The sequence below is a fragment of the Staurois parvus genome, unplaced genomic scaffold (genome assembly GCF_062004578.1).
Source record: "Staurois parvus isolate SC_StPar_1 unplaced genomic scaffold, SC_StPar_1.0 ptg000597l, whole genome shotgun sequence".
Lineage (NCBI taxonomy): Eukaryota > Metazoa > Chordata > Amphibia > Anura > Ranidae > Staurois > Staurois parvus.
The window spans coordinates 1417110-1489198 of record NW_028318393.1 but is presented as its reverse complement, the minus strand read 5'-3'; the positions used below and the strand labels follow the sequence as shown (position 1 = coordinate 1489198).

The 72089-nt window shown below is 42.4% G+C and overlaps 2 protein-coding genes across 3 annotated transcripts; one reads left to right on the top strand and one right to left on the bottom strand.

Annotated features, from left to right (window-relative positions):
- Positions 1–20551: 20551 nt before the first annotated feature.
- Positions 20552–50896, bottom strand: CEBPG (CCAAT enhancer binding protein gamma). 2 transcript variants are annotated; one of them, XM_089692636.1, is made up of 2 exons: positions 50704–50896; positions 20552–26135 (listed from the first exon to the last, which is right to left on the bottom strand). In XM_089692636.1, the coding sequence occupies exon 2, from the start codon at positions 26080–26082 to the stop codon at positions 25669–25671; it is 414 nt and encodes a 137-aa protein (XP_089548762.1). In that variant the 5' UTR covers positions 26083–26135; positions 50704–50896; the 3' UTR covers positions 20552–25668. The 2 variants fall into 2 exon arrangements, with proteins under 2 accessions (XP_089548762.1, XP_089548761.1); XM_089692635.1 differs by having other exon boundaries at positions 50641–50884.
- Positions 50897–50974: 78 nt separating this feature from the next.
- SMDT1 (single-pass membrane protein with aspartate rich tail 1) lies at positions 50975–63268 on the top strand. Its single transcript, XM_089692637.1, has 3 exons — positions 50975–51217; positions 56709–56849; positions 63097–63268. Exons 1-2 carry the CDS (start codon positions 51074–51076, stop codon positions 56844–56846), a joined length of 282 nt encoding a protein of 93 aa, XP_089548763.1. The 5' UTR covers positions 50975–51073; the 3' UTR covers positions 56847–56849; positions 63097–63268.
- The last annotated feature ends 8821 nt before the right edge of the window (positions 63269–72089 follow it).

The window sequence follows — 72089 nt, the reverse complement described above, 5'->3', positions numbered from 1 at the left end:
TGCCCCTTTCAGATCATCTGATAGGCTTTTTGTGATTCCAGCCGTAAAAACACAGAGGAAAGGAATCTACTGCAAGGACTCTAGCAGGATGGATTGTGAGACTTATTCAGAGAGCATACAGAGCAAGGGGTTGAGAGCCTCCCACAGCAGTGATGGCACACTCTACCAGCTTGGTGGTGGCCTCATGCGCGTCCCATTTAAGTGTGTAATTGAAACCATATGTAGAGCAGTGTCATGGTCATCCTGAAAATGTATATTATATAGGGCGCGCTTGTTGGAGCCCAACCTCTGTAGCTGTAGGATAAAGGTGCCAGATGGATATCAGGGATGGATGGATGCATGGATGGATGGATGGGAGCAGTAACACTGAGGCAGCTCTTCTTAGAGTGGAAGCAAGGCTTTAATGCAGTAACAAGAAAAAGAGAGGAAGGCGTCTCTAAGTGCAGTATTGACAATTTATTTAGTAAACAATGGATAAATTGCACTTACAAGATAAATAGTTAAAAAGACTCATCGTGTGGTAATTAGATCCAGGTGGGATATCCAGCCGTCCAGCAGCAAACCTCAAGGTCTGAAGAAGGAGCCTATTGAGCATGCTCCGAAATGCATTACCGCCCCCTTCACCTCCTACATCTGACTCTGCTCTCCTAGTTTCATTTTGATGCACAGACACATCCTGGACTCCATTGCTGATCCTATAGACAGAGTTTGCTGCTGGATGGCTGGATGTCCCACCTGGATCTAACAAAAAAAATTTGTGCAGCTTAAAAAAAATTGCTTAGTGTAGTTTCCATACCTATAGGCTTTTTGTGATACTCCCAAAGCCTGGCCAAAACACTCCCATATAGTTTACCTTCCCTGTCCTACCTTGTTGCTAGAATGGGACTGACTCTTGTCCGGACTGCCATGGTCGTGCCATTTAGCTGCCTGTGTGTCCTCTGTTCCTCCTGCCACTCCCGCTATTGTCACAAGTTAGTCTGCAGTTTCGTTTGTGTTCTTACCTTCTTGCTCCAATCCTGTTCCTGATCCCTTCTCATGTGTTTGTCTGTGCTTATCTATGGGCGTCGTCTGCTGTCCTGTGGGTTTTATTTCCTTCCCTTCCATCACTTCCTGTCTCACCTCCTTGTCTGCCTGTCTATATAAGATGTGCTCAGACTAGGCCACTTTGCCTGAGCAACTTAGTTGTTGGAGCTCCCACGTGGCTCTGCTGTCCGTATCCTATATTGTCTACTTGTGTACCGACCCCGGCTTCGTTCTCCGACCTTGCTTGTTTTCGCCTGTCCTGACCTTGGCTTGCCTATTGGATTCCCTTTGTCTTCTCCCGTTATACTCTGCTCCCTTGAGCAGTCTCATCCACCTCAGCTGGGTGTACCTGGGGGCCACGACCTGGTCCCAGCTTGCTGCAAGTCCATCCCCACCATCAGGGGCTGTGGTGAACAAGCAGGCTGGGGCTTAGACTCCGCGCCATGGGGAACCCCAAGTTGAGGATCCATAGAGGTCACTACCACAGGTGCTAACAGCCATCTTCACAGTAGGGCAGAGAGTGGAAGGTGTGATCGGTCTGCATGGAAAGCGGGAGATGCTCCACTTTTCAAGTTGACAAGCGGTTGGTTAGTTCTTATGATGTAGGGCAGTCCTAGCAACAAGTCACCCACTTGTTAACAGGAGAAGTTGGGAAGTTTCTGCCATCCATCCAGACCGATAGCACCTTTAACTATCTGCTAAGAAAGGTAGGACATAACGGGGAGGGGGAGGAATGAGCATACTGATGTAACGGAAGGGGAGCTGTGCTGTTAAGGATGGCGGTTATGTAAACAGTGAACCGCTATGTAAAGGGGGGGGGCACTGAGATGTACTGTAACAGGGGTTCTGTGATGTAAAGGGGGAGTGCTAGAATATAAAAGGAGGGGCTATACCAGGAATGGGCAAACTACGGCCCGCGGGCCGTATACGGCCCGGCGGACCTTTTAATCCGGCCCGCGGAGCGTGATACAAAAAAAAAACAGCCAGGGCAGGCAAACATTTGCATCATTCAGCACGCTCAAATGCAATGATTGGCCAGTCTCGCTGCCACTCACATCCTGATAGCCAGTGATTGGCTGTCAGGATGTGTGTAGGCGGGGCAGCGTGACGAACGTGAGGGGAGCTAGGCTCCTCTCACAGTCCGCCCTGAAGACCGGAACGGCGCTGGAACACGGCGAGAGGAACGCGCAGAGCAAAGGTAAGTAAAATTTTAATTTAATTTATATTAATTCACACATACACATCATTCATCTACTCTTGGTCCGGCCCCCGGGTCCAATATATGAACCCATTGCGGCCCTCAAGTCAAAAAGTTTGCCCACCCCTGGGCTATACTGTACAAGGGGAACTTTGATGTGGCCGGGGCTGTGATGTAAAGGGGGGATGTTGTCAGGGAGCGAGGAGCCAGACACACAAGGAGGTGCTATTAAAGGTAGGTTTATTAATATAAAAATAAGACGAGTCTATGCAAGTCCAACAGAGAAAATCGTAGCCAAAGCCGGGATCAGGAGCCAGGAAGAATCATCGCCAGAGCCGGGATCAGGAGCCAGGAAGAATCGTCGCCAGAGCCGGGATCAGGAGCCAGGAAGAATGGTCGCCAGAGCCGGGGTCAGAAGCCAGGAGGAGTCTTAGCCAAAGCCGAGTCGGTATCCAGGAAAGCAATGAGTAGCTAAACAGGAGTTTGCTGCTGTGCAAGAGACAGGACACGAATGCAATGGACAGCTACAAACAGCAGACTTAAATATGATAAGCCACACCTCCTGGGGGAGGAGCCGCAGAGGGCTGAAAGCATAAAGGATCCCACAATGCTTTGCAGACACCTAAGATGGATGCCAGCACATGGAGCAGCACAAGTCCTGAGGAAAGGTAGGACCTTGACAGTACCTCCTCCTCAAGGGCCTCTCCCCCTCCGCGGCTCAACAAAAGGTTTCTGGGGAAAGTGGGCGTGAAAAGTGCGGAGGAGGACAGGAGCATGAACATCCACGGAAGGAACCCAGGAACGCTCCTCGGGACGATAACCACGCCAATGGACCAGGAACTGCACCCGACTGCGGACCAACCGAGAGTGCAGGATGCGGCTCACCTCATATTCCTCATGACCGTCAACCTGGATAGGACAAGGCCAAGGCGGAGAGGCAGTAAAGCGATTGCAGACCAGAGGCTTCAACAGGGATACATGGAGGATACATGGAGATACGCATCCCAGGAGGAAGAGCAAGGGCATAGGCAACCGGGTTCACCCTGCGGAGGATGCGGAAAGGACCAACAAAACGGGGAGCCAGTTTCGGTGCGGGCACCCGAAGATTGAGGTTACGAGTGGACAACCACACCTGATCTCCGATCTGGTATGAAGGAGCGGGCAACCGCCTACGATCAGCCTGGAGCTTCTGGTGCTGGGCTGAGTCCTTTGAGGACCTCTGGATCTGCCCCCACGAGGAACGCAGGGCAGCAAGATGGTTCTCCACAGTCGGAATGTCCTGTGGCGAGAACAACTCAGGCAATACAGCGGGTTGGAACCCATAGTTGGCCATGAAGGGAGACATCCCTGAGGAGTTGACAGCTGAGTTCCTTGCAAACTCTGCCCATGGCAGAAGATTGACCCAATTTATAGCAGCGAAGGAATTGTTCCAGGGCCTGGTTGGAACGCTCCGCAGCCCCATTGGACTGCAGGTGGTAGGCCAAAGAGAAGGAGAGCTTGATACCCAACTTGGAGCAGAAGGCGCACCAGAACCTGGACACAAACTGGCTCCCACGGTCCGAGACAATCACCTTAGGCAACCCATGCAAGCGAAAGATCTCCCTGGCGAAAACCGTAGCCAGTTCTTGCGCAGTCGGCAATCTCTTGAACGGAACACAATGGCACATCTTGGAGAAACGATCAATGACCATAAGAATGACCGTATGGCCTTGAGACGCAGGGAGGTCCAGAATAAAATCCATGCCCAGGTGTGACCAGGGATGCTCCCCATTGGGAATGGGTTCCAGAAGGCCCAAAGAAAGATGCCAAGGAGATTTATTCTGGGCACAGACAGAACATGTCGCTACATATGAGGCGATGTCGGAAAAGAGAGATGGCCACCAGAATAAATGAGAAATGACCCAGGACAACTGGTTCCTCCCCGGATGACCAGCAGTCTTGGAATTATGGTAGGTATGCAGCAAGCGGATGCGCAATCCCTCAGGTACGAAACATCTACCAGCCCGTCTCTCAGTGGGAGCATCAGTCTGAGCCGCCAAAATCTGCTCCCCAAGGGGAGAAGTCAGGCTGGTATGAATGGCAGCCAGGATCTGATCCGGAGGTATGACCGAGGTTGGCTCAGAGTCCTCCCTGGACAGCTCAGAGTATTGCCGCGACAAGGCCCTGACATTCTTGGAGCCAGGCAAATAGGAGACCACACAGTTAAAACGCGACAAGAACAGAGCCCATCTGGCCTGACGGGGCGTCAACCTCTTAGCCTCCGAGAGATACGTCAGATTATTGTGGTCAGTGAGAATGAGGACCAGAACCGCAGAACCCTCGAGCAGGTGCCTCCATTCCTTGAGAGCCTGAATAATGGCCAACAACTCCCTGTCTCCAATCTGGTAGTTGCATTCTGCGAAGGAAAGCTTCCTGACATAGAACCCACAGGGAAGTAGGGGTCCATCGGGCGACTGACGCTGAGACAGGAAGGCGCCTACTCCTGTCTCAGATGCATCAACCTCGAAGACAAAAGGCATGAGACAGTATCGGAGCCAAAGCGAAGGCAGATTTCAGAGCTTCGAAAGCCAAAATGGCCTCGGATGACCACTCGTGGGGATTACTGCCTTTCTTGGTCAGATCTGAAAGATGCTTGGCCAGCGTGGAGAAGTTCCTGATAAACTTCCGATAATAGTTGGCGAATCCCAAAAAGCACTGAATGGACCGAAGACCACTGGGACGAGGCCACTGCAGAACCGCCGAAACCTTCTGAGGGTCCATGGAAAATCCCACAGCGGAAATGATGTAGCCCAAAAAGGCAACCTGTAATCGGTGAAATTCACACTTCTCGAGCTTACAGAAAAGCTTGTTCTCAAGTAACCGTTGCAGCACCCGGTTAACATCCTGGATATGAGACTCCATAGATGCAGAGTAAACCAGGATGTCGTCCAAGTAAACCACCACGCACTGCTGCAACAAATCACAAAAGACATCATTAATGAACTCCTGAAAGACCGCGGGCGCGTTACACAACCCGAAGGGCAAAACCAGGGATTAATAGTGGCCGGTTCTGGTGTTGAACGCGGTCTTCCACTCATCGCCCTCCTTGATCCGTACGAGGTTGTAAGCCGCCCTAAGGTCGGGTTTAGTAAAGACAGTTGCTCCCTTGAGGCGGTCGAACAACTCGGTAATCAACGGAACATGGTAAACATTCTTAATCGTGATTCGATTGAGATCCCTAAAATCAATGCAAGGCCTCAATTCACCGCCCTTCTTTTTCACGAAGAAAAAGCCAGCTCCTGCTGGAGAAGTAGACTTGCGAATATGCCCCCGGGAAATCGCATCCGCAAAGTATTCCTCCATGGCCAGATTTTTCGCAACCGAAAGAGGAGACACCCTGCCACGCGGAGGAGTGGCACCAGGTTGCAAGGCTATGGCACAATCGTATGGACGATGAGGAGGCAGAGCACCGGCACGCACCTTGTCAAACATGTCCAGGTACTCCCCATAGTCAGTTGGCAACACAGAGTCCGAGGAGGCACACAACACCTTAACAGGTCCACGGATGCAACCGGCCCTACACTGTGGAGACCACGAGAGGATCTCGGCCGACCGCCAATTAACGGTCAGATTGTGCTTCTGAAGCCATGGATATCCCAAAACCACGGAGTAGTGCGGAGAAGAAATTACCTGGAAACAGGCCAACTCCCTGTGAACAGCCCCAATAGCTACTGCAACCGGCAGGGTCTCGTGGGTATCCTGCGACGGTTGCAGGGGCCTGCCATCTATTGCCTCGAGAACCAATGGAGTAACTCGAGCCTGCAGAGGAACGGAGTACTGGACAGCAAACGAACTGTCCATAAATAACCCGCCAGCACCAGAGTCTACCAACGCCTGGGCCGTCACTGAGCCTTCCGCCCAAGAGAGAACAATGGTGATTAGCGGTTTATCTTTGCGGGACACTGGGGACGAGAAAACTTCACCCAAGATCTGCCCCCGACAGGATCTCAGGTGCGAGCGTTTCCCGGACGGACCGGAGAGGACTGCTGAAAATGCCCACCGAGACCACAGTACAGGCAGCGACCCTCCCGACGCCAAGAGGCCCGCTCCCCCTCGGAAAGGCGAGCACACCCCAGCTGCATGGGCTCACCGCCCGACAAGCCATCCCCAGGAGGCTTGGTAGGAGAGGGAGGAATGGGTGGGACAGAAAAGGTAGGCGCCAATCGGTTAGGAGGCCTCCGCAGATGCTCCGTCAGTGAAGGCCTCTCCCTGAGCCTGGTGTCAATCAGGATTAGGAAGGAAATGAGTTCTTGGAGCTCCACAGGCAGTTCTTTGGCTGAAATCTCGTCCTTCAACGCATCTGAGAGACCATGAGAGAAAGCAGCCACCAGAGCCTCATTGTTCCAACCTACCTCTGCCGCCAGGGTACGAAATTCTATGGCGTACTTGGCAACGGTCCGTGAACCCTGATGCATGGACATGAGCAGCTTGGCAGCAGAGGTGGAGCGAGCAGGCACATTGAATACCTTACGAAAGGAGGCAACAAAACCTGCAAACTTGTGAATCACAGGGTTATCGTTCTCCCACAAGAGATTTGCCCAGGCCAAGGCCTTGTCCGAGAGCAGTGAGATTAGGAAGCCCACCTTTGACCTCTCAGTAGGAAAAACGTGGGGTATCAATTCAAAATATATGCCTACTTGGTTAAGGAAACCCCGACACTGACTCGGCTCACCCCCAAAACGCTGTGGAAGGGGGGCTGAACCAGTCATACCTCTGGGCACCGCAGGTGAGCAGCAGATGCAGAGGTAGGCGTAACAACCGGAGCAGCAGCGGGAGCGACCACAGGAGTGACAACCGGCCTAATTGCACCAGGAGCAAGGTGCGCTGTGCATGCAAGCAGCGTCTGCAACGCCTGAGCGAACTGATCCAACAAGAGATCCTGCTGATCAAGTCTGGCAACCAACATAGGGAGCGAGGGCGTACCTGCACCGTCAGGATTAATGGCATTCGTGTAGTGTCAGGGAGCGAGGAGCCAGACACACAAGGAGGTGCAATTAAAGGTAGGTTTATTAATATAAAAATAAGACAAGAGTCTATGCAAGTCCAACTGCGGAAATCGTAGCCAAAGCCGGGGTCAAGAGCCAGGAAGAATGGTCGCGAGAGCTGGCATCAGGAGCCAGGAAGAATCGTCGCCAGAGCCAGGATCAGGAGCCAGGAAGAATCGTCGCCGCACCTCCTGGGGGAGGAGCCGCAGAGGGCTGAAAGCATAAATGATCCCACAATGCTTTGCAGACACCTAAGATGGATGCCAGCACATGGAGCAGCACAAGTCCTGAGGAAAGGTAGGACCTTGACAGATGTGCTATATAAAGGGGGGCTGTTATGTACAGTTGCAAGAAAAAGTATGTGAACCCCTTGGGATTACATGGAGTTTTGCATGAATTTGGCATAAAATGTGCTCTGAACGTCATCTAAGTCACAACAATAGAAGAACACAGTCTGCTGAACATAATACTACACAAACATTAGATGTTGCCATGGTTTAATTGCACATAACATGTAAACATTCACAGTGCAGGGAGGAAAAAGTATGTGAGGCCCTAGCTTAATGACTTCTCCCAGAGCTAATTGGAGCCAGGAGTGAGCCAACCTTGACTTCAATCAGTGTGATGATATTGGATGTGTTGCTGACAGCTGTCCTGCCCTTAAAAAACACACACCTGTTTTGGGTTTACTGGTTTCAAGAAGCACTGTCTGATGTGAACCATGCCTCGCAGAAAAGAGCTCTCAGAAGACCTACGATCAAGAATTGTTGACTTGCATGAAGCTGGAAAGGGTTACAAAAGTATCTCCAAAAGCCTTGATGTTCATGTGTCCACGGTAAGACAGACTGTCTACCAATGGAGAAAGTTTAGCACTGTTGCTACTCTCCCTAGGCGTGGTCGTCCTGTAAAAATGACTGCAAGAGCACAGCGCAGAATGCTGCATGAGGTAAAGAAGAATCCCAGAGTGTCAGCTAAAGACCTACAGAAATCTCTGGCACATGCTAACATTTTTGTTGACACATCTACAATAAGGAAAACATGAAACAAGAATGGAGTACATGGGAGGACACCACGGAGGAAGCCATTGCTGTCCAAAAAGAAGATTGCAGCACGTTTGAAGTTTGCAAAAGAGCACCTGGATGTTCCACAGCACTACTGGCAAAATATACTGTGGACAGATGAAACCAAGATTGAGTTGTTTGGGAAGAACACACAACACTATGTGTGGAGAAAAAAAGGTACAGCACACCAACATCAAAACCTCATCCCCACTGTGAAACATGGCGGAGGGAGCATCATGGTTTGGGGCTGCTTTGCTGCCTCAGGGCCTGGACGGATTGTTGTCATTGATGGGAAAATGAATTCCAGAGTTTATCAAGACATTTAGCAGGAAAACGTACAACCATCTGTCCGCCAACTGAAGCTCCGCAGAGGATGGGTGATGCAACAGGACAATGACCCAAAGCATACAAGTAATTCAACAAAACAATGGCTGCAACAGCACAGAATACGCCTTCTGGAGTGGCCCAGTCAGAGTCCTGACCTCAACCTGATTGAAATGCTGTGGCATGACCATAAGAGAGCAATTCACACCAGATATCCCAAGAATATTGCTACACTGAAACAGTTTTGTGAAGAGGAGTGGTCCAAAATGACTCCAGATCGTTGTGCAGGTCTGATCTGCAACTACAGGAAACGTTTGGTTGAGGTTATTGCTGCCAAAGGAGGGTCAACCAGTTATTAAGTCCAAAGGTTCACATACTTTGTCCTCCCTGCTCTGTGAATGTTTACATGTTATGTGCAATTAAACCATGGCAACATCAAATGTTTGTGTAGTATTATGTTCAGCAGACTGTGTTCTTATATTGTTGTGATTTAGATGACGTTCAGAGAACATTTTATGCCCAATTCATGCAAAACTCCACGTAATCCCAAGGGGTTCACATACTTTTTCTTGCAACTGTAAAGAAGCTGCTATATTGTAAAGGGTTAACTGTATAGCTGTGATTGGCCCAGTCTATACATGTGATCACTGTAAACAATCACAGCTAGTGACACAATTGTATATAATGGATTGGCATATAAGGAAGCCATCCATTGTTTACAATTGTCATGTGACCTGCTGTGATTGGTGATGGTACTGGTAATGGCCCAGTATACAGATCTGTCATTGGCTGTGCCTGAGGTACACAGCCGGTGACAGATGTCACCATGGCGCAGCATGAGGCGTGATCCGGGAAAGACTTTATATGACACTCACCCAGATGAACAAGAGTCCTGCTTGGCAATCATTTTGCTATTGGCCGGGCAGGAACAGGTTAATAACTGGAGAAACTTAAATACTTCTGCGCTTGGAGAGTAGGCCCAAAAAGGGTTAGTGGACTGCAGTCAAGTCTTGGCCCTCATGGGATGCACTTACCTTGCTGCCCTCACAAGACTGGGGGAATCTAGAGGCACTGCAATAATAAACAAACAGAGGGCACACTGGCCTAGTGCATTATTCTTTAAAAAAAACTGCTTTAATGTATAAAATGGTAAGTATTATACTCACAAAATGGATAAAAGTACATGTTCATCACATGAAAGCAGCACAATACAATCCGCAAAACATCAAGATATGACAAACGATGGAATCTCAACAGGCTGACGCATTTCTAGGACTTATCCTCTTCCTTAGAGTCCACAAGACTGTTGGCTGCTCCCAGACTGATATATGGTATGTGATGTCAAACCCACCAATCAGTACGGGGGTATTTCCAGCACCTCCTGTGGGCGGGGATTAACCCTTGTATATTTCATAACACTAAATGACAGCCCCTATATATATTTCTCTTAAAGACTGTAGAGAGCATGCATGACCCCAAAACAATGACACCATCATTCAATCTAAAAGTATGCACGATAAGAGAATGAAATGATAAAACAATAAATTATTGAGGGAACACGTTAATTGCTGTTTTTTGACTATGTAATAATTCATTGGTTGTATTATTTATCAGCTACACATATCACAAAGATTGAAAACCAAAGTGGATCCTGAGGAAGCTCTTCTTGGACGAAATGCTTTGATCCAATGCTCTCTTTGTTTTCATGTTTATTGAAACATATGCATTGTAGCTGGTGTCTAAAGTTTTTATATGAAGATATATTTTTAATTTGTAAAATAAAAATAAGTTTTTATTTCTACCTTTTATATACTGCTCAAAAAAATTAAAGGAACACTTTGAAAACACATCAGATCTCAATGGGGAAAAATATCATGCTGGATATCTATACTGATATGGACTGGGTAATGTGTTAGGAACGTAAGGATGCCCCATGGTTTGATGGAAATGAAAACTATCAACCCACAGAGGACTGAATTCAAAGACACCCTGAAAATCAAAGTGAAAAAATGATGCAGCAGGCTAGTCCACTTTGCTGAAATTTAATTGCAACAACTCAAAATGGTACTCAGTAGCTTGTATGGCTCTCATGTGCTTGTATGCATGCCTGGCAATGTCGGGGTATGCTCCTAATGAGACGATGGATGGTGTCCTGGGGTATTTCCTCCCAGATCTGGACCAGGGCATCACTGAGCTCCTGGATAGTCTGAGGTGCAACCTAGGGGGGGTCGGATGGACCGAAACATGATATCCCAGAGGAGTTCTATTGGATTTAGGTCAGGTGAGCGTGGGGGCCATTAAATGGTATCAATTCCTTCATCCTCCTGGAACTGCCTGCATACTCTCACCACATGAGGCCGGGCATTGTCGTGCACAAGGAGAAACCCAGGACCCATTACACCAGCGTAGGGCCTGACAATGGATCCAAGGATTTCATCTCGATACCTATCATTGCTGCCCATCTAGTGCATCTGTTGTTAATTTCAATAACACCAAAGCAGTTGAAACTGATTAAGGCTAGGTTCACACCTATGTAGGTTGCGTTTGAGCCATTTCTGCATTACATTTTGCGTTTTTGCACTTGCATTTTTTTATGTATTTTTGATGCACTATTCCTTCCCCCACTGTCACCAACGATGGGTCACTATTCCTCTCACTGATACCAATGATGGGGCACTATTCCTCCCACACTGACACTAATGATGGGGCACCATCGTTGCTGTCAGTGGGAGGAATAGTGCCCCATCATTGGTGTCAGTGGGAGGAATAGTGCCCCATCATTAGTGCCAGTGTGGGAGGAATAGTGCCCCATCATTGGTGTCAGTGTGGAAGTAATAGTACCCCATCGTTGGTGTCAGTGGGAGGAATAGTGCCCCATCATTAGTGCCAGTGTGGAGATAATAGTACCCCATCATTGGTGTCAGTGGGAGGAATAGTGCCCCATCATTAGTGCCAGTGTGGAGATAATAGTACCCCATCATTGGTGTCAGTGGGAGGAATAGTGCCCCATTGTTGGTGTCAGTGGGAGGAATAGTGCCCCATCATTGGTGTCAGTTGGAGGAATAGTGCCCATCATTGGTGTCAGTGAGAGGAATAGTGCCCCACCGTTGTTGTCCGTGGGAGGAATAGCGCCCCATCGTTGTCAGTGGACGGAGCTCTAATAGGAAAAGGTGGAGTCTGAATAGGAAGGGGTGGAGTTTACAGATGAAGGGGTGGATCTTAAACAGGAAGGGGTGGGACAACTTTAGATCGGGGGGATGCCCGATTTTAGTCTTGCCTAGGGCAGCACAAAACCAAAATACACCACTGCCCCTAGTATGTATGATGCATGCATATTCTTAGCCCCCAAGTGCATAACCTTACATCTATCAATATTAAACCTCATTTGCCACATAGTTACCCAATTAAACAGTGCATTGAGGTCAACTTGTAATTTGAAGACATCCTGTAAGGACGTTATTCCACTGCACAGCTTGGTGTCATCTGCAAAGACTGAAATGGGATTTTTAATCCCAGACCCTAAATTGTTTATAAATATACTAAAAAGTAAGGGTCCCAACACTGAACCCTGGGGTACACCACTGACAACCCTAGAACATTCAGAGTATGAATCATTAACCACTACTCTCTGAATACAATCTTTTAGCCAGTTTTCTATCCATTTACATACAGATTTTTCCAAGCCCGTAGACTTTACCTTACACATTAGCTGTGTGTGGGGAACTGTCAAATACTTTTGCAAAATCCAAGTATACCACGTCCACCGCCACCCCTTTGTCCAAGGTTTTGCTCACCTCCTCATAAAAAATAAATCAGATTTGTTTGACAACTTCTGTCTTTCATGAATCCATGCTGTTGCTTAAAAAACATTTTTCCAGCAAGAACACATCTATGTGGTCTGTTATTAAACTCTCCAGTATCTTCCCAACTAGAGAAGTTAAACTAACAGGTCTATAATTACTTGGTAAAGATTTTGACCCCTTTTTAAATATTGGCACCACATTGGCCTTACACCAATCCAGTGGTACTATGCCAGTCATTAAAGATTTTATGCCAATAAAGTTTAAATTTATCTTAACCCCAAACTTTTTTTTTTCTTTAGGTTGGACAGAGTGCTGTTAACTGTCTGAAAGGGGATTTATCTTCCTTCAGAGTTTTCTTCCTCCAATGGGACAAAGATGGTATAAAAAAATCTGACAGGGTTTTTTAAGTGCATTTAAACTCATGAACAAAAATGTAATATATTACAGCTTACCAGTCCTTGTATGCAATTGACTACATTAGCTTACTTGTTAAAGGAATTTTTCCTTTATTTTTACCTGGTGATCTGACCAGTAAAAGACTTTCTGTCCTAGAGTGACAATGCTCATTCACTGTACTGTATCTATGCAGGAGCACTGCTGCCACACTAGGAGATGAAGGAATGCTTCCTCTCTCCTCATTGCCATAACTTGGGGGGAGGGGTGTTCTGTAGTGCTTGGAGATGAAATGTACAAGCCTGATAACAATGCTTGAGATTTCAGTGCAGTACAGACACAGTGCTCAGAAACGTAGGCTGGACATAGATTAAATGTTTTTTTATTTTTTTAGCAAAAACAAATGGATTTCTCCATTCACACAAATGAGATGGATAGAGAAATCCTTTGCACTGAGACATTGTATTCTGACAGTGGGGACTCTCCACTGTCAGAATACACTAATCAGAGGCTGTATCCCATTGGCTGCAGTCGTTGATCAAGAAAAAATCTTCCAACAAGCCAGTTTGACAGAAGTCAATTATTAGACCAACATCTGTCATACAAGCAGCCACAAATGGATCGAAATGCCGCCGGTCTCTGCTGAATTAGCCAAATTTTGATCCATCTATGGCCAGCTTTAGGAGCTCACTGATATTCTGAAAGATCAGCAGGTATTTTTTGCACTTACAGTTAGGTCCATATATATTTGGACACAGGCACAATTTTCATACTTTTGGCTCTGTATGCCACCAGAATAAATTAAAATGAAACCATCCAAATGAATTTGAAGTGCAGACGTTCTGCTTTAATTGAAGGGGTTGAACATAAATATCAAGTACAAATTTTAGGAGCTGCCACCATTTTTATACACAGTCCCTCCATTTTCAGGGGCTCAAATGTAATTGGACAAATGAAAATAATTATATTATATATCCTCAATTCTGATGCTTTGCCAGGCTCTAACTGCAGCTGCCACTTTGTCCTTTGTTTATGGGTCTTTCTGCCTTTATTTTTACCTTCAGCATGTGAAATGCATGCTCAATTGGGTTGAGATCAGGTGATTGACTCGGCCATTGCAGAATATTCCACTTCTTTTCCTTCAAAAGCTGATGGGTTGCTTTTGCAGTGTGTTTTGGATCATTGTCCATCTGTACTGTGAAGCGCCATCCTATCAACTTTGCTGCATTTGGCTGAATCAGGGCTTATAGTATATCTCTAAACACTGCAGAATTCATCTGACTGCTTCTGTCTTCTGTCACATCATCAATAAACACCAATGACCCAGTGTCACTGGAAGCCATGCATGCCCATACTATCCCACTGCCTCTACCATTACAGATGACGCTGTGTTCTTTGGATCATTAGCTGTTCCAAGCCTTGTCCATACTTTTTTCTTCCCGTCATTCTGGTACAGATTCATCTTAGTTTCATCTGCCCAAATAATGCTTTTCCAGAACTGGTCTGGCTTTTTTAGATGTTTTTTTTGGCAAAGTCTAATCTGGCTGTTCTATTCTTCAGGTTTATGAATGGTTTGCACCTTGTGGTGAACCCTCTGTATTTGCTCTCATGAAATCTTCTCGTTTGTAGACTTTGACAATGATACGCCCGTGTCCTGGAGTGTACTTCACTTGTCTGGATGTTGTGAATGGGTTTTTCTTTACCGTAGAGAGGATCCTGTGATCATCCAACACTGTTGTCTTCCATGGACATCCATGCTTTTTATTTTGCTGAGCTCACCAGTGTGTTCTTCTTTCCTCAGAATGTACCAAACTGTTGATTTGGCCACTCCTAATGTTGCTACTATCTCTCTGATGGATTTGTTTCATTTTTCAGGCCTTACAATGGCCTGTTTCACTTGCATGGACAGCTTCTTTGAACACATGATGTAGGTTTACAGCAATAGATTCCAAATGCAAATACCATACTTAGAATCAACTCCAGACCTTTTACCTGCTTTATTGATGAAGAAATAATGAAGGAGTAGCCCACACCTAGCCATGAAACAGCTTTTGATTCAATTGCCCAATTACTTTTGGTCCCTTGAGAAAGGGGGATGGCTACTCTTAAGAGCTGTAATTCCTAACCCTTTCTCCAATTTGGGTGTACATACCTTCAAATTAAACCTGAGAGTGTGCACTTTCAGCCCATATCCATTGTATAACTATAGCTTGAATATGTTTTGGTAAATACCTGAAAAAAACTAAATTTGTGCCTGTGTCCAAATATATATGGACCTAACTGTATCAAACAGATAAATATTGCTATAACAAACGCATAGAAAGCAATTAGGAGACTGTATACTGCATGCCTGTAAACATCATGATCCCTTCGTTGTGTAGTGTTTACAGAAACAATGGCCAAACAACACTATGTTTAGATTTTGACTCAGCAGTATATATCTATCCCCAGATCAATGGCAAAAACATAATTTTGGAAGCCGGTTTTATGGAAAACCGTTATTTAAGACAGGAATGGAGGCCACTACTGCAAAATTCCAGTTACCTTGGTGCAAGGATGACTTTCTTTAGAAGTTTGAGTCAGTAACCCAGAACAATTATGCTAACAGGCATTTGTGACTTTAATAGTAGGCATAATTTATATGGATCATTGACTTAAAAATACTGAAGCCAGGACACCAAAGAGCCACACAACTAACCTTTTCAAGAAGGAGGCACTATCAGTCTCTGTGATTGGTTAACTCCACTAAAAAAAAAATAGCAAATAAGAAAAAATATATATAGAATATACAACCACTACACAAGACATTTTCTGGTACAATAATTTTTATTAGTTTTTTTTTTTTTTTTTTTAAGAATAGCAAGGTACAAACATTCAGGAAATAAGGTCCCTCGCAGGGGACCAATTGTCAGATATACAATTTAAAAAAATCGACACAGATTAGCTCTCAACAAGGAGTGCCCCAAATAGGGCAATATATACCTGAGTGAAATCCCCAGCAGTGGTAAATCGAGGTGGAGGGCTGTGGGGAAAACAATTACAAGTAACTAGGAAGGGAAAAAAAAAGGGGGGGGGGGAGGGTGGGGGGTGGGAGGGAGGGAAGACAACATAGCTGAAAGCCAAGGAGAAAAGGAGTACAATTAGAGAAAAGAGTAGAGAAGGAAGAGTTAGAGACAAGTGAACCTGTAGGCAAGAACCTCCCTTAATAACGGTAAGCACACAAGCTTGATTTGAGAAAGTGGGGGGTAAGCATAAGACCACCAAGGATTCCATATTTTTAGGAACCTAGGGTGAGAATCATTAAGGACGCTTGACATTTTCTCATGAACCAGAGGGTGGTCATAATATTCCTCACTTCCGCAATTTGAACAATTGGTTTCTTCCATGCCCTAGCAATGGTCCTTTTAGCCGCTATGAAAAGATAGGTAGCTAGTTTCTGTTGATGGACCAGGAGGCCAGGAAGCGGGCAATGAAGGAATGCATGACAGGGATCTCTATGGAAAGTAGAGTGAAAAAGAGATTATAAAACGCCGTAGACTCTGGACCAAAAGCCCACTAGGCACGGACACGTCCACCATATGTGTAGCTCATCTCCACGGATTTCACAGCCTCTAAAACATCGATCGTCACAAGATGGGTTCGTGTGGGCTATATGCGCCGAGACCCAGTACCATCGGAGAAGGACATTATATGCCTTCATAGTGGTGGTGTTATATGAACATTTGGCCACAGCCAACCAGGCCCTACTCCAGACCTCCGGGGCAAAGCTGACAGCGAGAACATAGGACTGGGAGCTAGGAGAATGTTCCATGAGAAGGTGTGATTAGAGTAAGGAGATGGTGCCAGGGGCACCTGGGGAGTGCTGACAAACATGCTCAAACGGTGTTTTTTACCGAAATGGAAATGCGGATTTGCAGCAAAGGGAGGAGATTCAGTGTCTAAGCTGCATATATCGATAACAATCCGCCGGTGGGGCTCTATGGGTGTCGCGAATAGAGGACCAAGGAGGAAACAATCGAGAATTGGGAGTAGCCATGGGTAGGCCACCAGGCAAAGGTGTAGGGTTGTGTCTGGCCCGGGGGAATAAGGGGTTGTGCAGTAGAGGCATAAAAGGGAGAAAGGGGGACATCAGTTTGGCTGAGTGGTGAATCGAATCCCAAACACGTAGGCTATGAGTCATGAGGGGGCTAAGAAGTGAAGGGCGGGAAGAGGTAGGGAGCCACAGAAGGGCCGAAACTGGGACTGGAGCACAGTCAGGGATTTCCAGTAAGACCCATAGAGGGATCTCAGAGGTAGCGTGAAAATGTGGACTGCTAAGTAGTATTTTGTTACATATGGGACACCAAGACCCCCTCTCAACCTATGGGCCTAAAGGGTGGTGTGTGCTACTCTGGGGCGTTTGTTGGCCTAAATACAAGTCAGAATCTTTTTTTGGAGAAATCGCAGAAAGAAAGATGGAATATGAACCTGGAAGGTCCTGAAAAAGTAAAGAAGTTTAGGAAGGACCATCATCCTGATTATGTTGATCCGTCTTATTGAGGAGAGAGAGGGAAAATGCCAAGAGTTCAACAGGGAAGTTACCGTACGCAAAAGGGGATAGTAATTAGCAGCAAAGAGAGAAGAATAGGAAGGGGTCAGTTGCACCCCAACATAAGCGAGAGAAGGCTACCCAATGGTAAGGGAAGGAAGACTGGATAAGGGGAATCGTGCAGTCCGGGAGAGAAACGTTTAAGGCTGTCATTTTGTGAGGATTGACTTGGAGGCCCTAGATTTCTGCATATCTGGAAAGCAGGGAGTAGAAGTTAGGAAGCGTATTAATAGGGTTGGCGAGAGTCGATAAAGCATCATCTGCAAATAGGTTTACTTTATACGAAGTTCCGGTGTAGGAAATCCCCGTGATATTTGGGTCCATGCGGATTGCAATCGCCAGTGGTTCGAGAGCCAGGGTGAAGAGGGTCGGGGAAAGGGGGCACCCCTGGCAATAGAAAAGGAGTCGGAGGAAAAACCCGCATAGCGGACCGAAACCTCCAGGGTAGAATTTAACGTCGAAAGCCAGGATAAAAAGGAGTTCCTGAAGCCCCAGCGATCTAGTATGTAACACAGGTAGTCCCAGGAGAGGGTGTCGAGCTGTTTGAAAATATCTAACGAAAGGAGAAACCCAGGAATGCTGCAGATTCATAAGAGAAATAAGGTGTACCACCTTCCGGACATTATCTACTACTTGATGGCCCAGGAACAAAACCGACCTGGTCTGTGAACAAGAGTGGGTAAATATTTATTGATAAGAGAACTTAAAATTTTACCTAAAAGTTTCATGTTCTCATTTAGTAGAGAAATAGGGTGAAAGGCTTGGGGTTCGTGAGCATCTGTTTCCGATTTTGGTATCATGGTGATACGAGCTTGAAGTGAGTCAGGAGCAGGCTTGCCGCCCTCGCACAGTGTGTTAAAATAGGCGGTTAAGTGGGGAGCCAAAAGTGGAGATTTTCGGTAATACACAAGCCATTTTAAAATTTTGTTATTACATATTACCTTTCCTTTTCAATATGAAGCCATGTAATTTTCTGTAAAATTCAGTGCAATATGGCAACCTGGAGGCGTTCTGTACACCCCCAGAATTGTCATTTCCTGCTTGGGTGACTGGCTAATTTTATCAGATGTCTGCACTAACATACATGTAGCACCCTATAGTGTGCTACTAGATTAGTGTAGGCAAATTTATGGTGTATGATTCATGGTTCCTGTGTGAGTCTGTAATTGGGTTGGGTTACTGCAGGTCACACTGGATGGCTTAACAGGTTGGGACTCTATTGCCTCCACCTGGCTCTGGAGGTCCATAGAACCTTTCAGAAGCCAGTGGGCGAAAGAAGTGGAGACCCAATCTGCATGTTTATGAGAGTATAACCAATCCCAGGATTGGAGGCCCTGAAACAGGGGTGAGATCAACCCATAAATATGGGATAGTCAGGCTGGCAAGGGAGTTGGGTGGATGATAGAGTGCTGAGGAGACGGTCGGTGGCCTGGGAGGGGTCACCTAGGTCTAGGGAGGCTGGCCTCTAGGCTGGCTCAGGAGGGTCCATTCAGCAGTACAGCATGAACAGGATCAAGACCTGGGAGCAAGGACAGAGTGAGTACATCAGCACACCCAGGGATTTACAGGGGGAGAGACTGCCACATGTCGCAAGCTTTCAAAGGACAGCACTGTGCTTAATCCTTTATTCTTGTCCTGGGAGACCTTCAGAAAAGCCAGGAGGGTTGGTAGTGTCTTCAGGTTGTGGAGATGGGAGCAGTTCCACAGGGGAGAGAAGACATCTCTGTATGTAGTCTGAAACAAGCTGAACTAACTTTCAGAGGGGCTGCAAGCCCCTAGCCCACAATGGGCAGTTGCTAATGATCCGCAACGACTGATGGCTTTCAAGAAAAAGAACAAATAATAAGGATGTTGTCCCTGTGCATCGATTCAGTTATGTTGGGCATCCCATAATCCCATTATCCTATAGAAATTATTTCTCTAATAAATTAACAAAAAAACCAAGCTCATGGACTGTTCAATGACTTTCGATTCAAGTAAGGAAAATACATGTTGCCTTGTTGTAAGGAGCTTAGGGGGAACCAAGAAACTCAGCGGCCCTCAAGAGGGTAGCGTTACATACAAGTCAGATTTTAGGCATCCTCTGCAACAAAAAGTTCATTTTTGGTGAGACACTTCCAAAAAGCTAATCAGTTTTGAAGGGATGCAGACACTGACACTGAAAACTACAAGTACATCACCTAATTAATTATGAAAAAGTCACTCCAATTCCTATTCACTCTACGCACTGAAAGAAAAAACAAGCAGATTTTTCTTCAGAGCAGAAACAGGTAGGAATCTGCAACAAAATTTGTTAAATTCCTTGCAATGTACATTGATCACCCAGAGGGAATTGTTTTTCTCAACAAAAGAGAAGTTGCTCTTTAAAGAGAAAATTAAAAAGGCACATCCTGTGACTTTTTAAAATTATATTCAATAATATATTAACAGGGGTTGACATTTATAAAAATGCTTGTATCTGGGATGGCAGAGATCAGCTTTAAAGCTGTATTCACACCAATGCATTTTATAATGCTTTTTGCAGAAACGCGCTACAGTCCATTTAACATGGTTTCCTATAGAACATGTTCAAATCTATGCTTTAAGTTGCTGCGTTTGTGGAAAGGGTCAGGAACTTTTTAAAAAGCAAAAAGCAGAGTTTTTGCTACAATAGAGTTCAATGAAGAATCTGCTGAAATGCATGGTAGTGCGTTTTTGCCACGATTTTGCCAAGATTTAGCATTTTCATTCTGCCCAGCAAAAAAAAAAAAACTGAACAAAAACACAAATCATGGCAAAAACGCGTGTAGAAAGACGCAAAATGACCTGCAAAAAGCAATATAAAACAGCCAAAAAGCAAACTGCATAGGTGTGAACAGAGACTAAATCAGCGTTTGGTGTAATAAACTTTCTGTGAGGAAAGCGTGCTATATCGTTTTATGGACCACTATTCATTTCTATTTTTGTGGTGTGTAATCTGCAACTGGTCTATACAATTTCTCCTGTATTAGGATCAACGCATAGTTGATTGCTGCCATCTTCTTATATTTGTATTGTTCGTTATGATTTATAGAGATTAAATAGTAAATATTGCTGCACATTTTCAAGATCAACCTCATTTTTATAGCAGCTAGAATATATGCCAAAATATGACAATAAAGGATGAAATATAATTTATTAACTTAATTCAGTTAGAACATAACTTTAAACATAAAAATAAGTGAGCGCTTGATGTTTGATAAGGTCAACATTTTGTTGTTCCCATACTGTGCTTCTTATATAAAATCCTTGCAAAAAAAATCTACTTACAAAAGGTACTTAAAAACAGCTTTTTTTTCATTTTGCAACACAGCTACTCATTCACATCTTAATGTATATTTTATACTAGAAACATGAAAGGAGGAGTTTGGTAGCCAAGCTCAGCATAGCCACTCCTATAAATGATCTGGATTCAGATGTTGGGGCCAGGACAAATGCTAACCAAGGCTTATTTTGACTATATATACACACACTATATTGACAAAAAGTATTGGGACACCCCTCAAAATCATTGGATTCAGGTATTCCAATCACCTCCATGGCCACAGGTGTATAAAATCAAGCACCTAGGCATGCAGACTGCTTCTATAAACATTTTTCAAAGAATGGGTCGCTTTCAGGAGCTCAGTGAATTCAAGCGTGGTACCATGATAGGTTGCAGCCTGTGCAATAAATCCATCCTTGAAATTTCCTTGTTACTAAATATTCCAGTCAACTGTTAGTGGTATTATAACACAGTGGAGTCAACTGGGAACAGCAACTCAGCCAAATGGTAGGCCACATAAAATGACAGAGAGGGGCCAGCGCATGCTGAAGCGCACAGTGTGCAGAAGTTGCCAACTGTCTGCAGAGTCAATTACTAAAGACCTCCAAACGTCATGTGGCCTTCAGATTAGCACAACAGTGTGTAGATAGCTTCAAGGAATGGGTTTCCATGGCCGAGCAGCTGCATCCAAGCCTTATATCATCAAGCGTCAGATGCAGTGAAGTGTTCTCTGGAGTGACGAATCACACTTCTCTGTCTGGCAATCCAATGGACGTGTCTGGGTTTGGCGGTTGCCAGGAAACGGTAATTGCCTGATTGCATTGCGTTGAGTGTAAAGTTTGGTGTCGGAGGGGGATTATGGTGTGGGATTGTTTTTCAGGGGTTGGGCTTGGCCCAGTTCCAGTGAAGGGAACTCTTAAGGTGTCAGCATATCAAGACAGTTTAGACAATTTCATGATCCCAACGTTGTGGGAACAGTTTGGGGATGGCCCCTTCCTGTTCAAGCATGACTGCGCACCAGTCCACAAAGCAAGGTCCATAGAGACATGGATGAGTGAGTTTGGGGTGGAAGAACTTGACTGGTCCTAACCTCAACCTGATAGAACACCTTTGGGATGCATTAGAGTGGAGACTGAGAGCCAGGCCTTCCCGTCCAACATCAGTGCCTGACCTCACAAATGTGCTTTTGGAAGAATGGTCAAACATTCCCATAGACACATTCCTAAACCTTGTGGACAGCCTTCCCAGAAGAGTTGAAGCTGTTATAGATGCAAAGGATGGGCCAGCTCAATACTGAACCCTACAGACTAAAACTCATTAAAAGTTCACGTGTGTGCAAAGTCAGGCGTCACAATACTTTTGGCAATATAGTGTATCTGTAGGGGTGGTATCTCCACTTCGTGATCCTCAAATATGAGAAAGCTTGTGGGTGATCTGGCCAAATTCCAACAAGGACTGAGAATCGTTACTTAATATAAAAATCAAAATTTATTGCAAACACAACAGAAAAGAGCGTATTTTCTTTCAACACCATTTACTTATTCCTCAGAAAATATTCAATTGGGGCAAAAATTCAAATGTAAAAATGTAATAAAATAGTACAGCAATGGAATATCATCCAGAATCTATTTTCAGTACAATATGAAATGCTGCATTTAATGGATGCCACACCTTTATGATTAATTACTTACACAACATAATATTCATATTACCTGAGGTCATTACATTTATTAAAAAGGAAAGGGTACTTCTATAGCTAGGTGAGGTTTACAGGCCAAATAGTAACAAAACGAATAAAGCTAGATAATTTTTTTCTAACTGCATCTGAACAGTCACAATCCCTCTTCTCTACTTGGACAATATAAGTAATATATACTTAAAACATCAGCAAATGGTAAATGCAAAATTAAGGACCCCATGGCTATTAAGGCAGCAGTGCTTAAATATAATCTGTAAGCATGTGCTGCTAAGAATCTCACAACAGCAGCAGCCACTAGTGGTCATGTCCCATCATAATGACGTGGCTGCTGGTCCTACACTGATCAGACTGCAGAAGTGTTCACAACAGTGAGAGCACCGACAACAAGACCAATTTGGAAATCATCATCACAACCAGAAGTGGTTGAAAGGATGTGTATGGGTGTAAACATTAAGCTATTGCTGTGTGTTATTTCAATCTACTTGCAAAAACAAACAAGCAAGATTCTTCATGAGCAGAGGGTGGGTTAGATTCAATTCGGTTTCATTTTAATGTGGATAAAGTTGGGCTTTAAAGCGATTTTCTAAGAAAATAACAAACATGTTATACTTACCTGCTCTATGTAGTGGTTTTGCACAGAGAAGGCTGGATCCTCCTCAGAGACCCCGGATAGCCGAGGCTGTTGTGCACATCGATGGATCATGATGGTGCTCAGGTAAGTACTGAGGGGGGCTGGGGGCACTGTTGCACACAGAAGGTTTTTCATCTTCATGCATAGCATGCATGAAGGTATAAAAAAACCTTGAGCCTTTACAACCACTTTAAGGTATAATTCAACTGACTTCCTATGTATTGTGAAATAGATGGTCTCTGCCAAATATTAAGCTTTTTATGAAATGCACCACACAGGGAGAATAGAACAGGTTGGTGTTCTAATATGCTGATATATAAAATTGAGAGAAATTAAAAGTGTCTGTTGTCCAAAGCAATTAATCATGTTTTGGGGTTTATGTATCTATGGTAGGAAAATAAAATGGTCTCCCTTTCCAGTTTTATTTTTTAAATAGAATTTTCACTTTTCCAAACATTTGCTTTTTAAAAATGCTGTGCTACTAAACACCAAAAAGTGTATAAGTTTTAAAAATTACCTTTTCATTGTCCACAAAATATGCATTATGTTTTACCAAAGTAATCTATAATAAATCAAATAGCACTGGATGTCTACTTTAATAATGCAGTTGTCTAAGTCAGGACTCTGTTGGAAACTCAAGCTAACTATATTTAGTACATTTTATTGAAAACCTGTACTGAGAGAAGAGCATAGGCTGGCACTGTTGACTTCATTTTGGAAATATAAGACATCTGTCTGTCTCTGGCGTCAATACTTTAAAGAAGAATTCCAAGTATGGATAATTTTACATAGTTACATTGCTCCAGCTTGGACCAATCTAAATTATGCATATATCATACCTATGGGATCTCTCTAGAAGCTGTAAAACACTAAAATAGACAGACACCACTACTATAGTGACCTACACACTTGGCATTGGTGCCATTCAGAGAATGCTTTCCATTTTCCCAATTAATTCAGAGCATTCTCTGATTGAACAAGGTTGTGATTGTGATGTCACTGTCCTACTTCTCCACCCTGTTCAATCAGAGAACATTTTGTGGACAAATGTAACCATGTACAAATATCCACATCTGAAATTCTTCTTTAAGACACTGACCTAGAAAAAGCACACAAATGAGGAAAGTCACAACTCCTAATCTCCATATGAGTTCCAGGTCAATAATCCAGCACAGTATTTCTTAATCTGGGTTCCTCCTGAGGTTGCTAGGGATTTCTTGAGCAATGGTGAACTGAATTTCCCACATACACAGACAACCAATGGAAGGAGGCAATTTTCCACTAACCGCTAATGTAAGGGGGTCTCTTCTACACTGACTGCTAATGTTAGAGGACTCAACACCTTTCATATCTTCATTTTTCAAGTATATTCTTGAAATTCATTTTTTAAAAGGTTGGTAACAAAAATATCTTGGTGTCAAATATGGTAAGTACATCACATTACTTATTATTGTATTCAAAATGTTCTTCAACTTATTGATCATGCTAATGTACCATGAGCGGCAGGTGCATAGCTACATAGCTGGTAAGGTTGAATAAAGACACCAGTCCATCCAGTTCAACCTGAGGGTGTGTGTATGTGTGTGTGTTTATGTCACTACCACTTTCCATATCCATGTACATTGTGTTCCTCAAGAAACACATCTAAAAGTTTTTTTTATTTATCTGACAGACACCACCAACTGTGGAAGGGAGTCCCTCACCCCTACAGCTCTAACAGCAAAGGACCCCTTATGCAGCTTAAGATTGAACCGCCTCTTGTCCAACCTCATTGTTTAGCCGCGTGTCTTCTTCAGAGACATTAAGTTACATAGGTTACTCCCAATGCTACAGTCAGTAAGGATTTATACATTGTGATCATATCTCCTCTTAAGCATCTCTTCTAGAAAAACAAGTTTAATTTTTGTAGTTATTCCTCATAACTGAGGTTCTCTAGCTCCTTATTTGTTTTGTTGCCTTTCTCTGGACTCTCTCAAGGTCAAGAACATACTTACTGAGGACTAATAACCAAAAGGGATGGCATACTCAAGATGTGGCCAAGCCAGGGTTTTGTAAAGTGGTAACAATATAATTTTATCTCTTGAGTACATGCTCTTTTTAATCCATGATAATAGTCTGCAAGTCCTGCTTGCTGGAGCTTGGCATTGCATGCTATGGCTGAGTCTGTGATCTACTAGGACCCCCAGATTCTTTTCCATCTTTGTTTCCTCCAGAGGTTCTCCCCCTAGTGGGGATTTTACATGCATGTTGAACAGGGGTTCCCCAAGATCCTGAAATTGAGAAATTATTTAATTGGTTCCTCTGGGGTTAAAACGTTCAGAAGGCCTGGTCTAGAATATACTCAATCTACTGGATATGTAAAGTAGTCAGGGAACTAGTGTTTGCAAATGTAAAGTGAAGGGTAGCCTTTATGCTTTCTTAGTAAAAGGTTTTCTTTAAGTGCCATAGGCTAGAGTCTGAAAACGAGGCTTTTCATACATGGACCATAACCTGTCATCTGCATTTCTGTAAAACTGCAAAATACCTAACAGAACACACAGTTACTGTTGCCAGCATTTTCTTTTACAAAGTTCATAAGTACATAAAATGGCAGACAGTGTTGTCTTGTCCTTCTTCACCACTGGATCAAAGGTGATTGGAGTTATTTTGAATCACTATCCTGCTCTGATGTCGAGCTGGCAGGCTGTACATTTTCTGCCAGGCTGTGTGCATGCTCCAGAAATAAGTCCTTCAGCACACTCAACTCTTTGGTGAGTAGCTTGATTTTTGCTTCCAATCTTTCATTTTCTTCTTTCAACTGGTTGACTCTTTGCAATGTATCTTGAGCTTTCTGTTTGCTTTTTAACCGGCTCTTTTTCACCGCCATATTGTTCCGCTCTCTGCGCAGACGGTATTCTTCACTGCCACGATCTGACCGTTGTCCTTTCTTGTTTTTACTGGGAGGAGTAGCTTTACCTCCTCCTCCTGGGTTGAGAGGCACAAGCTGTGGACTGGCTGGGCTGTCCGAATTGGCATCTTCAAGGCCTTCATCTATAGTATGTGGGGGGACATTCATTTTAGTTGATTCTTGCTATCGATGAATGCAATAGGGTTGACCTGACTGATGAGCTGTAATACAACAACAAAAATTTAAAATCCTTAATACAAAAAAAAATTAAGAAAAAAAAAAATTAAAAAAACTTAATAAATATATACATAATAAATTCATACTCTGAATGGTCTGGGTCATCAGTGCTGTACCCCAGGGTTCAGTGTTGGGACCCTTACTTTTTAATATATTTATAAACGATATAGAGTCTGAGATTAAAAATACCATTTCAGTCTTTGCAGATGACACCAAGCTGTGCAGTGGAATAACGTCCTTACAGGATGTCTCCAATTTACAAGCCGACCTCAATGCACTGTTTAATTGGGCAACTATTTGGCAAATGAGATTTAATGTTGATAAATGTAAGGTTATGCACTTGGGGGTTAAGAATATACATGCATCATACATACTGGTGGGGGGGGGGGTACAACTGGGGGAATCAATGGTGGAGAAGGATCTGGGGGTTCTGGTAGATCACAAGCTTAATAATGGCAATGCCAAGCTGCGGTTTCTAAAGCGAGCAAAATCCTCTCTTGTATTAAAAGAGGTATAGACTCTAGAGAGAGAGAGATATCATATTACCCCGGTACAAATCATTAGTAATACCTCATCTGGAATATGCAGTTCAGTTTTGGGCACCAATTTACAAAAAGAACATTGGGGAACTGGAGAAAGTACAGAGAAGGGCAACCAAACTAAAAAGAGGCATGGAGGAGCTCAGCTATGAGGAAAGATTAGAGGAACTAAATTTATTCTCTCTTGAGAAGAGGAGATTAAGGGGGGGATATGATCAACATGTATAAATACATCAGTGGTTCATATAGTGAACTCAGTGTAGAGCTGTTCACCCTGAGGTCATCACAGAGGACATGGGGGCACTCTTTACGTCTGGAGGAAAAGAAATTTCATCTCTAAACACGGAAAGGTTTCTTCACAGTGAGAGTTGTGAAAATTTGGAATAGACTCCCTCAAGAGTTGGTTCTGACCAGCTCAGTGGATTGCTTCAAAAAAGGCCTGGATTCTTTCTTAGATACACAGAATATAACTGGATACTAACATTTATAGGTAAAGTTGATCCAGGGAATATCAGATCGCCTCTGGGGGGAATCAGGAAGGAATTTTTTTCCCAGCAGGTGCAAATTTGATCATGCTTTGCTGGGGGTTTTTTTGCCTTCCTGGATCAACTGTGGGTATAGGATTATAACTTTTTTTTTTTCTTTCATGGCTGAACTGGATGGACTTTTGTCTTTTTTTTCAGCCAGACTAACTATGTAACAATGTAATAAGTTAATTTCTTATTATTCACCTGTAACCCAAAACTCTGTTTGGTGAAAAATATGTGTCATAAGGAACAGGAAGGCAGAACCCTTTACCACAAGATATAAAGATTTCAGGATTAAGATACGCCTACTGTATTAATCAGGCCAAACCTCCATAATAAAAAGGCACTGCTCCATGCTGTTATTAAAGGCAAAATGCTTATTTTAAAAAAATAACAAACATGTTATACTTACCTACTCTATGCAGTAGGTTTGCACAGAGCAGCCCTGATCCTCCACTGCTCTGGCCCCCCACTAGCACTGCTGGCCCTTCCCTCCTGGCAAGTGCCCCTAGAGCAAGCACCTTGCTATGGGGCATCTGAGCAGGCTCGCTCCTGAGCCGCTGCTCTATGCATCCATTCACACACAAAGTGTGGTCTAGTCCCCCCCCACCTCTCATTGGTTCACTGATTGTGATGTACAGTAGTGGAAGCCAATGGCTCCCGCAGCTGTCTCAGTCAATGAGGGAGAGTCCTGGGAGAGCCGCAGCTCTCATGCACATTGCTGGATCCAGAGGGAGCTCAGGTTGGAATTGGGGGCTGTTGCATACAAAAGGTTTTTTCCTTCTTGCATAAAATGCATGAAGGGGAAAAACCATGAGTCTTTACAACAACTTGAAATCTAAAACTTGTCTTGTCCTGCCTAAGAGCTGTCACTGTAAATTATCTGCAGTGATCATTGTTAAACAAAACATATGCTCCTCTGAGACTTATTTAATTTCCTTAGTTACCAGGGGATGACTTAAGTGCTAAAGCTGGCCACACACTATGCAGTTTGGCCAATTTCAACCATGTCTGATTGAAAAAAAAAAAATGGTTGAAAAGATCATGCTAACAAATCGCCAACAGATTTGTTCATTTTACCATATTGATAGAGTCTTGGTTGTAAGTTACTCTGATCTGATCAGCCATTTCTTGCGAATGAAAGCAGGTAAAACTGCCCAGGGTACAGCCAAGAATAGTCCTGCCAAACTGCCATCCTCAAAGAATTTCAGTAGTTCTTATGCATTGCGTTTATCTTACTGCACAGAATTCTTCAAAGAATAAGTTCTACATTTATCTCTTCCATTGCGGACAATAAGTGCCTTCTAGATGTCACATATAGCTACATTTCTTCATTTTATTCCAAATAATGTAAAATATTTTGGCAGTCACCAATATAAAAGTGCACTCACGATATAAAATGTCATACTTCCAAGAAGAAAGAAATGTCTCTTTACCCCCTCGTAATACACCTTTTATATCCAACTAGACAGAACTAGGAATGCACAGCTGTGTATAGTTCCTAGTTCTCAGGCCCAATGTCAAACAAAAAATTAACTTAAAAAAAAAAAAAAAAAAAAAGGATTATAGTCGTGTTTACTGATGCACAGTTGTGCTGCTAGACTTAAACAGATATTATATCCCTTAAAGTGCAACTACACTGTATCTGAGCACCACAAGCCAGTTTTAATTCATTGTTAATATTCAAAGCAAATTCCCCCATCCATTCATGTCTCCATGCTTTATTTTGCTAAGAAATCATTTTTGAAACCCTCCACCTGGCATTTCTGGCAGTGGCCATCTCAAGTAAGGGCAGATGATTCATGTAGCATTTACTTCCTTGAATCCATCTGTCCTTAGCTCAGGCAATGGCTGAGCTGAGAACGCTTCCTCCCCTCCTGAAGACTGCTGGGATGCATGACATCATTTGCCTAGGCTTGGAAACCAGGAAGTAACTGAAAAAAAAAAAGTTTAAAAAAAGTAAATATATACTTTCCTATCCATTTACTAATGCCAGCAGCATAAGGATTAAAAATAGTCAATGTTGATGGAGAGAGTGAAGTTCCACTTTGAAGCAGTTATAAAAGGTTTTATTTTTTTCTTAAAAATAATGAACACATCATGCTTACCTGCTCTGTGCAATGGTTTTGCAAAGAGCAGCCCCGATCCTCCTCTTCTCAGGTCCCCTGTTGGTGCTTCTGGCCCCTACCCCTGCTGAGTGCCACCAGAGCAAGCTGCTTGCTCTGGGGGCACTCGTACATGCTTAAATATAAAAAATAATCCCCCTGCGCTCCACTGGTATAAACAAACAAAACCTCAAATATATGCAAGCTGCTTCCACCTATTCCCAATACCACAGGATGTATAACGTAAAAACCCAATGTTGGTGAAGCGCTTCACATAAAGAACTAAATATATAAAGTACAATGATCTAAAAATATAAATGCATATAAAGTGACCACGCTGTATTGAAAGATATAAATGACTAGTGCTAAGTATTCCTCCCCCCCAAAAAAAAAAATATATAAGTGCCAAGTGCTGAAAGTGCAAGACAGGTCATGCGTTTGCTGACTAGATCGTGCCAAAATACAATATATGCAAAGTAAAAGTAATACACAATGACATTGCGCACTCTAACTGAAAGTGACAGGTGCTCAGTATGAATATAAATGTTGGTTAAAGATACAAATCCACAATAAATGCAATAACAAGTGCTTGACATTTCATGTGCAAACAAACACCGCGATGTCAGTGCTTCAATTCTTCACTCCAAACATGATGCGTGTTAGCATGTCACACGTGTATATCGTAATCCAAAAGTGGCTAAAGTGCCTCCTCACCTTAACCATGCGACCCCTAAGGGCCACAATGCTTTAAGTAATAATGCTCCACCAGACTGGGGATCTCTGTTATAATGATCCTGACGAAGCCACGTGACATCGTGCAGTAACGCGTAGAGCGCGGTGACGTACTTCCAGTTACACACATCCGACAGACGCCATCTTTGGACACCCAGCACCTTGCTGTACACCCACAGCACATGGGAGACCAGCTGTATGAGATCTGCAATGCTGTGAGTGTTCTCTTTTGGATTGTTTTCATCTGCTATATGGAATAAACGGTATTTCACTATGGAGGCTCTCTTTGTCTACCTCTCTATGGCCTTGTGATTATCCTGGGGGTATTAATATCTGAGGGCATAAGTGACCTGGCAGAGGAGACTGAGTGGTACTACAGGAGCATTATAACAGAGATCCCCAGTCTGGTGGAGCATTATTACTTAAAGCATTGTGGCCCTTAGGGGTCCCATGGTTAAGGTGAGGAGGCACTTTAGCCACTTTTGGATTACGATATACACGTGTGGCATGCTAACATGCATCATGTTTGGAGTGAAGAATTGAAGCACTGACATCGCGGTGTTTGTTTGCACATGAAATGTCAAGCACTTGTTATTGCACTTTATTGTGGATTTTTATCTTTAACCAACATTTATATTCATACTGAGCACCTGTCACTTTCAGTTAGAGTGCGCAATGTCATTGTGTATTACTTTGTATATATTGTATTTTGGAAATATCTAGTCAGCAAACGCATGACCTGTCTTGCACTCTCAGCACTTGGCACTTACATATTTGTTTTTTTATTTTTTGGGGGAATAATTAGCACTAGTCATTTATATCTTTCAATACAGCGTGGTCACTTTATATGCATTTATATTTTTATATCATTGTACTTTATATATTTAGTTCTTTATGTGAAGTGCTTCACCAATACTCGTACATTATTATTATTATTATTACTACATCGAGTTTATATAGCGCCAAAGGGTTTGCTCAGCGCTGTACAATAGAGGGGGGGGGACAATATATGAAACAGTACAGCAACAACAAACAGCACATGAGGGGTTAGAGGGCCCTACCCTTTCGAGCTTACAGGCTAGGAGGGAGGGGGAAGTGGTACAGGAGGAAGTGGCTGTGGGGGATGGAGTGGTGGGAGGAATGAAGGGGAGCGGCTGTTATGTGAGGGTGGGGTAGGCTTCCCTGAAGAGATGGGTTTGGCTATAGCACAGTCGGCAAGTGGTTAAAGGAGACTGGGCAACCTCTTTAACTGTATTGGAATGGTCTAATCAAACACCAGACCTTATGCCAATAGATAATCTGTGGCATAACTTGAAGATTGCTGTATACCAACAGAACCCATCTAAGGAACTGGAGTGGTTTTGCCTTGACGAATGGGCAAACATTCCATTGGCTTGATGTGCTAATCTAATAGAGACATACCACAAGAAACTTTCAGCTGTAATAGCAGCAAATATAGGCTTTACAAAGTACTGACTTTGGGGGTTGGGAAGATCCTATGCACACTCAATATATTTTAATATACTTATAAACAATATAGGGTCTGGGATTAAAAAAGCCATTTCAGTCCAACCTCAATGCACTGTTTAATTGGGCAACTATGTGGCAAATGAGGTTTAATGTTGATAAATGTATGGTTATGCACTTGGGGACTAAGAATATGCATGCATCAGACATACTAGGGGGAGTACAACTGGGGGAATCAATGGTGGGGAAGGATCTGGGGGTTCTGGTAGATCACAAGCTTAATAATGGCATGCAATGCCAAGCTGCGGTTTCTAAAGAGAGAACAATCCTCTTTTCTATTAAAAGAGGTATAGACTCCAGAGAGAGAGAGAGATATCATATTACCCTGTACAAATCATTAGTAACACCTCATCTGGAATATGCAGTTCAGTTTTGGGCACCAATTTACAAAAAGAATATTGGGGAACTAGAGAAAGTACAGAGAAGGGCAACCAAACTGATAAGAGGCATGGAGGAGCTCAGCTATGAGGAAAGATTAGAGGAACTGAATGTATTCTCTCTTGAGAAGAGAAGATTAAGGGGGGATATGATGAACATGTCTAAATACATCAGTGGTTCATATAGTGAACTCGGTGTAGAGCTATTCACCCTGAGGTCATCACAGAGGACAAGGGGGCACTCTTTACGTCTGGAGGAAAAGAAATCTCCAAACACGGAAACGTTTCTTCACAGTGAGATCTGTGAAAATGTGGAATAGACTCCCTCAAGAGTTGATTCTGGCCAGCTCAGTGGATTGTTTTAAAAAAGGCCTGAATTATTTCCTAGATACACAGAATATAACTGGATACTAACATTGATAGGTAAAGTTGATCCAGGGAATATCCGATTGCCTCTCGTGGGATCAGGAAGGATTTTTTCTCCCTGTAGGAGCAAATTGGATCATGCTTTGCTGTTTTTTTTGCCTTCCTCTGGATCAACTGTGGGTATAGGATTATAACTTTTTTTTTTTTAATGGTTGAACTGGATGGACTTTTGTCTCTTTTCAGCCAGACTAACTATTTAATTCAAGATTTTCTTTTTCATAATTATTGTTTGCATCACGATAACAAACATTACAAAGCAGTAGCCATGCTATGTACATCATATGGTACAAAGCCCCAAAAAGTCAATTATAATTCCAGGTTATAATGCAACAAAACAGGAAAAAAAACAAACACTCAGGTGAAAACACTCACAAGATACTGTGTATATTTGTATATCTCAATCCTAAAGCTGGCAGTAGCTCTTTCCATAATGTAAAGATACACCGATCGGCCATAACATTATGACCACTCATCTAATATTGAGTCAGTACCCTTTTTACTGCCAAAACAGCCCTGATACATCGAGGCATGGACTCCAAGGTAACATCCACATGCATGGCAGGGCTCAAAGTTTCCCAGCAGAACATTGCCTAAAGCATCACCCTACTTCCTCCTTTTTCCCATTGTGCATCCTGGTGCCATCTTTTGCTCACGTACCTGGCCATCCACATGATGTAAAAGAAAACGTGATTCATCAGACCAAGTCACTTTCATCAGCATGGGCACCCTTGGCTGGCCTGCAGCTACACAGCCCCATACTCAACAAACTGCGATACACTGCATGTTCTGACACCTATTGGAACAACCATTAACTTTTTTATCAATTTGAGATACAGTAGTTCTTCTATTGGATTGGATTACACTGACCAGCCTTCATTACCCATGTGCATCAGCCTTGGCTGCCGGTTTATCTTCATCGGAACACTTTTTGGTAGGTCCTGATCACTGCAGACTGGAAACATCCCACAAGAGCTGCTGTCCAGTAGCTGCTTTGGTCCAGTTGCCTAGCCATTACAATTTGGCCTTTGTCAAAGTTGTTCAAATCCTTAAGCTTGCCAATTTTTTCTGCTTTCAACGCATTAACTTCTGGGACAACATGTTCACTTGCTCCCACCTACCCACTTTCCGTTGCCATTGTAACAAGATAATCAGTGTTATTCACTTTACCTGCCAGTGCTCAAAATGTTATGGCTGGTTGGTGTACATCATATCTAAAGCTAGGCTGGAGTAAGACTGGAAAGGAGAAAAGAACACAAGGGGCGCAAACACCTAGCGTACAACCCAAGATTTATTGAGAGAAATCAAATAAAGCCAATTTCATACTCACAAAAGGACAGAAGTGATATGCATGAATAAAACAACCAATGGTCAACCGACATAGTAGCAGGTTCATAACTGTTGGGGGTATTGGCAAGCTGATGCCTTTCAGGGATGTGTCCCCTTCATCAGAGCTCAAGCCGATAATTGTTTGTCTCCTAATATATGTATGCACTGGGCACCACATGACTGAACAAAACCCTCCCCTCAATTAGGAAAATATATCACTATATAAAGCAAAATGAGGTACCATTGCAGTCAGACATCATTATTCATTTATAAGTAGTGGAATCACATGGAGTGCACATGCAGGAAAAGACTGAAATCCAACAAAAAATAGACAAAAGCTTAAATCCAAATTCACAACTGCCATGTGCATTTGAAAAACCATAAATGTAATATGCAATTAAAAGCACATAATTCTACTTCTTAAAGTAGAGTTCCAGTCGCACTGTGAAAAAATAAAAGTCAGCAGCTACAAAAACTGTAGCTGCTGACTTTTAAAAAACAGCCACTCACCTGTCCCTGAATCCTGCGGTGTCCCCCACCGCAGCCCGTTTCACCAGCAGTCTGGTGTTCAAGGCGCCGGCATCTTCAGTGTGGGCACCCGGCTGTGACAGCCTGCGGCTTCACAGCCGGCTGCCCTCTGTTCATGTGCGAGTAGTGCTGCGCTTCCTGAATGGCCCTGTAGTATTCTGGGACCTGTCATGTGTCCCAGAAGACTACAGGGAAGGAGTGTAGGAGGACGACTTCCGCTAACGATTGCTTAGGCGATTGCAGCCGAAGTGGGAGCGGATACCTGTCAATTTCGGGTACCCGCTCCCCCAAGCTGCCAATTCTTAATAGGGAGCTGGGGACCAGTCTTTAAAGCGGAACTTCCCCTTTTGGGTGGAGCTCTGCTTTAAGGAGACTTTTCCAAATGTTTGCAATCTCTCAAAGAAATTTAATAATGGTCCTATGAACATGAAGAGTGACAGGGATATAGTGGTGGAAAAATGGCCACTGGAGCACACACTATACTAACACGCGCTCATGAGGACAGAAAGTGAACCCACCGGAAGTGCGTCTCTCTGATGACACATCCGGATTTTCATGCGCTGCAGAACAGAAAATAGTACCACAATCAGCGAAATAGCCAGACACACACAAAAAAGGAAAAGGGGGAGGGACAACTACTTGTCACATTGAATACCATTCATCATAGAATTACAATTACAAATATTGAAAATAATAGAAAAAATGTATATGAAAAATAAATCTAAAAATGGAGGGTTGTGGTACTAGATGTATAAAATTGTATCCTAACAAGCTGCCTGCTACACACATATAATAGGACAAACTATTGGAACACCGTGGAGGTGTTCCAATCACCTCCATGGCTACAGGTATATAAAATCAAGCACCTAGGCATGCAGACTGCTTCTACAAACATTTGTGAAAGAATGGGCCGCTCTCAGGAGTTCAGTGAATTCAAGCGTGGTACTGTGATAGGTTGCCACCTGTGCAATAAATTCATCTGTGAAATTTCCTTGCTACTAAATATTCCATGGTCAACGGTTAGTGGTATTATAACAAAGTGGAATCAACTAGGAACAACAGAAACTCAGCCACAAAGTGGCAGGCAACAGAAAAAGACAGAGTGGGGTCTGTGCATGCTGAAGTGAACAGTGCGCAGAAGTCGCCAATTGTCTGCAGAGTCAATAGCTGAAGACCTCCAAACTTCGTGTGGCCTTCAGATTAGCACAACAGGGCGTAGAGCTTCATAGAATGGGTTTCCATGGCCGAGCAGTTACATCCAAGCCTTACATCACCCAGTGCAATGCAAAGCGTCGGATACAGTGGTTGTAAAGCACGCTGCGACTGGACTCCAGCAGTGGAGACATGTTCTCTGGAGTGATGAATCACGCTTCTCTGTCTGGCAATCTGATGGACGTGTCTGGGTTTGGTGGTTGCCAGGAGAATGGTACTTGCCTTACTGCATTGTGCCAAGTGTGAAGTTTGGTGGAGGAGGGGATTTATGGTGTGGGGCTGATTTTCAGGAGTTGGGCTTGGCCCCTTGGTCCCAGTGAAGGGAACTCTTAAGGCGTCAGCATACTAAGACATTTTGGACAATTTCATGCTCCCAACTTTGTGGGAACAGTTTGGAGATGGCCCCTTCCTGTTCCAACATGACTGCGCGCCAGTGCAAAAAGCAAGGTCCATAAAGAAATGGATGAGCGCGTTTACGGTGGAGGAACTTGACTGGCTTGCACAGTCCTGAGCTTTACCCGATAGAACACCTTTGGGATTAAATAATGTGGAGACTACGAGCCAGGCCTTCTCGTCCAACATCTGTGCCTGACCTCACAAATGCGCTTCTGGAAGAATGATCAAGCATTTCCATAGGCACACTCCTAAACCTTGTGGACAGCCCTCCCAGAAGAGTTGAAGCTGTTATAGGTGCAAAGGGTGAACCAACTCAACATTGAACTCTACAGACTAAGACTGGGATGTCATTAAAGTGCATGTGTGTGTAAAGGCAGGTGTCCCAATACTTTTGCAATATAGTGTGTGTATGTATGTATGTATGTATGTATGTATGTATGTATGTATATATATACAGTATATATATATATATACACACACACACATACATACACACACATATACACACATATATACACCTCAAAAAAGTTGAAAGGGGCACTTTGAAAGCACATCAGATCTCAGTGGGGAAAAATATAATGCTGGCTATCTATACTGATATGGACTGGGTAATGTGTTAGAAACTGATAAGAGGCATGGAAAAGCTCAGCTATGAGGTAAGATTATAGGAACTTAATTTATTTTCTCATAAGAAGAAGAGATTAACCTCCCTGGCGGTATGATTATTTCAGATTTTTGGTGCTGAAAGCGGTACCATTTTTTTGCATGGAAATATGTATTTTTTTAATTGTAGGCCTGTAATTTTTAGGAAAAACTCACTGAAATCTGTCCGAACAAGAGTCTAGTAAACATCCCGGGTATGATAAAATTTGAAACACAAAATCATAAATTATAATTTAATAAATAATCATAAAAATAATATAAAAATAATAAAAAATTTAATTCAATAATATAATCAAATCAAAAACACTGAAATTTGAAATATAGCGCCAAGTTCGCACATTGCTGAGCTCAGTCGCAAAATCGTTTTCAGTGTCTGATGACGAATTTCCCCCACGAATCATTATCACTCAATTCTGCAAGTGGTTCTGATTTACTATCGTTGTTCTCTAGCTGATCTAAACCGCTTTTGACCTAAAGGGACACTTTTTGGATGCCATGGACATTTCTCAGTTTCCAGGCAGAAAGAACAGACAAAATACAGGCAGGGCGCCGGACAAAGCACTCGGGACAAAATGTATGTGAAATTGGTTGAGACAGCAATGTTTTACTATGTAAAATGTAAAAAAAAAAAAAGACATTTTTAAAATTTTTAAATTTCACATCGCGGGAGCGCAGGGTAAGGTAGGTGAAGAACAAATGCCGGAGCAGTGCCGCATGGTATTCTCGCATGGTATTCCCGAGTGTAGCTCGGGGTTACCGCTTTTGGTACTGAAATGTTACCCCGAGCTACACTCGGGAATACCGCTAAGGAGGTTAAGGGGGGATATGATCAACATGTATAAATACATCAGTGATTCATATAGTGAACTCAGTGCAGAGTTATTCACCCTGAGGTCATCACAGAGGACAAGGGGGCACCCTTTACGTTTGGAGGAAAAGAGATTTAATCTCCAAATACGGAAAGGTTTCTTCAAAGTATGAGCTGTGAAAATGTGGAATAGACTCCCTCAAGAGTTGGTTCTGGCCAGCTCAGTGGATTGCTTTTAAAAAGGCCTGGATTCTTTCCTAGATATACATAATATAACTGGATACTAACATTTATAGGTAAAGTTGATCCAGGGAATATCCGATTACCACTTGGGGGATCAGGAAGGAATTTTTGGATCATGCTTTGCTGGGGTTTTTTTTTTGCCTTCCTCTGAATCGGGTGTCGGCAACCCGCGGCTCCGAAGCCGCATGCGGCTCTTTTTCACCTTTCCTGCGGCTCCGGAGCACACTGCCCACCAGGTGACAGGCAATAGGGTCGGCAAGCCGCGGCTCTTTTAATGCAGCTCTTCTGTGTGCCGGGCGCCCGCTGGCAAACATTGGCTGTCAGGATGTAGGCGGGGCAGCGTGACGAACTCCTCTCCTCTCACAGTCCGCCCTGAAGACCAGAACGGCGCGGGAACACAGCGAGAGGAACGCGCGGAGCAAAGGTAAGTGAATTGACACAATATGGGGAATGAATTACTATAGGGGGGATGAATTACTATGGGGGATGAATTACTATATGGGGGATGAATTACTATATGGGGGATTAATTACTATGGGGGATGAATTACTATATGGGGGGTGAATTACTATGGGGGGGGTGAATTACTATATGGGGGATGAATTACTATATGGGGGATGAATTACTATATGGGGGATGAATTACTATATGGGGGATGAATTACTATGGGGATGAATTACTATAGGGGGGATGAATTACTATGGGGGATGAATTACTATATGGGGGATGAATTACTATATGGGGGATGAATTACTATAGGGGGGATGAATTACTATAGGGGGGATGAATTACTATAGGGGGGATGAATTACTATGGGGGATGAATTACTATATGGGGGATGAATTACTATATGGGGGATGAATTACTATGGGGGATGAATTACTATGGGGGATGAATTACTATATGGGGGATGAATTACTATATGGGGGATGAATTACTATGGGGGATGAATTACTATGGGGGATGAATTACTATATGGGGGGTGAATTACTATATGGGGGATGTATTTTCAGTTTTAAAAATGTTTCTCTCAAAATAAATTTCAATCGTGGTTTTGGCGAGATTTGGCTCAGTTGAAAAAAAAGGTTGCCCACCACTGGCCTAAGGCTATGATTGTGATTATGACGATACACTGTTGCCCTGATTAACCCTTTGCTTACTGGGCCCTTAAACCCCCTTCATGACCAGAGCGCTTTTTGCAATATATGCAGTGTCGGATTTGTTTTAAATTTTGCAATGGTTTTGCGGCTCCCAGTCTTTTTTTCCCTCTCGGAAACGGGTCCAAGTGGCTCTTTATGTCTTAAAGGTTGCAGACCCCTGCTCTGGATCAACTGTGGGTATAGGATTATAACTTCTTTTTTTTTTTTGGTTGAAGTGGATGGACTTTGGTCTTTTTTCAACCAGACTATCTTCAGGAACATCATAAGGATGCCCCATGGTTTGATGGAAATGAAAATTATCAGCCTACAGAGGACTGAATTCAAAGACACCCCAAAAATCAAAGTGAAAAAAGTATGCAGCAGGCTAGTCCACTTTGCTGAAATTTCATTGCAGCAACGCAAAAATGGTACTCAGTAGTCTGTATGGCCCCTATGTGCTTGTATGCATGCCTGACAACATCGGGGCATGCTCCTAATGAGACGACGGATGGTGTCCTGGGGTATTTCCAGATCTGGACCAAGGCATCACTGAGCTCCTGAACATTCTGAGCTGCAACCTGGTGGTGTCGGATGGACCGAAACATGATATCCCAGAGGAATTCTATTGGATTTAAGTCAGGCAAGTGTGGGGGTCATTAAATGGTATCAATTCCTTCATCCTCCAGGAACTGCCTGCATACTCCCACCACATGAGACCGGGCATTGTCGTGCACTAGAAGGAACCCAGACCTCACTGCACCAGCGTAGGGGGTCTGACAATGGGTCTAAGAATTTCATCCCGATGACTAATGGCAGTCAGAGTGCCATTGTCTAGCCTGTAGAGGTCTGTGCGTCCCTCCATAAATATGCCTCCTGACTATCACTGACCCACCACCAAAACGGCCATGCTGAACGATGTTACAGGCAGCACGACAATCTCCAGGGCTTCTCCAGACCCTTTCACATCTGTCATATGTGCTTAGGGTGAAGCTGCTCTCATCTGTGAAAAGTACAGGGCACCAGTGACCTGCCAATTTTGGTGTTCAATGGCAAATACCAATCGAGCTCTATGGACCCGGGCAGTGAGCACAGGGCCCACTAGAGGATGTCGGGCCCTCAGGCCACCCTCATGAAGTCTGTGTCTGATTGTTTGGTCAGAGACATTCACACCAGTGTCCTGCTGGAGGTAATTTTGTAGGGCTCTAGCAGTGCTCATCCGGTTCCTCCCACAAAAGAGCAGATACCGGTCTTGCGGTTAGGTTAAGGACCTTCTACAGCCCTGTCCAGCTCTCCTAGAATAATGCCTGTCTCCAAGAATATCCTCTATGCTATTGAGACTTTGCTGGGTGACAAAGCAAACCTTCTGGCAATGGCACATACTGATGTGCCATCCTGGAGGAGTTGGTCTGCCTGTGCAACCTCTGTAGGGTCCAGGTATTGCCTCATGCTACCAGTAGTGATACTGACCCTAGCCAAATGCAAAACTAGTAAAAAACAGTCAGAAAAGATGAATAGGAAAAAAAATGTCAGTGGCCTCCACCTGTAAAACCATTCCTGTTTTGGGGTTTGTCTCATTGTTCCCCATCTAGTGCACCTGTTGTTAAATTCATTAACACCAAAACAGATGAAACTGATTAACAACCCCCTCTGCTACTTAACTGACCAGATCAATATCCCAGGAGTTTAATTGACTTGTTGCTATACTCTCATTGAAAAATGTTCCTTTAATATTTTTTTTTTAGCAGTGTGTATTATATTATATATACACACACACACCTCCAATTTGCATATTTTAAGTTGCAGTACATTTCATAGTTTTTTTTAAAACCATTCTTCCGCATGGCACTCACTTTTTCCTAAACACAAACACGGATTCAGCCAGTAGTATTTTTTTTTACAACCATACTAAAATACAGAGGTGTAAATATAGCCTAAACACTAGACATGTCAGTTACAGAAATTACATAAATCCAGGTTTTCCATCCTTGTGTGTACAGTGCTAGGCTACAGCAATTCCATTTAAGTTGATATACAAAAATAAAGTCCCTTGAGACCAAATTTAGCTGTTTACAATTACAAGGGTGTTATGGGAAAAATTCTTTGTTGAGACACCTGCTTCAGTAATTACAAAGCAAATACTTCTCATCTATATCTGTATAGCTATAATTGTGCATAGCTTTCACAGTATTTATAGGTCACACTATATCCCCCTTTATGTTTTTATATTATAGTTCATTTTCAAGGCAAGTTAATATGTTAAATGTGTTACAGTGGTAGTAAACTCCACTTTGTATCTTGTATCTACAGGAAAGCCTATAATACAAGGCTTACCTGTAGGTACAGTGAATATCTCTTAAACATGCACCGTTAAGGAGATATTTACATGTGTAGCAGCTGGTGACATCACCAGCGCATGCGCACTGCACTCTCAATGAATGGCATGCTGTCCATTGAAAGAGCTGTACCACAAGCGTGATTCCCGTGCGTATGCATGCGAGTGACATCGCAGCTCAGCCATTCAAATGGCCAGAGCCCGCAAACCTGGAGGGAAGACCAGGTGATGATCCTTGTCAGCGGTGACAGCGCACTGCTGGAGGAATCCAATTTTTTAGGCAAGTCTGTCATAATGTGCTAGTATGTGGTGCATACTAACACATTATGACATGAGCCTGCAGGGGGACCAGTTTTTTTTTTTTTCAATCACAATTTACTACCACTTTAAAAATATACCTCTTTTAATAGTAAATGTAACTAAAAAGCTGGATTTCTCCTACACCCTGCTACGCAGTGGAGAAGGAAGGACTGAACAGGGCTTTTTCTATCATTTCCGTAAGCTCCTGCATACAGAGCAATGTGATGTTAATCTACGGGGCAGCTGACAGCGCTAGGTGCAGCCATTCACAGATAGGGGCTATCATCTGTGCCAACATTTAAGCAGCTACAGCAGCAGTAACAACACTGCAGGGATTTCACTGCAGAAGGAGGTGCGTTGTCACCCTATCAAAGGTATTGATACACCTTGTCTTCTGCATATGCTATCCTCACAGTATTCATCAGCTCATGATCTACAGATTTATAGCTGCTTTGTATGCTCATTTGGCCTAGATACGGAGGCCTTAGCCTTTGGATTAGAGTCAATACTCCCAAATGTGTCCCATTCTTGTGGTGTGTAAATTTTGAAAATATGAATAAAAACTTTGGAACAGAAAAAAAAGTAGTGGCTCTCTGGTGGTTCCACTTGCAGGATCAAATGGTATTCACAGATGTTCCTAGTGGTAAAACAGGTCTTGCTGGTTTTGACAGCCTACATCACATATGTGAATGTAATCAAACACAACAGAATAAGATGCTTAGAAGCAGGGTAGATAAAAATCAATGATTTGTTTAAAAAAATCGGATTTTTTTTATTTAAATCGGATCTTTTTACATAAAATGCTTTTTGAGGAAAATATATTACCATCCGAAGGTTATTCCATCATGAAATAAAGATTAGTTTTTTAATGATGTAGAATAAGGCTGTATATGTTTAATTTGTTTGGTAAATAAATTCCATTAATCCATTCACAATGTCATGCTCTTCCAGAGGTTTTTGTAAGATTATTGGGCAGTTTCTCTGCCTACAGGATATTATCACAGATGCTTGGTTTACTTTTGCAGTTCTCAAAACTGAATTTGACTCAGCGGAGATCACATGCCTCTTCTTCACAGCAAAAATGTTATAACATGAAGTTAAAAAAAAGACCTTAATCCTAACTTCTACAAACCTATGAATACAGAATCAACCCCTTCAGTGCTAAGTTTCAAGAAGTTCAGTGAATAGAATAGAAACAATATTTTTCTGATTGTTTGGAGTGGAATAGATCTGCACAAGAAGAAAGTGAAACGAAGTGTGAGGAGGAAGGGGCTGACAGTCTAAGTTTCTTAACTAATTTGGCTAAACAAAATATATATATTTTAACAAACATGGATGTTTAAGCAAATAACATATGCTGTAATGTTATTGTTTCAGTTGAATAAATCTATTTAATTGTTATTATTAAGGTAATGATTATTTTTTTCCTTCCTAAGTACAACAGAAAAGTTGTCCAAATATGTATGAATAACCTATTAAACTGGGGATAAAAAAACTAATATGAAAAGTTGTTATTCTAAAAATCTTCATCTACTTGCATATTAAAGTTATACCAGCAAGAATTAGTCTTTATGTAGAAAACTAGGATTTAAATCAAGCCTTACTGATTAGTGATTTAAATCAGTTTGATTTAAATCAAATCCACCCTGCTTAGAAGCACTTTCATATTTGTGAGTTTTACAATGCAATGGTCTTATCCGTAAGGTACATGGTGGAGATAAACCTATCAAGTAAAGAATATATGACCTGTGATTGTACCTAGTTGGTGTTTAGGAACAACTAAGAAACATTTCTAGCAGAGCTTAAGCAGGTTGGGAAAAAAAAGAAACAGATATCCCTGCAAGCAATGTGGATGCAGGGATCTCTCCCGCTGCATAATTATATTCTGACAGCAGGGACTTCCCCCGTCAGAATACACAGATCAGCCATTGGTTGCAGTGGCTGATCAAATGCTGGTTCTCCAGCAGGGCCAATCGACAGAAGTTGGTCTAACGATTGGCTTCTGTTGAACAGACAGAGGTACACACATACTGAAATTCATCCAGTTTCTCCTAAACCAGATGATTTTCGGTCCATGTATAACCAGTTATAGGCTCTGTTCAGACCTGTGCAGCAGCATGTAGGGCAGCCCATTCATTTCAATGGGCTGTCCTACATACAGAAATGCAGGAATAGAAGTCCCCAACTCTTTTCTTTAACCACTTGACCTCCAGAGGATTTACCCCCCTTAATGACCAGGCCTCTTTTTGCTACTCGGCGCTGCACAAATTCAACTGATAATTGCGCGGTCATGCAATGCTGCACCCAAACGAAATTTACATCCTTTTTTTCACACAAATAGAGCTTTCTTTCAGTGTAATTTGATCACCTGTGCGCTTTTTATTTTTCACGCTATAAACAAAAAAAAGCCAAAAATTTTGAAGAAAAACAATATTTTTTAAATATATAGTAAACTCAAAGTTGGTTATAAATTTAGGCCAAAATGTATTCTGCTCCATGTTTTTGGTAAAAAAAATCCCAATGAGTGTATATTGATTGCTTTGTGTGGAAGTTATAGCGTCTACAAACTATGGTATAAATACTGCAATTTATGCCATTTTTCTGCTATACAGCTCTGCGCTAGTTTAACGGACAATTGTGCGGTCATGCAATACGGTACATAAATGAAATTTACATCCTTTTTTTCCCCACAAATTGAGCTTTCTTTTGGTGGTATTTGATTGTCTGTGCGGTTTTTATTTTTTGCGCTTTAAAAAAAGGCTGACAATTTTGAGGAAAAAAAAAGAATATTTTGGACTTTTTGCTATAAAACATGTCCAGTAAAAAAAAAAATGCAAAAATCAAATTTAGTCAAATTTCTGCCGAAATGCATTCTGCGACATGTCTTTGCTAAAAAAAAAAAAAAAACCAATACGTGTAAATTAATTGGTTTTCAAGAAAGTTATAGCGTTTACAAATGGCAGGAAAGATACTGGGATTTTTAGTTTTTTTTTTTATACTAATAATGGCAGCGATCAGTGACTTATGGCAGCGACCAGCAACTTATGGCGGGACTGCGGCGGACATTCTGACATTGGGGGGTACTGACTTGGGGTCACTGACATCCCCAAAAACACTAATACAGTGATCAGTGCAAAAAAAACAAAACACTGACACTGTACTAATGGCACTGGGGAGGAAGGGGTTAACTTTATTTTGCAGGGAAGGGTTATCTGAGTGAGGGGAGTGTTTTACTAGGGGGCGGGGGTGTGTGCTGGATGGGACAAGGCTGATCGAGAGAGAGAAACTCTTCTTTCTCGATCAGCTCGTCCTCGAGCTGTCAGGGAAGTGACAGACAGCACAGCTGCTGCAGCTGTGCTGTCTGTCACTGTTTGCCGCCGATCGCTGGGAAACAGCCGGTAAAGACCGGCTGTGACCCGGCGACTGACATCCACGGCGGTGATCGGCGGGACAGATAGGGCGGCGGCGCGCTTCGCGTGCGCCCCTATCTGTTTACAAAACATGCATTTTAAAACGTGGTTTTGCCTGCCAGTGCCGCCCTGCCGCCGTATTTCTACAGTGGCAGGGCGGCAAGTGGTTAAATTGTGCTGTGCTGTGCTGAGCAGATGATGCTATAGCAAAGGAACAGCACCACACTGACAATCTGAGTGCGTAAGGGATGGCTGAAGCCAATATCAAGCTAGACTTAGGTAGTGCATTAATTTCTAAAAGAATACAAACATTTTTTTGGCAATATAGTATGTTAAAAGAAAAAAAAAAAACACCAAAAAAATAAAAATAGAAAAGTCTAATAAGAAGAGGGGGTGGGGGGCTGGGAAATTGTGGGGTGGACTCATCAAGAAGAAATTGAAAGTTAGTCAATCAGTAAAAGTATTTCAAATACATCTACATGAACAGTGACAACTGACAGATAACTGGTCTGACTGGTCTCACCTTGTACAGGAGGCACAAGCCAAAGGCATTTCAAGCTCTTACCTCATCCATCCTCAGTGTGTAGAGCAGAACCCAGACCTGCTCTAAATATACCAAGCTTTTTTTAAATAAACCTATTCAATGGTATCCAATGTGCTAATAAAAGTATCTGGTACCACAAATGCTGGGCATTGCATTTTAAAAAGTGATCATCCCTGCTCTCTGACGATGTTGGGGTGCAATGGCAAACTGTTCACAGTGCACGAGTGGCCTTAATGCAACACATTAGTGTGACACAGCACACATGTGGTTACACACTTCAATGCAACCCCAAGGTCTAAAGGGGTCTTCAGGCCTAATGTACTGGGAAGGTTCTCTCATCCTCTTTCTGCAAACCTCTAAATGTATGATATTGAAATAACAACACTTTTCTTAATCTTAGAGGTGGAATAAATAATTACTCACCAGCCCTTTCAGCTAGGAAAAATACTTTTAACTTGTTTTTATCTAAAGAGTGCTGTCTTCTTTCTTTACAATGTCCTCTGATAAACTATTGAAGGATCTATAAGCTTTCTCACTACCTTCATCCTTGAATTTTGCCATTTCTTAACCAGGGTTACATGGAACCATAAGGTTCCTCCAGAGGTGCTAGGGGTTCCTTCGAGCAGTGGCTGTTCGACCAGAGTGGCTTCTTCGCAGACTGGTTGGACAGCGCTGGTCTCTAGCAGCAGGAGCAACTCGAGAGACCAGCGCTGCCATTTAAAAAAAGATCATACAGCCTACAGTGCTGTGTACACTATTTATGGCTGCTTCTAGCCATACACAGCCTCAGGTGAAAGACTGCAGAGCCCTGTAGTGCTTTGTAATCTTTCACTGCAGTTGGCAGGTTGGAGAGCAGCTTTAATTCAAGTATTCTTTATCTAACTAGACTTAGACCAGGTTCACACTTGTGCAGGTGGAAACCGCTGCAGGGCCCGCACTTCATCCCGTAGCTGCAACCAGCTCACACAAAAAGCAGGACCCGTGGGTGGGTGTCATTAATCCTAATGGCATGCCACCCGCTTTGGAAATCGCACTAGAAAGGTGCAGGGACTTTTTTTTGCATTTTGCAGGACACAGCAGTCCATTCATATGGGTGGCAAACATGGCCCGCACCAAACGCATAAGTGTGAACCTAGGCTTAAAGCGCAAATAAACTCATCAATTTAACATTTTTAAAAAGCAGTTACATTCCCAGCATGTCGGGAAGTCTGTTATATTTGCTTGTGTTCTCAACCAAACTGTCAAACCATCAAATGGCTGGTGTCAAAACTGATCACACGTGCAGCACCATGGCAGTTGCAGGTCAGACAAAAGCTAAGATGGCAGCTTTCTTGGCTGAAAAGGATAGGAGGGTTTATTTCCACTTTAAATGTCCCCTCCTGAATGTTAAACCTAGAGTGGGCTTAGCGCTATCAATCATTCAACTGTCAAAACTTTGATAAGATATTGATAAGATATAGAATTTTCTGTGGCTGTTGAATGTCAGTTAGAAGGCCCTAGGTGTCTGGAATGGGAACACATTTGAATCTTTGTTTGGTGTGTGGTCACAGCTACGCAGACATAAATATGGGTCATTTTCTTTTTCTTAAACAAGTATAATATTAGTCAATCAAGGAGCTAGTACTGTGACCTAGGATATATTGCAAATGTGCCAAACAAGCCACCTTGAAAAGATCTGGATAGCATCCAGGTATGTTCAGAATGACTCCACAGACATTAGGAAAACCAGGGACAGATGTAAAATATTTGCCATTCCTAATTTTAGTCTATGAATTGGGTTATATGGCCGCTATTGGGGAGGTAGGTACCCGATTAGATGTTTGTTTAGAGATTCCTGGACCAATATCTCAGCATTGACATTTATGTCGCACTTAAGTGAAGACAGTTTAAAATTCATGACGATTTTGCTGCCATCAGAGGCTCTGTTTGAGACAGTACATCATCTCTTGTCTGATGAAGAGCTTGACCCCAGGACAGGAATTGAGGGGATATCTGACAACAAAAAAGGACAGACGTAAAAAAAAAAAAAAAAAAATTCTATGTTTATTAGGGTTGCACCGATACCAATACCGAGTATTTGCATGAGCACTTGTACGCATGCAAATGTGCCAATACCCAAAAACGATACCTTGCAATGTGATTTAAACAGGAATGCGGTGCGATTCTGTGTGAACCCAGTATAGAAAGACATGGAAGCGCCATCTAAGAACAGCAATGGGCAAATAGTTTACTAAAAATTTTTTATAACAACTCGCATGTCAAATCTAAATCTGCACCTTCATATTGTCCCCGTCTCACAGGACCCACTGATGATGGAAAACCACGGGCGTGTGCGGTGGTCACAAGGCTGGAGGAGATGTAGGAAGTTCCCATACCCCTGTACACCAGCTTAGAGCGCACACGTGGGTATAGGGCGAAAGTGATGTCAGCATGGGGCGGACAGCCTATACATCTTCCCCAGCCCTATGAGCACCACAATCGGCTCTGGTTTTTCATCATCGATAGGTCCTGCGGGACGGGGACACTAAGACCATGCAGATTTGGAATTCACACGCTAGGCATGTACTTTTAACATGTGAGATGTTACATTTTTTTAAAAAACTGTTTGCCCATTGCTGCCCTTAGATGGCACTTCCCAGTCTTTCTATACTGGATTCACACAGGAGCAGTGGGGCAAACCAGAAACCACATGCGATTTGGACAGGAATCCTTCAGCTTTGTGTAAGGGAGTGTGCAACAACGACGCTAATTTCTGGGAGCGTTGACATCACGCATAGGTTTTCATAACCCAGCTATTGTTGGCGCTTCCTCCTCTTCCACTCTCTGACCGGATTAGAACACCTGTCAAGTTTTTATCGCTGTCTGTGTCCCCGTTAGAGAAATTCACCCTCTCAGTTTTTTGTTTTCACTGAGAGTGAAAGAAAATCCCAAACCTTGAGTTGCCACCATAAAAAAAGAAATCCAATAGAAATCTTTCAAAGAAAGCCTCCAGTGGAACTGCTTTGGGAAACAGTTAAAGTGGAACTAAATCCATTGATTTAACCATTTCCTAAGACAGTCACATTGAAGGGATAACTGTCACATTTGCTTGTGCTCTCAACCATACTGTCAAACCATCAAATGTCCCCTGTCATCACTGATCTCATGATGGCAGCTTCCTTGGCTGTAAAACATAGAAGGGTTTAGCTCCACTTATTAAACAGCCCAAATGACTACATTTACACCTGAGCAGAGCATATTCCTGATGATGTTAATGTTTTACAAAGTCTTCTTGCACATGTATTAAAGGATATTTTTAACATTAGAAACATGTTACGTTTCACCTGTTTTTGACACTGATCTGGGGAATTTCACTGCTATAGGCAAACATTTAATTGATTGAAATCAATTCATTCAGGTTTTTTTGTTGTGATTAGCTGTGATTGGCCACAGCTAATAGCATGGCACAGATGGGCTGTGAATGACCCAGTCTGTACCATGTGATCATTGTAACCAATCACAGCTAACAACACAACTGTACATAATGGATGGCATGAAAGGAAGACATCCATTGTTTACAATTGTCAGCGGTCACATGGTACCAGCAGTGGACTGGTACACTGGTCAGTCATCAGCTGTGTCCAATGCACACAGCCGGTGACAGATCACAGCACAGCCCCGCACAAGGCTTAATCCGGGAGGACGACATATGAAATCCACCCAGATCGATGAACGTCCTGCCAAGCCATCGTTTTGCTATAGGCCGGGAACTGGTTAAAGTGGTATTAAAAGCAATTTTTTTTTTTTAAATAACAAACATGTCATACTTACCACTCTGTGCAGCAGATTACCCTCTTCTTGGGTCCCCCACTGGCATTTCTGGATCCTCCCTCCTGCCCAGTGCATCCAGAACAAGCATCTTGCAATTGGGGAACCCAGATAGGCACGCTCCCAAGCCCCTGCACACACAAAGCTGTGGCTCAGCCCCACCCCCCCTCCTCATTGGCTCGGATTGTTCCTGCTGCTGTCTCAGCCAATCAGGAGGGAGAGTACCTGGAGAGCCGAGGCTCTCATGTACATTGCTGGACTGAGATGGGGCTCAGGTAAGTGTTATGTGGGACTGGGGGGGATGCTGCACAGGGAAGGTTTTTGACCTTTATGCATAGAATGTACAAAGGTATAAAACCTTGAGCTTTTAGAACCACTTTGAGCTTCACGTGTTTGCTTCCTAGACTGGAAAGAGAGGATTTCAGGAGATGCAAAAACAAACGCATCACATGTTTACGTGCGCTTCCATTGAACTCTCTGGGGCTGAATACACACATAAAAAACGTTTATGTACTTTTTGGAGTATAAGGGCTAGTTAACATGTGCAGGATGTGTTTTTTTGCGTGTCGCAATATTAGCCGCGCTACCATTGAACTCTATTCGAACTTGTGTTGTGGTGAAAGCGCAGCAGAGATGCAGCATACAGGACTTTGATGCGCTTTCATCAACGCATGTGTTCTAATAGAGTTCAAAAGTAGCGCTCGCAAAACACAAGGCACACATGTGAAGCGGCCTAGAGCAACCGAATGTACAACAAATGTGAACAAAGACGATTGGCAAATAATTGGATTTTGCGAATTGGGAGTGAAGTCATGTGTAGAGAAAGTGTGAATGAGGGCTAAATAAACAAACCAAACAGATAAATGTACAGTTCGGAACATTCCCCCTTTCCCAGCTGCGCTCTGCATTATAATTTGTAAAAAACATCATCCATGGATGTCTTCTTCTTCCTTGCTCTGTGATGGCCCTCTTATGATGTCAGATCTGACTTGTTCAGGGATAGGCAGTAGGGATGAGCTGGGGTGGGCACAGACATGAGTGTGAACCCTCGATAGGCAGCACCCAGTCACGTACAGAGCATATGCAAGATCTGACAAAGTTTCCCTGGAAGGCCTTGGTGATGTAACCTTCCCAGGGGGCACCTGTGAGGCGGAGGGTACATCACCAATGCCAAAGGGGAACCAGAAAGAAGGAACAAAAGTTGATTGTACAATTGAGTTTATGATGGGTTACTAGGGACAGCTCTATGACCAAGCCCACCAGGAATAGGACGTGTTCACGTAGATTGGAGACGGTCAGGATCGGCCACAGGGGACACATATGGGGAGAGCACTCAACACTTTATAAGCTCTTGCAGCAATTGTTCAGCAGTGACGTCATACCCTATTGGTTGTCTCCCATAATTTAACCCTTCCATTGACAAGCTAGCCATCAAACAGCTGGAAGTCCTAAGATTTGGAAGTTTCCAGGAAGAGCGGAGAAGTTCCGCCCATAGCTGTATGCCCATGTGAGTGGCAGTGCCCGGTGTGTGCGGTGCCCCCCGGATACCTGCTGAAGACGAGCCCTCTGCTGTCCGGGGAAGGAAGTCCTCTCCCTCCCCCCCGCGATCACCTTCTCTAACACCTCCGCGGATGACCGTCTTCTTCCTCCGCCAATCGGTTCCCCGACACGGAGCTCACCGCACAAAGGATGATTGCGAAATCATACGGGTCTTTCCCCGAAAAAGCAGCATGATGCAATCGTCTAAGTGACAGCTCTGGCAGCCAATTAAAAGCCGATTTGGTGGAGCGGCGCGTTGGTGAGAGCCCGCGCTGTGGGCGGTAGGGGGCGCTCGGGTCCTTACGTAATGGGTAAAGCGGGTGAGTGGACGGCCTTTCCGGGCGGGTCACGTGACGCAGCGTGGAGAGGTTTGGTCAGGTGGGTGTGATGTCATCCCGGGTTTCCGCTGTCACCTGAAGCTGCTGGGTCGGTCTGGAGAACAATGGCGGCCAGTGTCGGCTTTTATTCAGCACGGCTCGCGGCCAGGGCAGGAGGACTCCTGAGGAAACCTAGGACGGGGATTAGTGTGCCTGGCCGGACTGCTGTCACCACAAGTACCGGGGCCATCCATCCGAAACCGGAGAAAGTGAGTCTGGACGGGAGGGGGCTCAGTGCTGGGGTTTGGATGGTAAACATTCTATATAGAAGAGGGTCATCTACTGAGAGCTGTGTTCTGCCTTCCCCTCCAGTGTGATGTCTACCTCTATGGTTACCCCTTCTGGAACCTTCCGTCACAATGCTGGACGGCCCACACAGGTCTCCCAGAGAGGACAATGAGGCTGCATGCACACCTGGCTGTTTGTGGAATGTGTGACAGCCTCAGAAACATGCATTTTGTTACGCGTTTCAGAAATGTGCTGTCATGCTTGAAGTGCCAAACATTTATACTTTTTATACTTCCCTGCTCTGTGCAGTAGTATTGCACAGAGCAGCCCCAATCCTCTTCTTCTTGGGGCCACCTCTGGCATTCCTGGACCCTCCCTCCTGCCCCCAGAGCAAGCAGCTTGCTATCGGGGCTCCTGAGCCACTGCTTTGCTTGTCAGTTCATGCCCCACCCCCTCATTGGCTGTGACTGACATTCATTGTCTCCAGCTGCCGTCTCAGCCAATGAGGGGGGAGAGCCAAGGCTCTCGTGCACATCGCTGGATCGTGATGGGGCTCATGTAAGTATGGGGGAGCTGCTGCATACAGAAGGTTTTTTACCTTCACACATTAGAAAACCTTCAGCCTTTACATCCACTTTAATTATTAATGGCATCTCAGGTGCTGGTAGCAGACACTTGTGTTTTGCTGCGTGGCACTTGCACTATAAATGTGTCAAAACATTCGGTTAAAAAATGTGCCACACTACAAAAAAAATGTGAGCGTCTTTGGCAGCACATAAAGCAGCCCATTCATGTGAATGAGTTGCCCTATGCATGACAAGCGGACATGCTCCAAAAAACCACGTGCAGGGACACAAGCTTCCACTACACTCCGATGTGAACAGGGCCTTATTGATTTGGTCTTTGTTGCCTCCCCACCCACGGGGCCCATTCACACCATAAACACAGTGTGCTTGGCTCTTATTGCAGCATTTCTCAACCGGAGTGCCGTCTGAGTTCCTCAGGGGTGCCATGGCATTGTCCTTGAAAAAGCTGTGAGATCCAACTGAACTCCCGCTCTACCGAATATCACGACAGCAAAAGCTCGGTTGGCGTACTGCAAAGCAGTGGCGGGGGGAGGCAGCTTTCTAAATTCTGAACTCTCTGCCTCCCCCTAGAGGACAGTACCTGGCCAGCACCACCCACAGCTGTGTGGATTGTAATAGAAGAACGGTCTGCCATGAGGCTCTGGTGAGTGGAAAGCAGGGCACAGAGAGGATCAAAAGGGAGAGTGGAGCTTAGCTAACAGAGGTTTGTGGTGTTGAGGTGAGCAGAGAGAGGGGTTTGGGGTGTTGAGGTGAGCAGAGAGGGGGGTTTGGGGTGTGGAGGTGAGCAGAGAGAGGGGTTTGAGGTGTGGAGGTGAGCAGAGAGAGGGGGGTTGGGGTACGGAGGTGAGCAGAGAGAGGGGGGTTGGGGTACGGAGGTGAGCAGAGAGGGGGGTTGGGGTACGGAGGTGAGCAGAGAGGGGGGTTGGGGTACGGAGGTGAGCAGAGAGGGGGGTTGGGGTACGGAGGTGAGCAGAGAGGGGGGTTGGGGTACGGAGGTGAGCAGAGAGGGGGGTTGGGGTACGGAGGTGAGCAGAGAGGGGGGTTGGGGTACGGAGGTGAGCAGAGAGGGGGGTTTTGGGGTACGGAGGTGAGCAGAGAGGGAGTGTTTGGGGTACGGAGGTGAGCATAGTGGGAGGTTTTGGGGTACAGGGTGGGGTCTGGGTTATGGAGGTTATCAGAGAGGGGGGTTGCAGTGCAGCGGTGAGCAGTAGGGTTCTGGGGTGCAGAGATTAGCAGGGGGATTGGGGTCCAAAGGTGGGATTGGGATGCAGAGGTTAGCAGAGAGGGTACAGTGCAGTGTGATTTTGCAGCCCATTCATTTTTTTTTTTTTTTTTTTGTTGTGCCACACCAAAAATCCTTTGTATTTGCTAATGCACGGGAGTAACATTAACAATTACTCGCACCCTTGTGCATCATCTAAAGAGCAGCACGTTTGTGTGTGTGTGTATGCAATTTTGCGCACATTCCCAGTTGTGTGAACCAAGCCTTAACTAGGGTTCCTTTAGAATGAAAAACATTTTCAAGGGTGCCCTGACTGGAGAAGGTTGAGAAACACTTCTTAAGGTGACACTTTTTAATTTATGGTCTGACCCTCCTCCACCTCCATTTTCACCTTGGTGAGAATTATCAGTCTCTTGGGTTATCTGCATCAGGAGACCTCACCTGAGGCGTACAAAGCTGAGGAAGGACCTGGCCGAACGTCCTCAAGGGGCAGCTGCAAGGACCCAGAAGAGACAACCAGCTCACAATGACATCTGGGAAGGGATGGCAGCACAGGCCTTAGTGTGAAGCGTCAGATCATAACATATCAATGATGGATCAGCTGAGTTTGTATGTTTATTATACAACTCAGAATAAAAGTGAAGAGTGGATAAACAACATAAAGGTGGGGTAGAGACAAAGAAGTTAATTTAAAATGAATAGACTGCAGCACACTTAACACAGAAAAAACAAAACTAGGTCTTGTTGCAGGATTTTTTTTTCATCACAGAGCTGGTGTGCTGTTCATTTGTTCAAAGGAGCTGGGTGGGAATACACTAGCACATAAGTGGTATGCTATCCCACCTTGCTGGAATGCACATGTTTATTATGTTAAATACCTTTTGTCTCATTTCCAGAAAGGAGTAATTTGGGGGATGTCTGTACTGTCTGACATTTTTGGGCTTCAAGAAATGAGATAGGCCATCAGTATATCAGGATTGATCGATTTTTCAGATATATACCATAGTTTGTGGACTCTATAATTTTCCTACAGACTAAATAATAAACACTGATTTGGGTTATTTTCACCAAAAAATGTAGCAGAATATATTCAGGCCTAAATTTATGAAGAAAAAGGAAGATTGAATGACAGATACTTACTGTAATTTTTCTTTCCTGATGGGCTCCATGTCAGCACAGCTAGGTAAGGGCCCTGCCCCTCAGCTGTGCTGACATGGAGGTCTCAGGAAAAAAGAAAATTGAAAGGCAGATATCGTAATTTTCCTTTCCTGACCAGCTCTATGTCAGCACAGCTGGGGGGCTAGGCCCTTACCCAGCTGTGCTGACATGGAGCTGTCAGGAAAGATAATTTATTTGCAAAATTTTATAACAGAGATGAAGAAAAGCACTTTGTTTTTCCAAATTTTTGGTCTTTTTTTCATTTATTTAGCAAAAGATGAAAAAAAAAGTGGTAATTAAATACCACCAAAAGAAAGCTCTATTTGTGTGAAAAAAATTATAAAAAATTCATCTGGATACAGTGTTGCCTGGCTGCGCAATTGTCATTCAAAGTGCGACAGCGTTTCAAATTGGCCTGGGCAGGAAGGGAGTGACAGTGCCCGGTATTGAAGTGGTTAAAGCCCATGCCCAGTTTATTTTATTTTTTTTTTTATGAAAACCACTTCACTTCCTTCTCCTTTGTATTAAAGTGGAAGCAAAGTACGCTTTATGATTTGTACCTATAGGTAATTATATAATAAGGCTTAGCTGTAGGTATAATGAATGCCTTTTAGACGTGCATAGGTTTTCACATTTTTCATATTTGTGACAGCACTGGCTCATGCACACTGCACTCTCAATGGATGGCATACTGGAGTTTTTTTTTTTTTTTTTTTTTTTTAGACAAATATTTTGGTGGTATTTAACCACCATTGGAATTTTTATTTTTTGCTAAAGAAATAAAAAAAAAAAGACCAAAAACGTTGAAGGAAAAAAAAAAAAGTTTTTCTTAGTTTCTGTCATAAAGTTTTGTAAATAACTGATTTTTCTCCTTCACAGATGAGGCTACACTGATGGCACTGACAGCCAGCACTGATGAGGTTGCACCAATATATGGCACTGATATCAAGCACTGATGGGGCTGCACTGACAATCAGTACAGATGTCCCGAGAAATGCCGCTTACCGGCTCTCCTCTCCTCACGCAGTCAGCGTGAGGAGAGGACTGCCGATAACCGACATTTCCTATTTACACTGATCAGTTGTGATTGGACACAGTTGATCACGTGGTAAAAGCCGCTCTGATTGGCCCTTTACCTGGACACTTGATCAGCTGAGTCCGAAGGATGCAGCGATCAAAAATCATGCCCGATGCATGCCCCAGAACTAGCCAACTATGCTGTAGCTGTCTTTTTGTTATAGCAGGGTTGGAAACTAGTTAATGGCCACTTTTAATAAATTCACTTCAATTGTATGCCATTTACATAGACTTAGTTTCCCCTTGCTCCTGAGCCTCCAGGAGTGAGGAACCAGCAGATTGAACTTCCAAGTTTAGGGACCATGGGATACACTACTCTTCATGCAAAGCAAAATACATTAAAGTCAATGTATAACTAGCACTGGAAAGTTCGCATGGTGAGGATAGTACACTAAAAAAAACAAAATTCCACACATTTGATAGAGCTAGCAGAACTTCATCCAAAAGGGGAAATTGTACTTTAAGGCCTCCTCCCCCATGCCTCTTCACAAAATGGCCCTTTTTTTCGGGGAAGGGGGAGAGTGGGTGGGCGATCTGAGCAGCAGTTCTGATCCATCCTCCCCACTGTCTTCTGGGACATGACACAGGACCATTCACAATGTAAAGCCACAAGCTGTCACAGACAGGTGCCCACAGTAGAGATGCTTGTGCTAGGGACAGAAGATCGATGGAAGGAACGGCTCAGGTGAGCACATTGCTGGATCCTGGGACAGGCGAGTGTCTGTCTCTTAAGTCAGCTGCTACAGTTTTTTTTTTTTGTTTTTTTTTAGCTGCTAACTTTTAATAAACACAAATATGACTGGAGCTCCTCTATAACCACTTGCCCTCCAGAGGATTTACCCCCCCCCCCCTTCCTGACCAGGCCATTCTTTGGGTTACAGCGCTGCGTTATTTAGCTGACAATTGCATGGTCATGCTACGCTGCACCCAATTGAAATTTACTTCCTTTTTTTTTTCCCCCCCACCAATAGAGCTTTGTTTTTGTGGTATTTGATCGCCTGTGCGGTTTTTTATATTTTGCGCTATTAAAGAAAAAAAAAAAAGCGACAATTTTGAGCAAAAAACAATCTTTCTTTGTCCCCAGTGACACCAATACAGTGATCAGTGCTAATGAAAAGCACTGACACTGTACTAATGGCACTGGGCATGAAGGGTTTAACCCGTGAGGTGATCAAAGGGTTAACTGTGTGCTGTTTTACGTTAAGTTCTGTGTTTGTGCTTCACTGTAAGCACACTGCTTTGCAAAGCAGTGTGCAGGAGCTGACAGGGATATATATAATATGCTTATGTTCATTTGTTCAAACATCACTTTTAGCTGTTGATGTATGGATTCTGTTGAGTAAATAATAATTTAGATGTTGCTGTCTGGTTTCTTATGATGAAGTAATTGTCCTTTTTTGTTTTTTGTTTTTTTGTTTTTTTTTCTAGGTAAGTTTTGGCTTGCTTAGAGTTTTCACTGTGGTGGTCCCATTTTTATATGTAGGAACACAAATCAGCAAAAGTTTTGCTGCTCTATTAGAGGAGCATGACATATTCGTTCCAGAGGATGATGATGACGACGACTGAAAGGTAATTACATTGGAATATAATATAGTGGTGCACTGAAATAAATGTTCTGGTGCTGAAACCGATACAGAAAATTCAGAATGCATGTAGCCAAAACCGAAATGTCTGTGTATGTGAGGGTGGGGAGGCTCCAATTTTTTTTGTATTTTTTTTTTTCCTACTTTTCATGTATATTTTTTATTTTTTTTTTACTTATGATTTTATTGCTATCACATTGTCCCCTATGTGATAGTATATGAGTGACAGGTCCTCTTTGTAGGGAGGAGGGGGCAGGGGGCAGTGTGTGCAAGGAGAAGGAGCAGAGAGGCTCCCGCACTGGCTGTCACTATATGTCGGTGCCTGTTTTTAAATGCAATTGCTGGCTTTTTTTTTTTTTATCTTCACTATAGCTCACAGGATTAGCTGTCCCTTTCCCTGGAGCTAAAGGAAACTTTTTCTTTTAACTCGGTAAAGAAATTCAAAGGAAACTTTTTATTTTAGCTGGGGGGAAAGTGACAGCTAATTCTGTGAGCTATAGTGAAGGAAAAAAAAAGCCGGTAATTACATGTAAAAACCGGCACTGATATATAGGGATAGCCAGTCACTGTGTACACTGCTCCTCTCCTGCCTTTCTCAGTTGTCACCCCCCCCCCCCCCCCCCCCACATCTGCAGTACACAGTCTCCTGTATCGGCTACATTTTTCTTATTGGCAAAATGCCGATGGGCTATTTTCGCCGATGTGTTTCAGTGGCCGAAATTTCGGTACATCCCTAATATAATAAGTCACCAAATGTTTTGATTAAGAGGAGCTTTAAATTTGACATCTCAAGATGTTAAATCAAAAATTAACCCAACAAAAACAGAAATTTTAAACATAAATCTTCCAAATAGAGAGAAAAATAGGTTACAGGAGGAATTTCCCTTTGTTTGGAGAGAAAAAGGATTGAAATATCTAGGAATAAAATTAACTGTATCCTCCAAGAACTTGTATAAATTGAATTATATCCCATTATTAAATGAGATCAGGGATGAACTAAGGAAATTAGGTGGGGGAACCCCTTCATGGATAGGTCGTATAAATTTGATAAACATGGTGAGTGTTCCAAAAATATTATATACATTTCAAATGATTAAACTAAATTAAACTACCAAAAGTATACTTTAGATCAATAAAAAAAAATGTTAAGATTTATTTGGAGGAATAAAAAACTGAGAATAAGCCAGGAAATTTTATGTAGAAATAAAGAGGAGGATTGGGAGTCCCAGATTTAAAAAGATATAACTCGGTAATCATGGCGAGAACTTTTGAGTGGACATATAATGCAGAGGGGAAAAGCTGGATTAAAATAGAAAATCTATTAATATTAAATTAAGCGGAATTGTATGGTTACCTCCACAATACAGAGGATTAGCAGGCAGTACGACTTTGTGCACATTTAATGTTTTAAGAGTTTGGGATGTTTTACACAAACAGATGGGATGGGAATTTAATTCATTGTTAATGCCCTTAAAGTCCACAGAGTTTTTCCCCCCGGGTAAAGAAGGTATCACAGGGAAGTAGATTAAGAAGGAAGATGCACAATTAAGGGATATAATGGTGGAGAGGAAATAGGATCACTTAAGGAATTGGGAAAAAAAGACGTTTTTACGAGAATGGATGAGTGGCGTTATTTTCAATTGAAATAATTTAAAGGAAATCTTCCAAAGCCTTTAAGAATAAGAGAGGATTGGAATCCTTTTGCGCACTTGTTAGGTACACGGGGAGATGGGAAACACAGAACCTCTAAAATATATGATTCTCACTGAAATAAATGCAGATATAATTCCTCCATATATAGAAAAATGGGAAAGAGAAATAGGAGTAACAATAGATGTGGAAAAACAGAGGAAAATGTATAGAATAATCCACGGAAATATAATTATGCAGGAGGTAGAAATTAATTATAAGTGTTTGGCAAGATGGTATATCACACCGAGTGTGGCACATAAGATTGAGTGGAGATAATTCACCTTTATGTTGGTGTGGATGTGGAGGTAGAGGCACAATGTATCACATATGGTGGGAGTGTTCTAAAATACAATAGTATTGGGGGAAAATAATAAGCTTGATTCAGAAAATTACAGAGGTTGATATTCTAGTAGACCCAGAGATTTGCCTTTTTCATAGTACTAAGTTTTCAGTTAAAAAATACAAAGGATCTGGTTTATTGTACTATTCGAATGCAGCAAAGGGACTAATCCCCAAGTATTGGAGGAGACAGGAGGTGCCGAAAATAAAGGACTGGGTGGATCAAATATGTAAATTGGAGGAAGTTTATCATTTGAATGAAGATAAGATGGAGAGTCACCATACAAGATGGAACAAATGGGAGGAATTCAAAAAGTCAAGGCTAGCCTTAGAGGTTATGGGGGATTAACATAGAATAATATGGAAACATATTTTGTTCTTCCTTTTATAGGGATTACGATCTCCAGAAATTAACAGGAAAATGCAGAGCAGAAGGGGTCAGGGATTGGATTGGGGGGAAATGGGTGGTATATAGGTGCTCCCGTGCACCCTTTAGAACCCCCCCCCCCCCCCCACATTTTTCAAGTACAGGTATACCTCTGTTTATGAATTTAATGTGTTCTCCGGGACATTTCGTATTGTGAAAAATTTGTAAACAGAAACACAGTTTCCCATAGGAATGCAATGAAAACCAATTAATCTGTTCTGGAGGTCAGAGAAAAGTAACAAAAAAAATGTCGCTGTCACTATTGGTCAGTGCTGGCTTTTAAATGTAATTACTGGCTTTTTTTTTCTTCACTATAGCTCAGAGAATCAGCTGTCACTTCCCCCCAGCTAAAAGAAAGAGAGTTTCCTTTTAGTTTGTTTTCTGAGATAAAAGAAACAAAGTGACAGCTAATTCTGTGAGCTATAGTGAAGAAAAAAAAAAAAGCTGGCAATTGCATTTAAAAATCAGCACTGACATACACTTTGTATTGCGAAACAAATTCTTAACCCGAGCATTATTTTCAATGGATTTTCATTTGTAAACCGAAAATTGTTAACTGATGCGTTAGTAAACCGAGGTACACCTGTATTAAATATTTGTTAAAAAAAAGTGTTTATTAGAGATAGATTCATTTAACTCTAAACCTTTCCCTAGTTTGAAAGCTAATTGAAGGATTAGAACCTCTGTCAGGTTTTTAATTCTGTCTGCATCACAGTTTGGGAGATTTAACCTCACTATTTGTTCTAGGGACCATTGTCAGCTGGATAAACCATAATTTTTCAGTTGTTCTAGGAGCAGGGAAGATCTACTCATTGGCTTTTGATGACAACTGCCAAAGGTGGGAGAATTCCTTTCACTTGCTGTTGAGTCTCTGAATACAGGAAGTGAGGGAAAAACGGTCTAGTGAAAAAGGACAGGAGAAGACACATGATCGAGCTTCAAGCACTTCTACACATTCTCCAAAATTTAAAGTGTTCGTAAACCTCGCATATAAAATAAGAGATAATTGGTGACAAGGGACGGGAGCTGCAGCACACAACCGGTGATTGACAGCCACAGCTGTGCATGTTCCCTGTGTACTGTGAGGAGATTGTGTGACTCTTCCCTCCAATCAGGGCTCAGAGCTCTCCATACTGAGCTTTGTAGTGCGAGACTTCACATCTCCTTCCCTGCTTTTCAGAGCTGAAAGATTCTGTGTAAAATGGAAGGCTAAAGAGAAGAGAAGGCTGTGGATGAACAGATACAATTTTCACTTCACTGTGTGTGTGTTCTATATTATTGTGTGTATATGTGTGTGTTTTCAACCACTTTTTCAGCTCTTCCACTGGACAATCTTGGTTCATGTTTCATCATCCGAAAATAAGAAATTTGGAAATCAGTGTACTATAGCTGGAATCATACCAAAACCTATACGTACAGGTGATACTCAAAAATCTAGAATATCGTGCAAAAGTTCATTTATTTCAGTAATGCAACTTAAAAGGTGACACTAATATATGAGATAGACTCATTACATGCAAAGCAAGATAGTTCAAGCCGTGATTTGTCATAATTGTGATGATTATGGCTTACAGATCATGAAAATCCACAATCTCAGAAAATTAGAATATTGTGAAAAGTTCTAGGCTCAAAGTGTCCCACTCTAATTAGCTAATTAGGCCATAACACCTGCAAAGGGTTCCTGAGCCTTTAAATGGTCTCTCAGTCTGGTTCAGTAGGAATCACAATCATGGGAAAGACTGCTGACCTGACAGTTGTGCAGAAAACCATCACTGACACGCTCCATAAGGAGGGAAAGCCTCAAAAGGTAATTGCAAAAGAAGTTGGATGTTCCCAAAGTGCTGTATCAAAGCACATTAATAGAAAGTTATGTGGAAGGGAAAAGTGTGGAAGAAAAAGGTGCACAAGTAGCAGGGATGACTGCAGCCTGGAGAGGATTGTCAGGAAAAGGCCATTCAAAAGTGTTGGGGACTTTCACAAGGAGTGGACTGAGGCTGGAGTCAGTGCATCAAGAGCCACCACACACAGACAGATCCTGGACATGGGCTTCAAATGTCGTATTCCTCTTGTCAAGCCGCTCCTGAACAACAAACATCAGAAGCGTCTTACCTGGGCTAAGGAAAAACGGACCTGGTCTGTTGCTCAGTGGTCCAAAGTCCTTTTTTCTGATGAGAGCAACTTTTGCATCTCATTTGGAAACCAAAGACCCCGAGTATGGAGGAAGAATGGAGAGGCACACACTGCAAGATGCTTGAAGTCCAGTGTGAAGTTTCCACAGTCTGTGTTGATTTGGGGAGCCATGTCATCTGCTGGTGTTGGTCCACTGTGCTTCATTAAGTCCAGGGTCAACGCAGCCGTCTACCAGGAGATTTTGGAGCACTTCATGCTTCCTTCCGCAGACAAGCTTTTTGGGGATCGTGGGATTACTGTGCTTGATTGGCCAGTAAATTCGCCTGACCTGAACCCAATCGAGAATCTATAGGGCATTGCCAAGAGAAAGATGAGAGACATGAGACCGAACAATGCAGAAGAGCTGAAGGCCGCTATTGAAGCTTCCTGGTCTTCCATAACACCTCAGCAGTGCCACAGGCTGATAGCTGCCATGCCATGCCACATTGAGGCAGTAATTGCTGCAAAAGGGGCCCAAACCAAGTACTGAGTACATATGCATGCTTATACTCTTCAGAGGTCCGATATTGTTCTATGTACAATCCTTGTTTTATTTATTGCATGTAATATTCTAATTTTCTGAGATTGTGGATTTGGGGTTCTCATGATCTGTAAGCCATAATCATCACAATTATGACAAATCACGGCTTGAACTATCTTGCTTTGCATGTAATGAGTCTATCTCATATATTAGTTTGACCTTTTAAGTTGCATTACTGAAATAAATGAACTTTTGCACAATATTCTAATTTTTCGAGTTTCACCTGTAAGTATTCAACTGAAAATGACTGGCATGTCAGAAAACCGCATTCCAGCGATAAATTTTGATTGTAATGTTTCTTTAAATGAGTAATGGCCAATACACTACTAAATGCTGACTGTGTACTAAATGGCTCTATTTGCTAAACAAGTGGTTGTCACTGAACGTTCATCTTACCAGTAACTTCACTGTAGTGTTTTTGCACTATCAAGTAGAAATGCAAATTTCTGACTGGGATCAGTACAAAGCAATTGAGAAAAGATATGCAATGTAATAATACTGCCACTAAAAAAGAAATGTATTGTGAAATTGCACTCTCCATTTTAATACTGTATGGAACCTTTAGGCTGGATTCACATTGTTGCAATAAAGTGCATTAGGCTCCTTGATGCTCTGCAGAGCCATTCATCTGAGTGGCATCCCAACACACCTTGCTGATGAACGTGTGTTGTAGCGTGGTGCAATGCACCAGCTTATGAAACACTGCCAAAAATGCTACATTAACCTGTTTTGGTGCACTAAGCAGCCAGTTCAAATGAGTGGGTTGCCTTTAATGCAAGGCATCGTAATGTGCATTAGAGCATTTGTGCCAAACAAGGCTTTCAATGTTAATGGACTTAAAAACACACTTTTTTGACTACATTTGTTTTTTTTGTTAATGTATATTATTTACAATATCCATTGCCTTAATTTTTACTTTTTTTTTTTTTTCTTTTCTTTGGAAATTGTATAATTCTAGAATAGTCAGATACTTCTGGTATAGGTTGTATATGTAAATATTTCTTTGCATTATATAAACCTTAAGATTAAATGGTATTCATTGTGTGTTTTTTTCTTTCTTTGCAGATACATGCCTGCTGGAAGTCATGTTCCTCAATGGCGCCTTATCAATACTATTTCCTTGGGATGCTGTTCCTCTGATTCACTGCATGTTGTATAAAGGGATCATTGCCTATGTGGTGATTCAATATTGTGGGATAGAAAAAAATTATGTATATTAAATTTAATTAAAATTTAATACGTTTTGTTTTTTTGTTTTTTTTTTTGTTCCTGAAGTGGATTACCAAATTGACTCTTGCCGTTCTCAGAATGTTATGTTTTTGTCTCAGAATGGTTTTATCAAAGTGGAAAACTAAGTTAAGGAGGTTTTTAGTTTTTATATATATATATATATATATATATATATATATATATATATATATATATATATATATATATATATATATATATATATATATATATATATATATATGACATAAGGGCTTAAATGGCTCCTGAGGGATAGGGAAACTCATTTGAACTATCCTGGTGCTTTTGTGTCAAAAATGCCTTTTGCTGATTGGGAAAATTTTTGGTGGCCTCAGGTAGGACTTGACGTACTAGGTACATCTGGGTCCTGAACTGGTTTATTAAGTTCTGCTTTAAACCATTAATTCATTATAATAATGCATACATATTATTGATACAGTATAGTGATGAAGTAAAGTGACAGGAGGTGTAGTTGATAGCACACATAAAAATTAACAGTAATTGTGTTCTATAAAAACATAAATTCATTTTAAGTGAGTGAACTTTTGTTTCCTTAAAGCGACTCAACTCCTGAATATACCTAACTCTGCCTGGTCACTGTCGCTATCTTCGTGGGTGCCGTGTTTTTTTGATTGGTAGTTCTGCTTTAACACCTTGCTCTGCTCAATAATCCGAATGAATCAAAAAAAATTTTGGTATACCTTTTTTTTTTTGGATTCGTTCAGATTGTGAATCTTCGAAAATTATATTTTCGTCCGAAAAATGAATCTCAACTAACAGAATCGCACATCTAGCAATAGCCTCAGTACAGGATATACATTTTTTAAAAAATGCAGCGCAGTGCTATAAACTCATAAATAGTGCTACTAATATCCAACGTGTATTAGTAGCACTGTGTTTGAGTTTATAGTACTGCGCTGCATTTTTTAAATTTATGGTTTACATGTGGGACCACATTACATGCTAGCCGCAATATTTGTCTCGTAGGCGGTCTATTGCGCGGAGGGTTTTTTCATACACATTCAGTACAGGACATGGCATCAATACAGGAACACCTTGACAAAATAGAGGGTCAGGCAGATACGGTACAGTATTGAGAAATGTAAAGTTATGGGTGCCAAAATGCACATTAAAAGGGGCTACCCTGGGAGAGTCTGATAGAAAAGGTTTTGGGGGTGCTTGTAGATCAGACTTGGCAATGTCAAAATAATCTCATACATTAACCACTTGACCTCCAGAGGATTTACCCTCCTTAATGACCAGGCCTCTTTTTGCTACTCGGTGCTGCACTAATTCAACTGATAATTGCGCGGTCATGCAATGCTGCACCCAAATGAAATTTACATCCTTTTTTTCACACAAATAGAGCTTTCTTTTGGTGGTATTTGATCACCTGTGCGCTTTTTATTTTTCACGCTATAAACAAAAAAAGGCCAAAAACTTTGAAGAAAAACAATATTTTTTACTTTCAGCTATAAAAAATATATAGTAAACTCAAAGTTGGTTATAAATTTAGGCCAAAATGTATTCTACATGTTTTTGGTAGAAAAAATACTAATAAGTGTATATTGATTGCTTTGTGTGAAAGTTATAGCGTCTACAAACTATGGTATAGATACTGCAATTTACACCATTTTTTTGCTATACAGCGTGGCGCTAGTTTAACGGACAATTGCGCGGTCATGCAATACAGTACATAAATGAAATTTACATCCATTTTTTCCACAAATTCAGCTTTCTTTCGGTGGTATTTGATCGCCTGTGCGGTTTTTATTTTTTGCGTTATAAAAAAAAAAGGCTGACAATTTTGAGGAAAAAAAACAATATTTTGAACTTTTTGCTATAGAACATGTGCAGTAAAAAAAAATTTAAAAATCAAACTTAGTCATAAATTTCTGCCAAAATGCATTCTGCAACATGTCTTTGCTAAAAAAAAAAACAATACGTGTAAATTAATTGGTTTACGTGAAAGCTATAGCGTTTACAAATGGCGGGAAAGATACTGGGATTTTTAGTTTTTTTTTTTTTATACTAATAATGGCGGCGATCAGCGACTTATTGCGGGACTGCGGCGGACATTCTGAAATTGGGGGGTACTGACTTGGGGTCACTGACATCCCCAGTGACACCAATACAGTGATCAGTGCAAAAAAAAAAACACTGACACTGTACTAATGGCACTGGGGAGGAAGGGGTTAAGTTTATTATTCAGGGAAAGGGTTAACTGTGTGAGGGGAGTGTTTTACTAGGAGGCGGGGGTGTGTACTGCAGGGAACACAGCTGATCGGGAGAGAGAAACTCTTCTGTCCCGATCAGCGTGTCCTGGAGCTGTCAGGGAACTGACAGAAAGCACAGCTACTGCAGCTGTGCTCTCTGTCAGCGATTGCCGCCGATCGCCGGGACATAGCCGGTAACGACCGGCTGTGACCCGGCAACTGACATCCGTGACTGTGATTGGCGGGACAGGTAAGGCGGCGGTGCGCCTCGCGCGCGCCCCCTACCTGTTTACAAAACATGTTTGGAAACGTGCTTTTGCCCAGCCGTGACCCCCTGCCGCCGTATTTATACTGTGGCTGGGCGGCATGTGGTTAAAAAGGGCATACATTCAAGAGATACATCAAGAATTCTACCTCTAGGCTTCATTCACACTTAGGTGTTTTAGATCGTTGGTGGAATAGTCGTGATTTGAAAACGTGCTATGAAAATGTGCATTTGCATGTTGAGGTGCCATTCATTTCAATGGCACCTAAAAGCGCTGGGCATATTTGCCGCGGTTGCGGTGCGTTTGTTGTGTGGAAAATTGCACCGTGGTTGAAGCAAAATGCCCTGCGTTTTCAGGTGCCATTGAAATTAATGGCTCCTGAACACGCGTTTTCACATTTTCATACCACGTTTCTAAATCATGGGCAGAATTGTGGCGACTCCACTCACGATTTGAAACACCTAAGTGTGAATGGAGCCTAAAAATACACTCTCTCAGCCTCATCTTGAAAATGCAGTTTAGTTTTGGGCACCACTCCAATCCTCAGGAAATGCATGGTTGAAAATTAATAAGGGGAGTGGAGGACCTCAGCTATGTGGATGAATTACAAATTACTGCAACAGGGATAGGGTAAAGGTACAAAAAAAAGCTGTCAGGCGTTCTAGCCTTACCCTACTTTACCAAAGAGCAGCATATTTATTTTTTGTCTCATACAGAGTATGAGAAAATTTCAGTCCCTTCCTGTCTGGTAAACCGTTGCTTGCAGGACAGAGGGTGCGGGGAAATCTCATTAACAGAGCCTCATTAAGCAGTAAAACCTTGATGGGTCCTAACCTTTTCCTCATGCCCTCCTAAAGTAGGAAAACGTTTTAGTTCGACATGGACATTGTCTATTCTCACTAGAAGGATATGATTATGGTTTATTCAACCCCAAGTGTACAATTTTCAAATATTAGATGAATGAAATAAAATGGTGCTCAATATTGCCTTGCTGGTTTGTCAGTAGGCTGCACTTGCATAATGAAGTCAGCAGGTTGAGGAAAGCACATAAGTGCTTCAATTCAATAGAACATAGAACAGAAGACTATGGTTACACTGGAAAATACTGTACATCTCTTTGCCACTGAGAGATTAAACTGTTAGCAGTAACTTCATGTATAAGAAAATTAAACTAATTTTTTCTTTTAAAGGATAAATTCACTTTTTAACAAAAAAGTAATAAATTCATGTTTGTTTTGCAAAAAGGGGAATGTGCATATACTAATTTTTTGTTGTAGGAGCCTGGAAAGCATTGCACCAGCGTTTGGATTATAGCTGGTGCCATGCTGGTCTCCTGCAGACTGTGTAATCTGTCGGCTCATACCTCGTATGAGCAGTTTTACACTGACCGGAAGATTTGATGAACTACCACATTGCTGAACAGCACAGTGGTAGTTCACAGATGTAAAAGCCAACACCCGCAAAGGTTTTTGGGACCAGTAGTCTTTTGATTCACAGAAGACTGAATGGATGATGCGGCCGGGCAGGCGGAGCCCTGCACAGCCGTGTTTTCTTAAAATTGTGACAGCTAGTGGGGGAGATGGTCTTCAGTAAATATACCATAGTTTATAGATGCTATAACGTTCATGCAAACCAGTCAATATATGCTTATTGGGATTTTTTTTATATCAAAAATGTATGGCTTAAATTTATGAAGAAATGTGTTTTTTTTATTGGATATATTTTATAGCAGAAAGTAAAAAAAATACTGTTTTTTGTTTTATTTATATTTTTCTGCCTATGCCTTGTATGGGCAGGCAGTCACCTGAGAGCAGAAAGATCAATGGACTTTCCAGCGCTCTCATAGTTCATTGAAAACTACAAGCTATCAACTGCAAAGTCTGATATTTGTAGGCATTCTTTCACCAGAAACTGTGAATAAATCATGCTGCTATGTGGGTGTGACCTCACACATTCACACTATTTTCAGATTGTAACACTGTCCCAGGGATGGGGGGCTGTGACAGACTGCAGATGTTAGATGGTCCACAGTTGAACAGTTTGGTTCATAACAAAGAAAGAAAATTCCTTCTGAGCACACACAACTGCTACTCATCATTAAGGGCAATTAAACTTTGTTCATTAAACCCAACCCTGTCAATACACTGTCACAAGAAATATAAAGATCTCTTGCACACTATTGCCTAAAAACTAAGTGTTTTTAGATATACAGACATTTTTTTATTTTATGCAGCTGTTTCTGTGTACACACAGGCAAATAAACGTGCTGCATATACAGTGCCTTGAAAATGTATTATTACCCCTTGCAATTTTCCATATTTTGTCATGTTACAAACAAAAACATAATTTTTTTTTTATTTGGGTTTTATGTGATAGACCAACACAAAGTGGCACATAATTGTGAAGTGAAAGGAAAATGATAAATGGATTTCACAATTTTTTACAAATATTTGAGAAGTGTGGCGTGCATTTGTATTCAGCCCCCTTTACTCTGATACTCCTAATTGCAGTGATCATAACATGATTTCATTTATTTTCAGATGTAAACATCAAGCACATCTGGGAAAAATAAAAAAAACACAACTTTAAGAGAGCTAATTTTCCAAGGCGCTGAGAGCTGCTCTCCAAGACTTAGACTGGGAAGGAATATTGGCATCGAACGCAACACAGAAATGGGAGTTCTTCCAAAAGGCTGTGTGAACACGCTGCAAAATAGATTCCCATGGGCAACAAGTTTAAAAGGCTAAAAATCAAATCTATGTGGCTTACGGCCAAAGTTAAAAAAGCTAAAGATAATAAGAAAACCGCTTTTATTAAATATAAAAAAGGAGCGCTATCATCGTTTAAACATTACAAAGAATATAACAGAATATGCAAAAAGAAAATCGAGGCCCCAAAAATTGAAAAAGAATGACAGATTGCAAAAGATAGCAAGACCAACCTCCAAAAATTCTTCAAATATATTAATAGTAAAAAGGTCTGGTCCGAGCATGTAGGCCCTTTACAAAATAATCTAGAGTGGGTGACTGGGGACAAAGAGAAGGCAAATTTATTAAATACCTTCTTCAGCTCTGTGTATACAGAGGAGCATGGGGGAGCTCTTGTCCATAATAGGCATGGTATTGACACAGCTCCAGATGATCCACATTGGCTCACCATTGATATGATCCAGAAATCTTTAGACAAAATAAAGGTGAATAAAGCTCTGTCATTTCAAAGCCATCGTTTCTCATTTTAAGCACTTTTTAACCACTTGCCCTCCAGAGGATTTACCCCCCTTAATGACCAGGCCTCTTTTTGCTATATGGCGGTACACTATTTCAACTGGTAATTGCACGGTCATGCAATGCTGTACCCAAACAAAATGTATGTCCTTTTTTTCACACAAATAGAGTTTTCTTTCGGTGGTATTTGATCACCTGTGCGCTTTTTATTTTTCTCGCCATAAAAAAGACCAAAAATTATGTAAAAAAACAATATTTTTTACTTTCGGCTATGAAAAATATATATAGTAAACTCAAAGTTAGTGATAAATTTAAGCCAAAATGTATTCTGCTACATGTAAAAAAATCCCAATAAGTGTCTATTGATTGCTTTGTGTGAACGTTATAGTGTCTACAAACTATGGTATAGATACTGCAATTTACGCCATTTTTTGCTATGCAGCACTGCACTAGTTTAACTGACAACTGCGTGGTCATGCAACACAGTACATAAATTAAATTTATGTCTTTTTTCACACAAATAGAGCTTTCTTTTGGTGGTATTTGATCACCTGTGCGCTTTTTATTTTTGGTGCTATAAACAAACAAATTTTGAAAAACAAATTTTTTTTTTTTTTAAAAAAAGGATATTTTCTCATTTCTGTCATACCAAATATCCAAAAAACTCATATTTTGTCATACATTTAGGCCAAAATGTAGTCTGCTATATGTTTTTGGTTAAAAAAATCCCAACAAACGTATATTGATTGCTTTGTGTGAAAGTTATAGCATCCTTCAAACTATGGTATAGATGATGAAATTTACACTTTTACTTTCTGACTGCCCATCACATTTCTTGAGGTGCTAAAATACCAGGACAGTACAAGCACCCCAAAATGACCCTGTTTTGCAAAGTAGACACCCTAAGTTATCTGCTGAGAGGCATATTGAGTCCATAGAAGGTTTTTTTTTTTTCCCACAAGTTTTTGGAAAATGACCAACTTTTTTTTTACACAAAGTTGTCATTTAAATTATATATTTCTCACACAAGCCATCGGTTACACCCCAAAATACTATTCTGCTACTTCTACCAAGTATGGGGATACTACTTGTGTGAGACTTTTTGAGAGCCTAGTCACATACAGGAGCCTGAAATTCAATGACCACTTTGAAAGCCTGAACGTGCGTAACTTCCTCATTTCACTTCCTCACTACCTATCACAGTTTCGGAGGCCCTGAAATGCCAGGATAGCAGCAAACCACCCCCCAAATGACCTTTTTTGGAAAGTAGACACCCCAAGGAATTTAAAAACAGGCATGGTGAGTATTTTGCAGATGTCATTTGTTTTCACAAGGTTTTGAAATATAAAAAAAGAAAAAAAAAGTTTTTGTTTTCTCTCTTCATTTTCCAAAAATTTGTGGCAACAAACGAGATCTGCAAAATACTCACCATGCTTCTTATCAAATTCCTTGGGGTGTCTACTTTCCAAAAAGGGGTCATTTGAGGGGGGTTTGGTGCTATCCTGGCATTTCAGGGACTCCAAAACTGATAGGTAGTCAGGAAGTGTAATAAGGAAATAAAGCCCTTTAAAAGCCTGAAGGTGCTTATTAGATTTTGGGGTCCTGGACTGCCAAAAAGTCTCTTACATGTGGTAAAGCAAGCGTGTCAGATATGGGGTCAAGATGTATAAGACCTGTGAGAGGGCAACAGGCTATACATATAAGTTTTGGATTTATGAGGGAAAAGATAGTCACGAGGAGCCCCAGATGCCCAGACTACATGGGGAGTAGTGGCAGGATAGTTTGGGACTTGGTGTTATCCTTTTTCCATATGGGGTACCACTTACAGTTGTGTTCAAAATAATAGCAGTGTGTAGAAAAAAGTGAATAAAGCTCAAAATCCTTCTAATAGCTTTTATTTCCATACACACAAATGCATTGGGAACACTACACATTCTATTCCAAATCAAAACATGAAGAAAAATATATCAAATTTGTGTTGTTCCTCTAAAAAAATTGAAGAAAAGTGAATATTAGACTGTTCAAAAAAATAGCAGTGTTTGTATTCTTCTTTACAAACTCAAACATTCACTATATAAACTGAAATATGTTTGAAGATTTTGCTTTCCTTTGAATCACTTAATTAATATTTAGTTGTATAAGCACTGTTTCTGAGAACTGCTGTACATCTGTGTTGCATGGAGTCAACCAACTTCTGGCACTTGTGAACAGGTATTCCAGCTCAGGATGATTGTACTACATTAAACAGTCCTTCTCTATTTCTTGGTTTTGCCTCAGAAACTGCATTTTTGATGTCACCCCACAAGTTTTCTATTGGATTAAGATCCGGGGATTGGGCTGGCCACTCCATAACGTCAATCTTGTTGGTCTGGAACCAAGATGTTGCACGTTTACTGGTGTGTTTGGGGTCGTTGTCTTGTTGGAACACCCATTTCAAGGGCATTTCCTCTTCAGCATAAGGCAGTATGACCTCTTCAAGTATTCTGATGTATTCAAATTGATCCATGATCCCTGGTATGCGATAAATAGGCCCAACACCGTAGTATGAGAAACATCACCATATCATGATGCTTACACCACCATGCTTCACTGTCTTCACAGTGTACTGTGGCTTGAATTCAGTGTTTGGGGGTCGTCTGACAAACTGTCTCCGGCCACTAGACCCAAAAAGAACAATCTTGCTTTCATCAGTCCACAAAATGTTGCACCATTTCTCTTTAGGCCAGTCAATGTGCTCTTTGGCAAATTGTAACCTCTTCAGCACGTCTTTTTCTCAACAGTGGGACTTTGCGGGGGCTTCTTGCAGATAGCTTGGCTTCACATAGGCGTCTTCTAATTGTAACAGTACTCACAGGTAACTTTAGACTTTCTTTGATCTTCCTGGAGCTGATTGTTGGCTGAGTCCTTGCCATTTTGGCTATTCTATCCATTCGAATGGTAGTTTTTCGCTTTCTTCCACGTCTTTCAGGTTTTGGTTGCCATTTTACAGCATTTGCGATCATTTTAGCTGAGCAGCCTATCATTTTCTTCACTTCTTTATATGTTTTCCCCTCTCCAATCAACTTTTTAATCAAGGTACGCTGTTCTTCTGAACAATGTCTGGA

Coding starts and splice junctions, on each gene's coding strand:
- CEBPG (XM_089692636.1), bottom strand. CDS start 26,082: ATGAATGTCCCCCCACATACTATAGATGAAGGCCTTGAAGATGCCAAT.
- SMDT1 (XM_089692637.1), top strand. CDS start 51,074: ATGGCGGCCAGTGTCGGCTTTTATTCAGCACGGCTCGCGGCCAGGGCA. Junction 51,218..56,708: donor TCCATCCGAAACCGGAGAAA/GTGAGTCTGGAC, acceptor TTTTTTTTCTAG/GTAAGTTTTGGCTTGCTTAG.